The following is a 71,646-nucleotide window of genomic DNA, read 5'->3' as shown; positions in this document are numbered from 1 at the left end:
CAGTAAACAATCACACATAAAATGTTTGTATGTGTATGTGGGGAGATTCCATCTCTCTCTCCTACTGGGTTGTGCAACAGAGTGTCGAACATCTCTTTGAGGGGATTTTCCTGAACTGTAAATCCATTCATTAGCATGGCCAACTTATATCACCCTTTGGTTCAAGGGGTGCTTTGAATCAGCCATAGGAATCCTCAAAAGCAGACCCTATGTCATCGCTTTCTACCTATAAAACAAAGCCGTCCCTCCTGCTCAGCTCTAGCCTTAGGTATGGCAGGATATGGGGTGGCCCCCTCCCTCCCTCATTCATCAACAGCCTCATAAAGCAGCAGCTCCAAACAGTTACAGCAACTTCCTCCACATTCCTGAAGGACTTTTCCATACAAACTGTAGTAAACAAACTCGGGAAAAGAAAAAAAAAAAAAGAAAGAAACGGCGGTTAATGTTATTTCCTTTCCACAGTAAATCATATGGTGCAGGGGGAGATATTCTGCACTGGTTTTGAAAGCCAGTTACCGGTTCCAGCACAGAGGAGAACAAAAGAGCCAAGCAGGGCTGTGAACTTCCGTCACCTCGGCCCGCATACACACCGCTCATACACACACCGCATCGTTGCCTTATCGTCTTACAGCATGGGAACTGCCGCGCGTCTGCCCACTGACTCGTGACAGAGGCTGGGCCTAAAATGAAAGAGAGGCACGTTCAAAGGCATAAAGCAGGTGTGGAGGAGCGGGGGCCGGGGCTGAGGGTCAATGCGACTGTGTAAGTTTGTGCTGGTGGTGAGTGTGAACAGGAGCTAGGTGTTGACTCGGGCCTGGCTGGAGCTGAGCCCGATGTAGATGGTAAGAAGTGATAAGAAAAGATCGACGGGAACGGAATTTTCCACAGCAGAGGCCTGAGCAGTGGGACCGTGGCCCTGGCACTGTTTGCTCGTAAAAGGCACAACTTTACAATTGTGGGCAATTTCCTGGTGGCACATGGGCAGGCTTATAGATGTGTACTGCAACCTAAGTTTGCTCCTATACTCAAAACAAACACTAAAAAAAGTAATGCAGCGAATTTGAAAGTGTAAGTTCGGAATAAATAATGTTTTATGTCAATGTGTTTACTATCAAAACTAAGTAAACTGAAACACAAAACTTGTGTTGATGTGCATTCTCCATTAAAAAGGTACTAAACTGTACCTTTCAGGGTACAAACACTGTCACTGGTACCAGTGGGGAATGCTCACAGGCCTAGCTTGGGTATTCACTGAATGGTACCTTCAAAGGTACTGTACATCTTCTTCAGGGAACACAGCAGTATTGCTTTTGTGGGACAAATATACAGCTTTTTTAGTAAAGTGAATGTGGTGTACCGTTACAAATTAGACCCTAAGGACCAATATTGTATCTAAGGTGTATATTTACATTGTTTTTTTCAGTAATGTACCTGTACAGTGCCCTTGTTCTGTTATTGTAATATTTTTTATTCATGTGGAAATGTTGATATGTTTTTTAAGGAATTTAGTCCTATGTTCACTATTCATGGTTTTTGACGTGAATGAGCAAATGTGTCTAGATCTGGTAATATAAAGCACTAGGCATCAGGCTGATTGCGATGTAAAATAGACACATGAATATGTTTTTATTAAAACAGAAAGAGGCCTTCAGTGCATTAGGCCTATTTGAAAAGTGAGAACTTAAGAATTAACAATAACAAGATCCCAGCCTAGAAAGACCCAGCCTTAGACCAGTCTAGCCACAGTACATACGCACCCTAAACCTGCTCCTGTATGCAAAATAAACACTGAAAACAGTCTTCTTCTTCTTCTTTCAGCTGCTCCCTTTAGGGGTCGCCACAGCAGATCATCTGCCTCCATCTTGCCCTATCCACTGCCTCCTCTACTTTTACACCAACCATCTCCATGTCCACCTTCACTACATCCATAAACCTTCTCTGAGGTCTACCTCTTCTCCTTCTACCCGGCAGCTCCATCTCCAATATTCTTTGCCCAATATATCCACTATTCCTTCTCAACACATGTCCAAACCATCTCAACCTGGCCTCTCTGGCTTTATCTCCAAACTGCTCTACCTTCACTGTCCCTCTGATCTGCTCATTTCTAATCTTGTCCATCCTTGTCACTCCCAACGAAAATCTCAGCATCTTCATCTCCGCCACCCCCAGCTCAGCCTCCTGTCTTTTAGACAGAGCCACAGTCTCCAAACCATACATCATAGCAGGACGCACTACTGTCTTGTAAACCTTCCCTTTCGCTCTTGCTGCTATCCTTCTGTCACACATCAGCCCTGACACCCATCTCCACCCACTCCATCCTGCCTGCACCCTCTTCTTCACCTCTTTTCTACTGTCCATTGCTCTGGATGGTTGACCCAAGATATTTGAAGTCATCCACCTTTACGACCTCTACTCATTGCATCTTCACCTTTCCACCTGCCTCCCTCTCATTCACACACGTATTCCGTCTTGTCTCTACTGACCTTCATTCCTCTCCTCTCCAGTGCAAACCTCCACCTCTCCAGATGCTCTTCCACCTGCTCTCTACTCTCACCACAGATTACAATGTCATCTGCAAACATCATGGTCCATGGAGCCTAACACTGAAAACAGTAATGCGTCGAATTTGAATGTGTAATTTCCACATGAATAATGTTTTTCTGTCAACATATTTACTGTCAAATGTAAGTAAACTAAAAGACAAAATTATGTTGATGTACATTCTCAGTTAAAGAAAGTATTAAACTGTGCTTTTCAGGGTACAAACATCGTCACTGTTAGTAGTGAGGAACCCTCAAAGCCTTCTAAGAAAGCCTTGAGAAAAAGGTAAATATCTATGACAAAAATATTTTGTAGTTTTTTATTCATTTTTGTTTGATAAAATCATCATACTTGCATACATATATAAACTTCAGAAGGACTAAATTTATTAGAATATTAAGGAACTCCCAGTAAAATCAACCTACCACAGATCGATTCAAAATGGGTGGGACCAATTTTGTGAGGAAATAATGTCAGCCTAGGACTTCTGGAAGTCCTAGATATGTCACTGATTGTGAATACAAGTGGTAGCCTTTAGTCAGATGCTAAAAAAACAGGAGCAGCACTATGTCAGGAGTCTTTACTGTAAAAGTCATTGTATTTCTTTTACAAGCTTCAAATATCCACATTTAGTCTAGGCTGGCCAAAAATTGTTCATGTGAATTACTGGTAGCTTAGTGTTAGCATGCTACTAAAATCCCATAAGGGTGCTAACAGAAATGAAAACAGAAACTAGCAGCACGTATTTAGGCTGATTGCAATGTAAAGTACAGACATATGATAATGTTATTATTAAAACTGAAGGAGGCTTTCAGTCTATTAGGCCTATGTGAAAAGTAAGAAAAACAAGAGCCCAGCCTAGAAAGACCCAGCCTTAGACCAGTCTAGACACAGTACATCTCCCTCAGGCAGGTTTGCTCAATCTCTCTCTCGCTCCTGCTGTCCTGCCCCAGCGCACAGAGCAGTTTAGCTTTGATTTGACACTGGAATGCACGATTGAGAAAGCATTCCACCACAAAAGCCTCCGAGCCATTCATAAAAGTAATCATATCCAGTCTAACAACCTCATCTTCACAGAACTCCACACACTCTTCTGAACAGAAAGCTTCTATCAAGACATTTATATTGTTATTAAAGTGCTATTACATTAGTTATAATGTCATTATATTAGTTATAATCATTCAGAAAAAGGTTTACTGAAGAAATATATCGCTGTTGTTGGGACAAAACCTCATATCTCCATTTTCATTGTTTTTCAGTTTTTGACATAAGTTGAAAATGCCTGCTGTCCTTTATGCTGTGTGTAAATTTCATGATGAATGGACAAACAAGAAATGACCAAAAATTACTTGGAAAAAAGTCTGGTTCCATTGGCTTACATTAAAAGTAAAGTATGTTTTTTCCTTCTCCTGTAAAGTTACCATTTTGGAGATACAAGGTTTTGTTCTGACAACAGTGATATACAAAAGATTCTCTTTCATAAAGATGAACCACTCTAACAAAAATTGATGCAAAATCTACTTTAAGATGTTTTCAGGCATTTGAGCAATATTCTGTTCTATATTTTCCTCAGAAAACATAGAACTGGCTCTTGTATGTGTTCAGAGAAAACAAGTGGATTTCATGACTTCAAGTATTAGTGTTGAAAGAACATAATTATCCCAAACTTTAAATAAGCCAAATCGATCAAGTCAAGCCCCTTCCTGGATCGGGGCCTTGTCGTGGCAGAAGGGCTTGTGTGGTCTAGGGATTTTTAGAGCTAAGTCGTTGGGAGCAATATGCTCCTTGTAGGGTCTGCCAGGGTGAAAGGTCTGGAATAAAGGCCCAGACTAACACGATCCAAAATAACCAGGCACAGAACGTGTACCCTGCCTGGGATAGGGTCACTGGGACCTACCCCTGGAGCCAGGCCAGGCAGCCCATGTCACCCGGCTGGGCTCAGCCTGAAGAGGCAATGTTGGGGGGACCATGTGGGTCCACCACCCGCAAGGTCCAGTATGGGGGAGCAGTGCAATGCTGCACAGGCAGTGGGTGATGGCAGGGGGGCCCATGGCGGCCTAGGCCCTTGCGGCAGAAAATGGCTCTTGGCATGTGGAATGTAACCTGACTGGGGGGGAAGGAGCGGGAGCTTGTGCAGGAGGTTGAGAGGTACCAATTAGATATAGTTGGGCTCACCTCCACACGCATTGTCGGCTCTGGAACCAAACTCCTTGATAGGGGTTGGTCCCTCTCATACTCAGGGGTTGCACAGGGTGAGAGGTGGGAGTGGGGATACTCATGAGTCCTCGGCTGGTGGCTGTGCAGTTGGAGTTTGTCCCAGTTCACGAGTGGGTCGCCTCAATGCGAATTAAAATCGCTTTCTGCATGCTTATGCACCAAACAACAGGTCAGAGTATTCGGCCTTCTTGGAGCAAGTGGGCGGGGTTCTGAAAAGGGTCCAGCCTACAGACTCCATAGTCTTTCTTACTGGGGGACTTCAATGCTCATGTTGGCAATGACTGGGCGACCTGGAGAGGCGTGATTGAGAAGAACAGCCTGCCTGATCTAAACCCAAATGGTGAATTGTTATTAGACTTCTGTGCCAGGCATGGATTGTCCATAACAAACACCAAGTTTGAACACAAGGATGTTCATAAGTGTACATGGTACCAAAGCTGCTTGGGTCAGAGGTCAATGATCGACTTTGCTGTCGTTTCATCTGACTTGGGACCGTATGTTCTGGACACTCGGGTAAAGAGAGGTGCTGAGCTGTCAACTGATCACCATCTGGTGGTGAGTTGGATCAGATGACAAGGAAAACTGATGGTCAGACCCAGTAAGCCCAAGCGAATAGCGAGGGTGTGCTTGGAATGACTGTCGGAGGCCCCTGTTCGGAATGATTTCAACTCCTACCTCCAGGAGGGCTTTTCTCATGCCCCTGGGGAGGTAGGGGACATGGAGTCTGAATGGACCGTGTTCAAAACCTCCATTGTGGAAGCTGCTAGGCATAGTTGTGGCCAAAAGCTTGTGGGTGCCTGTCGGGGCAGTAACCCAAGAACCCCCTGGTGGACACCTGTGGTGAGGGAGGCTGTCAAGCTGAAGAAAGAGGCCTTTAGGGACCTTTAGGGGCCATCCAGCCCGAAGGACTCCCGACTCAGCAGAGAGGTACAGACAGATGAAAAAGGTGACAGCCACAATGGTGGCAGAAGCAAAATCCAGGGCATGGGAGGAGTTTGGATAAGCCATGGAAAAAGACTTTCGGTTGGCTTCAAGGAGGTTGTGGACAACTGTCCAGCGACTCAGGTGGTTGGGGTGGCTGCACCCAAGCTGTATTCGGCAAGGGTGGAGAAACTCTGACTTCAAATGAGGATATTGTTGGTCGGTGGAAGGAGCACTTTGAAGAACTCCTTAATCTGGGAGACATACCTCCCTTACAGGAGTCAGGGTTGGAGGCCTCTGGCGTGTCAAGCTCAATTTCCCCGGTGGAGGTCACGGAGGTAGTTGGCAAGCTCTTCAGTGGCAAGGCATCAGGGATGGATGAGATTCGCCCGGAGATGCTTAAGGCTTTGGATATTGTGGGGCTGTCATGGCTCCCTCATGGCCTCTGCAATATTGCATGGACCTCAGGAACAGTACCCTTGGACTGGCAGACTGGAGTGGTGGTCCCCATTTTTAAAAAAGGGGACTGGAGGGTTTGTGTGAACTATCACACTGCTCAGCCTCCCTGGGAAAGTGTATGCCAAGGTGCTGGAAAGGAGACTCTGACCAATAGTTGAGCCTCAGATTGAGGAGGAACAATGTGGATTCCGTCCCGGCTGTGGAACAATGGACCAGCTTTTCACCCTCTTGTGGATTATTGAGGGGACATGGGAGTTTGCCAACCCAGTCTACATGTGTTTTGTGGATTTGGAGAAGGCTTACAACCTGTTTCCCCGAGATATCTTGTGGGAGGTCCTCCGGGAGTATGAGGTACCGGGACTACTACTCTGGGCCATTCGATCTCTGTACTCCCAGAGTGAGAGCTGTGTTCATATACTCAGCATTAAATCAGACCCTTTCAGTATTAGCGTTGGGCTCCGGCAGGGTTGTGCCCTGTCTCCACTCCTGTTTGTGATATTCATGGACAGGGTGTCAAGGTGTAGCCAAGGTCATTAGGGCATTATGTGTGGAGGCTGGAGGGTGGCGTCTCTGCTGTTTGCAGACAATGTTGTTCTTTTGGCTGAATCACATGGTTGCCTCCAGCACTCACTGGAGCGGTTTGCAGCTGAGTGTGAAGTGGTTGGTATGCGGATCAGCACCTCCAAATCTGAGTCTATGGTCTTAGCCCAGAAAAGGATGGCATGCCCACTCCAGGTAAGGGGAAAGGACTTGCTCCAGGTGGAGGACTTTAAGTATCTTGGGGTCTTGTTCACGAGTGATGGGAAGAGGGATTGTGAGATCGGCCGCAAGCCAGGACAGGTGGCAGCAGTAATGCGGTCACTGTACCAGACTGTAGTGGTGAAGAGGGAGCTGAGCCATAAGGCAAACCTCTCTGTTTACCAGTCGGTCTACATCCTGACCCTTACCTATGGTCATGAGTTGTGGGTAATGACCAAAAGAATGAGATCACGAATACAAGCGGCGGAAATTGGCTTTTTTTGGAGGGTGGCGGGCTACATACTATTTGATAGGATGAGGAGCTTAGCCATCTGGAAGGAGCTTGGAGTAGAGCCACTAGTCCTCCGCATTGAGAGGAGCCAGCTGAGGTGGTTAAGGCATCTGATTCAGATGTCTCCTGGACACCTCCAGGTGGGGGTGTACCAAGCACGTCCTACTGGGATAAGGCCCCGGGGTTGTCCTAGGACCCGTTGGAGGGATTACATCTCCAAGTTGGCCTGGGAGCGGCTTGGGGTCCCTGGGAATGAGCTGGAGGAAGTTGCTGGGGACAGGGCCATCTGGGATTCTCTGATCTCCCAACTGCTACTGCGACCCTATCTGGATTAAGCAGTCAACGACAATGATGAGAAAACAAAAGAGACAGAACTGTGTTTTCCATGTATTGACCTGGTATCTTGAGATGCATATCACCAATAAACAAAGTCTATTGTACTTAAAATAGGAAAATCCCACAGTACCCAACATTTCACTATTTTTATTTGATAATTTCTTTTTGATAAATTCTTGTTTTCAAATTTTATTGGCTCCTCGCTTCCTCTATTTGCATACTTGGTGTGTCTTTCCCCTTGTTTTACTTACCATCTCTATGTGGTCTTTCATTCTTCTTTAGTATAGACTGTGGTTCTATAAAGAACCAAGAACACTCTGCAGGTTTAAAAGCTTATTTGCATTGCAAAATGGTTCTTCAGATTGATGGAGAATGTTCTGTACATGGTTCTACATTGAACTTTTTAAAAAGGGTTCTGCTATTATTATAATGTCAAGCTTGTAACAATACAAGCATCATTTTCATAAAGGTTCAATATAGAACCATATGCAACACATTTTCCATCAATCTGAAGAATGATTTAAGCAGGCAAATGGCCCTTTGTGTGTCCATGATTCTACATAGCATCAATGTCTTTACTGAAAAACCCTTGAAGAACCACTTCTCTTGGACATAACTTCTATCCTAAATTTCAGTGCAATGACTGCTTTTAAATCAAGTGTAGTAAAGTAACTCAAGTTAAACACTATTTAAATCAAATCTATTAAAAACATTCAATTGTAAGTAAATAATTTCCTAGTTCATTGCCAAATTCTAGTGTAGATATTTGATTGAGTGATGTGTAATTAATGAATTCAAATAAATGACAGATTGTTTAGAGTAAATGCTAATAAATTGGACTGCTCATTTTTATGAATTATGCTTACATTCATCTAAATAAATATAGTTATCTTTAGCCATTGAAAGTAAGAAGCAATATAAGTTCAAAAGATTTAGCTAAAGCTATGTAAATTTGGTAACCCCTTCAAATCCCAAGCTTGTTTTATATTAAGGCTATTCCTATTATTCAGTAACTACAGGGACTACAATGCAAACTGGCTAAGCTACTCTTAGTTTATAAAAGTGTGTAATAAAACTTTGTGCCCTGGCCATTTAAGAGGTTAAACATGCAACGGTTCTTTGAGTGTTCATGTTTCTATACAGAACCATTTTCTTTACTAAAGAACCCTTGAAGATTGCGATTAAAGATTGTACAAAGGGTTTCCAAAGATGTTGGAGTGAATCTTGGGAATGTTTGTGAGTTCAGGCACTGATGTTGGATGGGAAGGCCTGGCTTTCAATTGACATTCTGATTCATAGGTGATAGCAGGGAAAGAAAAGAGTTTTATTCAACAAATTAGCATTAATCAAATAAAAACGTATGTAACTGAGTCAGTTTCACTGATTTCCATGCATTCATTTGTTGAGTAACATCAATGCAAGACAAATGATTAAAACCACCAGTAGTGATTTAAGGCTTTTGAGTGTGCTGAAGCATTCAAATGGCCATTGTTATGGTTTTCATACAACCATTATCTTTGCTAAAGAACCCTTGAGAAACCAGTTTTAAGAATATGGTTGTAAGCTTTAACATTTGGATTTGAATGATTTCTTGTGCTTGACAACATAGACTGACCATCTGACCATTACAGCCAGAAATGATAAACGAGCACATACAGAGTTGACAAGAGGCTAAATTTGTCCAAACATTTACAGTAAGAGTTAAGACTTGTGATAATAGTGTCTCCTTTTTTTTCTCCCCAGCCAGTTGTGATTTCTCCTCTACTCTCAACACTGAATTGAATTAACCTCGCATCCTTATTCCCTTATTTCTCTGACCCAAAAGGTCAGACCACATTTCCTTAAGCTTTCGTCTTGGGAAGCAGACAGTGATTGCTGATTGTTTTCAATAGCTTTCTGGATCACTTTTTCTCACACAAAATCCACAATTTCTATTATATAAAACAAGTCTGCTTTGGTTACTTCATAACTAGAAGGTGTTTTTAATAATTACGGACATTTACATCTGTCAGAGCACAAACATCTGCTGAGCATTAAATAAAACTCAAAAAAGGAGAAACACTGCTAAAATAGGACATACTCACGCACATGGTGCTACACTGTTCCATTGTAGGTATGTTTCTGTTTGTGGTTGTTTTTTTTAGCTGGCCACAGTTGCGGAAATGAATATCAAATGTTGCCCCACTTGCATAAATCAAAACTGCCCAGTGGGTTTGGGGTTTTGTTACCTCTCCGTTTTAACCAAATACAGAATACATAAAGGGACCTGGGCCTTTGGGGATTTGGGTCTATGTACTTCCCACTGCAGCCCACTGCAGCAATAGTTTGTGTAGAGAGTAGAACAGTGAGTCATGTCCAACAGGAACTTATTAGAGTAAAAACAGAGTACAGGCTGTATACAATCTTATAAATAGCCAAATATGTACCAAGAACCTTACCCAAACACCATTTCAGTTGCCTAAAGAACCTGTTAGTGGTTAATTCCATCCCCTAGCTAGGTCTTCTCACATCACACAGTGTCACCAGTTAGCACCAGCTAAGGAGGGTGAAGGCTAACATGAGTTTGCTCCATGACGCAAAGCTCTACCACGTATATTTACTGCTGTCAATGCAACATCACTGGACACATCAACACACTTTGAGGGGAATTAACTGCCAATTATGTTGCATCAGCTGAAAGATGCTTGCATGGCTAGCATTGCACTAAGTCACTGGGAGAGTGAGGGCCATCCTGTCCTACTGAAGGGTTTGTTCTCAGGGCTGTACTGGGCCATTCCATGCTGGTCCAGACTCATGAGACCAGTTACGGTTTCTGTTTCCATCTGTTATACCACTAAATTGGAACCAGGAAATCCCAAGAAGCTACACAAACACATGGCTAGCTGCTAAAAGGCTAACACTAACATACATGCCACCCAACAACACGTTTGACTCCATCTTTCACTCCAACTCCAGTCTCTCTCAGCGTGCTCTCATCTTGTTTTCCTGTATACAAGTCTTATGAGCATCTGTTAAACAGACTGTACGGCAGTGGGTTTCACCTGTAGCCGGATAACTACATTAGCATTAGCATCGCACAACCAGATACAACTCAAAGCACCACAAAACACATTTGTGTTCTCTTTATCCTCTAAATGGGTGTTTTTAAGTGTTGGTTTACTAAAACAGTGTAGGCACTGTGAATTCACGTTAGCTTAGCCTAGCAGGCTACAGCTTAAAGCTCTAAAAATAGAGGTCCGATTTTGACTTTCTGTACTCCAACACCTATCAGTGGACCTTGCTCTTGTTATTATTAGTTTTTAACATCTACAGTTAGTTTAATCAAACATGCACTATGGTGTTTGGATCTCTTTTGCTAAGTTAGCTAGGAGAGAAGAGCTTAGATTAGCTAGGAGGCTGCAGCTTCAGACACCAGAGAAGAGGTCAATTTCAGCTTTCTGTCCCTCTGATATCAGCCACTTGCTTCTTCAGACGTGAGTCATTATCATCTGAATTTGTTTAAGTAAAGCTTTTGTTAGTCAGAATCAAATCTGTTTTGTGGTGAGCAGCGCTGGCAGCATGCTAGCTAAACTAATGCTAACCACCTGTTCACTTCAACATGTTTAGGCGTTAGAAATTAATGTTAGCTTGAAGCTTTGATGTTTACTGAATGATGGATTTAAAATCATGCACTGCTTTCGCTTATTTGAGCAAGCTGAATTTATTTGAATGCTTCTGGCGTTTGAAATAGCGCAGTATGATGCTGGGGCACAAGAGTGAACAGCTATGTCATTACATCATCCCAACGAGCAGTTCTGTGGCTCCGAGTACGGTTGGCTAACCATGCGTTCCATGTCAAACTGTGTCCATGTGTAAATGCCACTGGAACGATTACTCTCCGCGTTCAGAACCATTTGGCCCTGCAGCGGAAAAGAGGCCTTGGATGGCTGTGGCATCACTTGGGCTTGAACTCTTGAACTCTAAATAATTGATTTTACTTGACCCAAGGTGGACAACACAGATGACTTACACTAAATCAACATCTACACTGTTAAACAACTGTCTGTAGTTAAGCAAATTAATTGAACAAGGTTTTTCCATGGTGTTTTGAAATGTTATTGGCATCATTTTATTGGAATGGGTGGCTGTAAAGAATTTTAAAGGAACCATTTAGAAGTTTTTTCATGTTTAAATTCCTACGTTCTACTCTCCACAACCTCATCATATCCTCTAAGTATATATTTTTAGAGTGCACCTGCAAAAATGTTGCTGGAACACATTTGTGACATACTGTATCTCAGTTTTATGAGGTCTTTCCACAGTGAGTGGAAGAGCACCAACGGTCATAGCAGTAGTCATCTTTCTGCCCTCATCAGAGCAACATGAAGTTGCTCCAAATACTCACTTGACAACTTTTTGGTCTGTTCTGTAGAACTATGGAGATGGGCTTAATCATCACACAGCACAAAGTCATTGACATCTCTGTACACAAGCACTGTGCTTGACAAAAAACAGTTTCATTGATGGTTAATGGAAAACATGGTTAATGTTAAATAGGGTTGGACCTTGACCTTTGAGAGAGAGAGAGAGAGAGAGAGAGAGAGAGAGAGAGAGATTGAGAGAGGGGTATGACTAAACAGTTCTTCAGGCAAATATGACAACCATGTAAGGTTTGGAAGAGTGAAAAAAAACATTTTCCTACAGTGTGCTCTGTATCAGTTTTGAATACCATGAGTAGTTGAAACAATTAGTGACTTTGCACATATTACTGTATATGATTTGACCTCTTCGGTTTATAACTAGAATTCAGCATAAAGAGCGAGAGTATTACTCTTAAAAATAAAAGGGTTATTTGGAGCATTGACACTGAAGAACCTCTTATAGTTCCCGAATTTTAGATATGAAGCATCTCATGGTTCTGGCTTCTGTCTCTCTCTCTCTCTCTCACTCATTCTCACTCTCTCACTCACTCACTCATATTTGGCAGGCTGACAAATTATTCACAAGGAGGTGCTACAAGCATTTAAATAGCTTTGATCCTTTTGCATCAACAATTTTGCCATACTGGCAGTTTCTCACCACACTGGGCAAATTTTGGTTAGATTTGGTAGGCAAGGCTGCTTAAGCAGGTGGACAGATTTAAGTACATATAATGAATAAACTGCATTAACACAGTATGTTATATACCCAGAAGCTTATTATTGATGTCATGTTGGTTACATACTGTATTATTTCATATTATGGTTAAAAGGCGAAGGATCTTAGATTGTTTTTGATGTGTACTATTTGGGTTATTTTTGTAGAAGCTACAGGCCTGCATGTCAATGACACTATGTCCTTGTAAATGGCAGATATTTAAAGAAGCTCCACATAATATAAAAGTTCTACATTTATTTTGCCTAGAACCAGACATCCAAGCAAAGAACCATGTAGGAAGCTTCATGTTTAAGAGTGTGCATGTGGATTTAAACACAGGTGTTGGACCATGTGTCAAAAGTAGTTCTTCCATTAGGAGGGAACACCGGTCCAGTCTGTTCTCGCTTGCTGGGATTAGGCTGGATCAAATGCTGTCCAAACCATTTAGTGGTGCCAAATCAACATCCAGCCTCATGTGGAAGCTACAGCACAATAGGCAGAGAGGCATGTTGGTTTTGGTGGTCTGGAGAAAATGCATGGGGCCAAGAGAGGTGCCCTGAGGGGCCTTGAACTCTGAAAGCTAGAGAGATGAGCAATGGATATGGGTAAGCCCCCATGGTTCAAAGCTGACCATCACAGCAGCCTCTGACGAGGTGAGGATGCAGTGTGATTCAGGGGCTGTCCCCTATTACTGGAGCAAGCTAAGTGTGTACAGGAACAAAAGAATGTGAGGGATGGGGGTGATAGTCTGAGCAGCCCCTATAAAGCTGTCTGTTAATCTTGGCCATGAGCACTAAGTACACAGAGCCAAAGGGACAACATAGGACCAGTTTTTAGGAGATGGAAGCACATCTTTCCTGCATCACTGAGCAATGTGCACATGTTACACTGGCTTGCTGTCATCCCTTCGCTCAGATCACTTCAGTAGAAGACCAAGATCTTTTACTCTTAGTTTCCATACATGATCAGTCTGCACACTCTTGAACTCTTACGAGTAAAACTAAGGATGTGGTTTGAAGAGTTCCGATTAGTGACATTAGAAAGCCTTGTTGTACAGCAAACTGCCTCTTTATATATGTTTTTCATTGCAAACATCACTTGACCAAACGTGTGTGTGTGTGTGTGTGTGTGTGTGTGTGTGTGTGTGTGTGTAAACAGCATAAACACTTGCTCTTCAGAAGTCTTTTATGGCTAAAGCTAATTCAACAGCCCCCCTAAGATGAGCAGCTTTACAGCTCATAAGCGACTAGGCCTATAAATGATAGCTTCGCTCTGGGTGCTAATGCAGCCCATCTCCATGCTATGTAATTAAAGAAGTCACGCAGCTCCCCCACCCTGTTGCATGTTAGCGTGCTGCCCCACTGCAACGCTTCTGTTGCCGGAATGACAGAGCCCCTGTGAAGTCCTCTGAAATGTTTGCTCAGCTACAGCGTCAAGTCCTGGAATGGCAGCAATAACAAGCCCCAACGTCTGGAAGGAATGATGTCAGCCGTCTTGCTTTGGAGGGATCAGAGCCTGGCACAGACTGAAGGAACTAGAAGGGGGGCCAGCTTTACCCAATGTCAAAATCACATACAGTTGGCTTATTCCCCCTGTAAAGGCATAAGCGAACTGAATAGGCCATTCATGCTTTTTTTCTCTCTTTAGCACACCATTAATAATGCAACATGGTAAATACATTATGTTTGACACATGGGCACTAATGGAAATTTATATATATATATACACATATATATATATATATATATATATATATATATATATATATATATATATATATATATATATATATATATATATATACACATATTTATGAGTAAAACTGTAAAAATCTAGGTGAAGTTTAACTGTAGTCTATGTGAAAGGGTTAAAAGCTAAAAAGAACCGTGCTGTGTTTTACTGGTAGGTATGTAATGAAACAAGACACCACAAACCACAGATGGGGACTCGAGGCAGTGACATGGAATCGCATGTTGACTAACTTGCGACTCAGACTCACCCTTAACTGCTCGCAGTACCATCGCGTTTGATACATCTTCAAATAACTTCACATTACAGAAAAACTTTCAGTCTGAAACAACTGACCAGCATGTAGCAAGTATTCCAGCTCAAATTCTGCTAAATTAGCTATTCCGCAATAGCTAATTTAGCAGAATTTGCCAGCTAATCTAGCTAAAGTTTTAGTAAGTTATAGATCATATTCCATTAAAACTTGGATTAGCTGTTGCACTAGCTGGCACACTTATTATACAAACTACAGACTAACCAGTTGTTTAAAGCAGTTTTGCTTATTTCTTTACTGCATGTAGGGCAGTAGTTCTGTTCTTCAGATACAAAGTTTTTTAAATGTTTGATATTTGAAGTTGTGTAAAACAGCTGATGGGGTTTTAGTCAGGTTTACTTATGTGCAGTTCAATGCCTGCAGCTAATAATGACATTAAAATTCTTGATCAAAGTCTCAAGGCCTGACTTGCATTTGCATGAATTGACTTGCGAATCTCCTGGCCACAAACCAGCATCAGTCAACCACAAATCAGCATCAAAATAATGGGGTGTGTTATTTGGAACTATATATTTGTCCAAGGGCAGTTCAAAATAAATGGTGAGTGAGTTTTATGAAGATATATACTATTTTGACTTCTACTATACACTGTTAGAAATAATGGTTCTGAAAATGGTTAGAAAATATCATATCAATGGATTATGGTACAGTTATGTTCCCTGACTAAAGGTACTGAGATGTACCCTTATGGGTACCACTCCAGTGACAACAGGGGTCCTGCCGAGTGACAGTTCAAAGAGTGTAGAATAAAATATGAAAGTATGTTATTCATGACCTTAAGAAAGTAAAATACTAATAACAACAACAATAAGAGGAAACTGAAGAGTGTTCCTTTTTTTTGGAATTTTGTAACTAGTCATGCACTGTTGTCAGGACTTCCTGTCACTTGATGCACATAAATTTCTCCATACATCATATCTACTCAGGGGTTAGGTTGGTATTTCAAAGGTGGGAGAGCCATATTTTTTCTGTAAATATCAACAATTTGTGAACAATATGGTTTATGTTATGTGGTAATAAATGTGATTAAAGCTAATAGCCCATCTGTGTATATCTTTATGGTTTAATGAACAAATGATTTACTTTCTTTCCTGGCATCAAATGTATATTAATATATCTGTATGTCTGACAAAGACAAACGTTACACTGGGACCTTTAACAAACTGTGTCGAACAATGATGGCACCCTTATGACATTAAGAACCTTTTGTTCTTTTGAAGCTGTCTGTTTGGAGCAGCTGCCTCCATGAAAATGCTATCCCTTTGTTGGTAATGACATTTTCGGCCTTCGAGTCTTCCCAGGCCGAAGGCCTGTACAGTGTGAGACTTTCCAATGCCCAAGGACTTTTTCTTGGCTAGCTTAGTCACTCTATACCATGATGCCAGCTCCAGTTGTTCACCTCGGATTAATACTTTGTCAAGTGTTTATAGGGTCAGCCAATCAGATTTAGAAACTCCTCAAACAACTGAAACCCAGTCTTCATATCTAACATCATTAAGTCTGATTAGCAATAATTATCGACAAATGCTGTAAGCCAAGTGCGCACAAATGTGCATATATTTAGCAACAGTTGGTTGTCATACATCCTTCCGGCTCTGAAGCGTGCATGAACTCAATCTCCCAGAATCCTCTGACACTCCACAGTGCTCCAATCATCGCTTGCAGTCTCCTGAGTATTAACCTTCACCTGTATCTCTTGTCATATGATCTGTTAGAGTTAGTTAAAGCCTGGGCTTTTAGCTTAGGTACTTTGTGAGGTATTGTTTCTTCTGGTGAGAGCCACTGAGCATTTAGTCTGATTGTACTTTGTCCTTTATGATCTTACTTTGGACACTTTAACTTCATTTTCTTTCTTTTTTTTCGCTCTTTGGAACTGGTTGCCTGTTTTTGTGATTGTCTTTCTTTCTTTATTTCTTTATTTATTTATTTGGTTTTTTTTTTTTTGGCATTTCTAGATTTCACCCTTGCTTGTCCCTCAACACTGAGTTTTGCTGAACCCCTTTATGATAAAAGGTGACTTTCACTTTTTACTGCGAGCTTCTGACTGGGTTGGTTTCATTGCATCAGTAGGCAAACATCACTGTTATGCAAGGCTGTCATATTCAGTAAAAACCCATTTACATGCAGGCCTACTACATGAACAAATGTTTGACTTATCAACCTCAGTCATAAAATGAGGTTGTATCTGGCTATGCAAACTTGGCTAGATACCTCTGTGAGAGAAGGTAAATATAATGAAGAGAGCATGGCAGTATCAAAACGGTCAATAAGCCATTAATAGCCATACAAAATGCATCTCTGTTTGAAAACAGCAGAAAAAAAGCACTTCGGTCAGCAAAAAGCACATCCAGTGAATACCTGAATCAAAAATATAAGGAAAGAAAGAGAGTGTAGGGTTAAGTAAATTAGTAACAGTAAAAACGAAACCAGCAAAAACAGAATCAGCCCTTTTTTTGGTGGGCACATAAAGGAAATGACAACATTACAGACACTTGAAAAAGCATTTCTCCTATTTTATTTGATGACCAGTTTATTCTTTTTGGCTTAAAGGTTCAGACCACCCTTCTAAAATAGCACTGAGTTGAGTTTAGAAGGCCTGGCATGGGCAACTCTTCTACAAAGAACATACTGGACCTCCATGTAAACAAATCACTACAATCTGGCACCTTGAACACACAGAAATGAAACACAGGCCCTTCAAGTGAGCATCCATTATTCATGGTATCTGGTTGTAGGCAATAGGTCCAGAGGATGTGGTCTTGTGGTGTCCTGCTCAAGTGCTGGAGCCAAAAGAGAGGAAGAAAGACAAAGCATATAGTGTCTACGGTTTGTCTGATAAAACAAAGAAAAATGCCCAAAGCAGTCTTTACATTGATAAAAGGTATTGAAAATGTAGAGAGGATAAAAGGAGTCTTCCAGGAAGTCTTAAGGGTGGGGGGGCTAATTTTCAAAAGAGCCACCCAAGCTGAGACAATCAGAATGAAGGCCTGAAATGAGCTGTTCACATACATACGGGATGTTTCTGTAAATCAGTTCATTCATACATAGCAAGTCACAAGGCAAAACAGCTGGAAATGTACATATTCATGTTTGGAAAGCCAGCTGTTTATAAAGTAGAAGTGCTTATCCTGACATGCTGATGGCAGTGAACATCAAAAGTCTTCAGTTCTGAGTCTCACAGTCAGTACATCCTAATTTATGAGATACAAAATGCTCTGAAAGTCCAGATCGGTTCCTATGGGAGTGAGAGTGAGGTGGATTTAGGCAAAGCCAGTCCACTTTCCAGCACAGCAGAAATAGACACTTTTAAGGGAAATGGCAAAGAAGCAGTGAGCTAGATTGATATTTAATTAGGCTAAAGAGATTTCAGTGTTCAATGTAAGAACTCAAAAGCCTTTGGAAATCCATCCTCCTCCTGTACAGCTCACTCACTCTTCCCACACTTCCCTTCTGCCAGTTAGCACAAGCTCAAAACTTTTTTTTTTTCCAGTGGTTTTGTGTGAATCAAGAAACCCAAGCATACTTCAAATACAAAAATACGTGAGGGCACTCCACACGAAAAAGGTCTTGGCTGTTACCACAACCTGGGAAAGGTTTTAAAAATAATACAGTTGTAAATTAACAAGCCTTGAAGAGTTTGTAGTTCAGCTGAACAGAAGTTTCAGGGTAAAAGTCCAAAAGCCTGTTCCTTACATTAATATTTCTGGAAGAGTTTGAGTTACTAATTATTAATAATTGCTTACCGTATACATTACTCACGACTAAAGCCACAAGAAAGGAAAAGTAAATTTCTTTGGAAAAAATATTCATCAGCCCCGATTATAGCACGCAAGAAATCATGCGACTGACAATGCTTGACCTCAGAGCACTGCTCTGTTGTTCCACATGCCAAGTGAGATGACATCACTTCCCTTTGGGAGACATATAAATGCTTCATCATTGATCTGCCTGGAGCAAAATGAAGTGTGGAAAAAAAAAACAGCCCCACTAATGATAATGATCATACCCTACGCGCCACAATATACAACACTGAGCCAATGAACTGTCACAGCTCACAGCATAGCAATGACGACTAACCAGAGCTACATGTGAATTATAACCTATGACATGGTTCTCTGTCATTAGACACACTGAGCTGAGATTTATCAAAGCTTCAAGACTAAAAAACATGCTGAGAGACAACAAAACACAGATAATAGAGATCTTGATGTTAACTTGACACACAAAGGATAGCAACAATCATTACACCTTTTGTTTACACTGAGCTCAAACTATATGGTTTAGAAGTACTTTAATGGAAGATTTGTTTTCTGATACATACAACTCACAAAGATAAATTACAAGTTTTGTCTAATGGGATGTTAGTACACTCGATACAGCTGATTACAAGATTGTAAACTACAGTCTTTAAAACTGGGTAGCCCTCTGAGGCATGGTTTTAAAACACTTTAAGTTACAATTAATGAATAGGCAGTTCTTTCTTTCACTGGAAAATCAAAAGGCTTAACAGTTCTTATGAAATCCCACAAGATTCAATCTTAGGGCCTTTGATTTTTTCTTTGAAATCTTCTTGAAGGTGATATCTTTGGGAAGCAAAATATCAGTTTTCACATCAACTTCACTATTATTTATATAGTGCGTTTCCCATGTTAAAGGACATTTTTTCTAATCAGAAAAGAACAAAATACATTATCAACGAGTGATCTTTATAGAACTTTATTGATCCTGGAGGGAAATTACAATGTTTCAGTAGCAAGACATATAATTACACAGAAGCTTACATAAACTATGCAGAAAAATACAGAATAGAAATAAATCTAGACATAAGTTAAAGTACAAGAGAAATAAAATACATTATAAAAGTATATCTATTCATATATACATATTCACATGGCATACGAGACAGATTCACTGTATTTACAGACAGCAGGCACTGAGTGGTATGAGCACTCTAACAGCACATATTATTGACATGACTAACTCTGAGTTGTATCAATATTGTAGTGTAAAGTGCATAATGAAAAGTGCCATTACAGTAATAGTTGTGATATATTGCACAGTGTGTATTAATCGAAGAGGAGATACAAAGATGTGGTTCAGCACAGTTCAGACAGCAGGGAATCAGTACCATCTCTGCAGTAAGGAGACTCGTTGTGGAGCCTTATAGCAGTGGGTAAAAAAGATCTCACACAGCGCTCTTTATCACAGCGCAGCTGTAACAGATGCCCACTGAATGTGCTTCTCCGTTCATCCAGTGCAGCATGCAGAGGGCGTGAAGTGTTGTCCAAGATGGCTAGCAGCTTGTTGAGCGTCCTCTGTTCTGCCACAACCTCCAAAGAGTCCAGCTTGAACTAACAGAGCCAGCCTTCCTAATAAGTTTGTTGATTTTGTTCAGAGCACTTTTGTTAATGCTGCTACCCGAGCATACAACAGCATAGAATAGAGCACTTGCTATAACAGTCTGGTAGAATGTCCAAAGGAGCTTAGCGCACACACCAAAAGACCTCAGCCTCCTCAGGAAGAAGAGACAGCTTTGGCCTTTCTTGTACACCGCGAGAGTGTTACAGCTCCAGTCCAGCTTGTTGTCCAAGCGCACACCCAGATATTTGTATGTCCCGACCACCCCCACACCAACATCATCAATTGTGACTACTGACAAGACAGGTTTGGTCTTCCTAAAGTCGAGTACCATCTCCTTAGTCTTACCGATGTTTAGCATCACTGACCATGGTATAGAGTCACTTAGCGAGCCCAAAAAGAGTCCTCAGCCAAAGTCTCACAACGCAACTACAGTGGACCACAAAGGAGACCTAGGAAGCCTCAAAGGCCAATAATGTCCTTAGCCACAAAGGGATACCATTTAAGTGCAGCCTAACATCACTAGTCTAGGCAGTCTCATAGCTGCAATACAGTGTCACTCAAGTGGCCGGCCCAGGCAGCCACATATGTTCATATGTTCATTATCTAAGATTTGGTACTGGCCTATACCGTCCTTAAATTGCTGTTCCTGAAGAGGAACTACAATAGAAGAAAAACTCAACTTTATTTTCAAACTTTCAAACTTTATCACTTGTCTTTAAAGCACTGTGAGCTGCCACCAGTATGAAAACTGCTCTGTAAATCAAAATATCAGAATATCAGAAAGCAAATTTTGAACATGTATTCCCTGGTTGACAGATTCACAGTTTTGTGTGGTTAATCATGGTCATAGAATTATAAAAACTGACCAGCCGTACATTTCACTGCAAGCTTTATAAGGGTGTTCTCCTGCTGCACATTCAAAAACAAGAACTAACCCAAACATGAACTTACGGTTCTAGTTCATTTTCCACCTGCATCAGAGACAGCTAGAACCAATATAGTAGCCATGATTAACAACTTAACGGTATTTCCGGTCATTTTATTTCACTCTAAAATAAATTTGGCTATTTAGCTATTTTGTCAGCTTAACTTATTGGCTGATATGAAACAGCATACTGCACTATTCTGGCCACACACACACACACACACACACGCACACACAAATATCTACATTTACACAGCATCATGCATAGAAAAAGGTTCTATATAGCACCAAAAAGGGTTCTTCTATTATTACAATGTCAAGTTTGTAACCATAGCAGAACCCTTTTTGGTGAAACTATGATTTACATTTTAGAGTTAATAAGATTTGTTAAAGGTGTTCTCATATTTTGTGATAAGTTATGGTTGTTTAATCATAGCTTTTGTATGTGGCCCCAGTGAGGGATGGCAATCGGTGCCATGATACAGCATCACTTACAGTAACCTTGCAAGTCTCTGAAAGAATTTTTTTTTTTTTTTTTGTCATTTTTAGGGGGAATCAAATACGGACTGAAACTTCCTGGACTTAGATGAACATAGATGAACATGTCTCTTGGATATGCCACATTTTATGTCTTATTTTTTCTCCCTAATGTGTTGAATTCTGTAAACACAAACAGTAAGAGTGCATTAAAATATTTAGAAGTGTGTTCTCTTTAGTGGCTGTGTTTACTGTTTACTTATTTTTACTTAGGAAATCAACAGAACATGGAATTTGACCAGTAATTATAAAATGTAAGTTACTGTGCATGCTATACACTACCCTACACTAGTGTATGTACACTACTTTGTACACTATACTTCTGTATTCATTCATAATAGGCTTCTATCAAGCTGCCAAGTTTCAAAAAAGCTAAAATGTAGAAGAAGATCATCTTTAAAAAGTGGCAGAAAACAATGGCGCTTCAGTGGCTTCACTACTTAGATTCCTAAATAAAACAAGATAAACAAGAAAAGTTAACTGCTATAATAAATTACACTAAGCCAACTTATAGAAACACATTTTTACCAGATCTGCCTGAAGGGGCATCTGGTTAAAAACAAACAAACAAATAAAAACTCAAATGACATTTGTTCATTGGGAGAAAGGATAACTCATAAATCTAATAAAGTCAAATCAAATCACAAAACAAGATGAAAATTAGTTCTAAGCTCTTTGTAAATGGTTTCATTCCAGATGTCACCAAAAGCAAAGCTATCCAAAGTCTCAGATCTTAAGTGCAGCTTTTCTTGCACAATTTCCTGTTAATAAAGTGTTATGCATCGCTCTAATGTGCGTGTCATGGAAGAGAGGTTTTCTTTGCATGTCTTGGCTCAGTGTGCCATGTTTTGATCATAAACAAAAGCTACAAGATAGCTTTCTAATGAGATGCAGTTATTCCTCGTCTTCTGTAAAACACGCCAGCCTGAAAGCAAGTGAGGTGAGAGGAAAAGAAGCAGGACCTACCACTCACAAAGTGCAACTTCGGGAACACTTTATTGGAGTGGTCCTTTGCAGATTATTGATAAACTCTTAACAGATTACTAATAACATATCAACAACATATCAGTGAAGTAGCAGTAGTGAAACATCTCAATACACTCAAGTAAATATGTTGCAGATGCTCTATTGATACATAACAATGCATCTACTTAATGGAAGTAAATATGTTACTTCCATTATGTAAAACCTAACCTTACCAAACTCACCCAACACCTAACCCTAACCGTAACTTCAACCCAGAACCTAATCCTAACCCTAATCTTAACTTCAACCCAGAACCTAATCCTAACCCTAATCTTAACTTCAACCCAGAACCTAATCCTAACCCTAGGCCTGGCCCTAAACATAACCCTCATGTTTTTGATATGTTACTGAGAGTCTGTTGAGAGATCGCTTCATCTAAAAAGGGCCACTCAAAATAAAGGGTCAACGAAATGTCACATTTAGAAATGTTCAACCATATTTTAACACATTATCAACCAGGATTTGCTTGTTTCACAGTCATCATCTCAGTGATCACACCCACCTTAAATTAGCATTTAAATACAAATGAAAAAAAAGAAGGGCAGAATTAGTGGGAAAGTGTGCACCTAAAACAAACATTCCTGGAAGTGTTTGGGCAATAAAGTGCACTGTAGTGATCAGTGAATTCTTGTCTCTGTTCCAAAAACAAGCTGGCATACGTTCCTTTGACACACCACAAGTGCAGACAGAACATGGTGATGATGGATGCTGCTGACTTCCCATTGATAGAGGGCCTGTACGTGCAGGGCACTGATTTCACAAGAACACGCCTCAAGTGTGCTGTATGTAAGGCCATGACCTACAGGGCAGAGGTAACCATCTCCCTGGCTGCTTCCTCGGTTTCAGTGAGTTAATGCATGTAAAAAGTGCCTGAATACATAAACACAAATGAAGAAATCAATTACACTTCATCAGATTATTAAAAGTTGGCTTGAGAAAGCCAACTTACTGTTCTTTATAAACTTCATTTTCTTCTTATTCTACGCTCCAAAAATAAAATGTTTCTCGTCTTGCAGTTCTTGAGCTATAACCATGAAATTTTGCAGGATTGATTGTAGGTCCTGTAGTATACCATGGGGCCTACAATATAACTGTATAGTGTGCTTGGTGTCAGTAAATTAAAGATGGCAATGAATTTAAGATGGCAGTGAAATTAAGGTATCAATAAGTTCAAAGTGACAGTGAATTTAATGTAGCAATGAATTTAAGGTGGCAGCAGATTTAAGGTAGCAATGAATTTAAGGTATCAATAAATTTAAGGAAGCAGTGGATTTGTGATTTCAGTGTATTTAATAGCATAAGAACCATCTATCGACACCTTAACAACAACCTGGGACACGATAGCAACACCTTACCAATCGCCAGCTTCGTACCCTTCTAACTGATGTGAGGTGGCATTCATGACAAGACAACAGAGCAGGACAACTTCTCAAAAGACTTGGTATGTGTTTCGACTCATAGTGGAGAAGGCTTCGTTCTGATCTTGTGGCTCTTTGGTACTATAAAGAATCATTTTTCAAATAGGTTCTGTTGTCATAGTAAGTCACTGAATCTTTTTTTTTTTGGCCCATATAAAACCATTTTTTCTAAGAGTGTAGGAACAATGGTTAGTCCTTTAAGTGACCAATTTCATAAATGAGATGCGAGCTCGAAGAACCTTTTTAAAAGCTTTAAAGAACGTCCACACAGTGTAATGCCAATGATATAATTTACACCAAAGTATTATATAAGAATAATGTCATACAGCTGTATAACTCTACACCAGTGAAAGTTTTTGTCCTAGAAACATGCATCCATGCCAGTAACCTTTCAAGAACCTATATTTAAGAGCACTGAGCTCATGTTAATTCTACTGTAGCTTCAAGTGCTCTCCACAGGAGAAAGCCACGCTGGTACTGGAGTTTGGGGATAGGGGGAGGTGTTGTTTATGGCTAGATATCTGTACACTCCAGGCTTGATTTGTTGACTCAGGTCCTAAACCTGATGGTTAAACTGATTCATTATAGCATCAGTTCACAGCCAGCTTTCCAGCAAATCTGCACAGTCCAACGGCTTCACTTACCAAGACCACCTGGGTTGAAACAACCACTAGATCTAAATTTCACACTATACAATATAAAACATACTACAATCCTTAGTCACATAGACTCTGGCAGTAAGGAACGGCCTTAGAAAGCACATGAATCTGCATCAAGATGGCAGGAAAGCACAATCTATTATATTCACTATTGATAAATTACCTGCAAACAAATTATATATATATATATGTGTGTGTGGAAAAATAGAATGAATCTCAACCAGTTATGTAATAGAACTATCATTAAGTAGACCTAACATTGTTTGATCCACTCTGTCAATAGTATAAAAGTACTATAATAGGCAATTACAGTTTAGAGACTTATTATCCAGTTCAGTTCAGAGTTATATTATTTTATGGTACACCTGGAAAATAAAAGATTCATGTTCTCTCATATTCACAGGAAATGCACTTGTTACATAGAACACGTGCATTTGTCACTCCTATATGTTCCAGTCCCTCTTTTATAATTATATATAGAGCACCTCTAAACAGCCTGCAAGACAGAGTAAAGCTAAAGCTTACAAGCTGAAATAAGCCAGATAAAGCAAAGCTGGCCGAACTATTATGTACATTGCTTGAGAGAGAGAGAGAGAGAGAGAGAGAGAGGGAGAGAGAGAGAGATTTAGAAAATGCTGCCGGTAGGCTCAGCCCTTGTACAACACTGCCATCATCTGGCACACATTTTAAATATGTGCAAAGGCCTATTCCATTATCCTACAGTGCCACCTACTGTACTAGGTGTCCGGGAGTTATTGACGTCATCATAAAATAAAAGGATATTGAATGCTATATTTTGCTTAAACCTTTATAAGAAACCCACCTCTCTGTAGTGTAAACGTGACAAAAAAAAGAGAAAGGAAATATATGCTGTGTTTAGACCCGTGCATGAGCCCCATGAGTTAAAACAAAAAAACAAACGTTACATAGTTCAGAACAGTGCACCGCATTTGCCATCGTTCGACTAAGTTAGATCATTCGCCAACACTTAAAAACGTCCACAGTATTCTGCCGTTAAAATGCGTCTTCATTTTGTTGTACATCTCCTGCAGTTCTACCGTACCACTGTACTGATATTACAATATTCTTGTAACTGTTACCTTGTGTCACTCACTCGCCCGGCTTTGCGTCTACGTTTCGGACGAGTCCAAAAGATCTGCTCCAGGTGAGGCTCGAACTCACAACCTCGGCATTGCTCTGCTTTGTACTGCTGTATAAGTACCGCGCGCTAACCGATTGCGCCACTGGAGCTCCATCCATCCAAGCTCCCTGCACGGCTTTTGAGCACAACAGAGAAACCGCATTTCTGCCCCGAAAAAACTAATAATGATCTCTTTATGCGATATCAGTGCGTTTATTGCTCTGACAGATTAATAATTCTGTCTCCATTTTACCAAAACAACCCGCACAAACACAAACAGTTGGTTAGCCTGCTTGCTAGCGTTAGCTTAGCAAGCCACTAACGTTACTCCGTTGAGTTAAAACCTGAATGTTGTCTATGTAAATTGACTTCAGAATCTGCTAACACGTACTGACTTAACTGAAATAAGACACATTATTTAATTTCTTCAAAGCTAGCCAATGGGTTGATCTCCCTGGAGAGCTGGCTGACACTTAGCGTCCAGCTAAGGCTAGCTAGCTGGCTATCCAGGTAACGTAACGTCATTTGACTTCAATAAACACAGGACTATTGTGTCTAAATATCTGGGGCATTTCAGGCTGCAGCACGTTGAAAGGGGTTTATTTTAGCCACTGCATTGTGCAATGAATCAGACTTCTGCTCAACATACATTACACAGGCTCAATAGCGGAGTTGAACTCAGCTTCTTGTTTGAATTTACCCGGTCCACCTTAAACGGTGCAGTTACAGGCTGGCTCATGAGACGCCAGAATGTATCTGCTGCACCATTTAAGGCGGACCGGGACAATTCGAGCAAGGAGCTGGCGAATAGCAAGTCAACTTCAGGTTCGTGCCTTAATACTAGCTTATCATCAAAGCCAGTACATTTCCATGGCCGGTTTACACCTAAACATGAACTGAAACCAAAATAGTAAAGTAGCTCAACTAGCTAATATAAGAAAATCAGATAAATGGTTAGTTTTTAGGTCACTTCCTAAGGCCAGGTCTGGGTTCATGGTCCACGTATGCGCCACTCGATAACCGGTGAAGTGTAAACAGGGATTTTAGGCTGGGCTTCGTTAAACACGGGGCTCACAGGTCTTGTCCGCCCCCCTTCCACCCCAGCAGGAGCAGCTTCAGACAGTCTGCAACAGCTCTGGTCTGCACAGAGTCATAACCGCTCAGAGACGAGCTGCATACTACATACTGCACGTTCAGCATCATTAAAATCATGACCAACGAGTCTCTTCACGTCAACATAGACAAGTGGATCGCAGAGAATGAGCATTCATTCCTGCCTCCAGTGTGCAACAAATTAATGTAAGTAACTACAACTGTGCTCCCATTTAAACGGAATAACTGCTTAGATCGTTAAACGACGGAATTCAAATAAATAAGTAATTAAACATGTCATTTTCAGGTTCTTCCATCAGTTAATCATCATGTATGTCGGTGGCCCCAACATACGCAAGGATTATCACATAGAGGAGGGTGAAGAGGTGAGGTATATATGAAAAGGGAAATTGTGGTTTAGAGAGCAATTTGATGCTGAAACCCATGTGAACTTCCTTTTTAATGAAGGCAAATCTGCATATTTATGTTCAGCTTGGATGAACACTTTAATAAGTAATAATTAGCTGAATTGATTTTTGCTGTCCGTAACTTACAAATCAAATTTGTTTTTCTTCTTTATGTACTTGCTACTCACTACTTACATTTAGTAATGGCAGTGTAGGCTGAAACTGCTGAAACTGGTCAGCTGTGGCACCTGTGCTATCATTTTGGTTGTTATTCCAATATATACCGTATATTAGTTGGGATGCTGTGCAAGATATAAAAAAAAGCAAAATACAATAATGTGCAAATGATGTAAACCTTATATTTCATTGCAAATAGGCAAAATATACCATATCAGATTTTGGAACTGAGAAATTTTGTTTTTGGAAAAATATATATTCTCATTTTGAATTTGATGCCACAACACATACCAAAAAAATTGGGACGGGGGCAACAAAAGGTCGGTGAAGTTGTGTAATGCTAAAAAAAACCCCGGAAAAACTGGCTCACCACTTTGTGAAAGACTGCAACAATTCAAGAATAACATTTCTCAATATAAAATAGCTAAGAACGTTTGTTTTTCATCACCTACAGTACATAATAACAATAAAAGGTTCAGACAATCTGGAGAAATCTCTGTACACAAGGGACAAGGCCAAAACCAGTTCATTCTAAATGGGCTGAGAAGACATGGAAAAGTGTCCTGTGGTCTGACAAATCATGATTTGAAATTCTATTTGGAAATCATGGACACTGTGTCCTCTAGGCTAAAGACCACTCAGCGTGTTATCAGTGCACATGGCATGAGTGACGTGCACATCTGTGAAGGCACCATTAATGCTGAGCTACACTATATTGCCAAAAGTATTCACTCGTCTGCCTTAACATGCACAATTTCTTGGTCTGCTGAAGCTTTAAGAGTTCTTTTCACTGGAACTAAGGGGCAAAGCCCAACTTTTCATTGCACTTGGTGATGTAAGGCTTGGATGCAGCTGCTCGGCCGTGGAAACCCATTCCATGAAGCTCTCTATGCTGTTCTTGAGCTAATCTGAAGGACACATGAAGTTTTGGAGGTCTGTAGCCATTGACTCTGCAGAAAGTTGGCGACCTCTGCGCTGACTCCGCTCTGTCATTTTACATGGCCTGCCACTTCGTGGCTGAGTTGCTGTCGTTCCCAATCACTTCCACTTTGTTACATTAACAATGTCAGTTGACTGTGGAATATTTAGTAACGAGGAAATTTCATGCCTGATTTTCATGATATGAAAATCTTTTATTAGATATTTTAAAGAGCAAGAAAAGTATTTTTGAAAGGACACGATCATTGATTTGTCTAGAACAAACAGTACTGAATTATTTTAATACTTTAATCTGCAAGAAAGACTGAGTTTTGTAAATATTTGTGAATTTTCAGTTGCAGGTGTGTTGTGTCTATTTAAAGAGAAAAATATTTTGAAAACCTCTGCCACCTGTGGAACCATACTGGAATTCACTGAGCTCCTGAGAGCGACCCTTTCTTTCACTAATGTTTATAGAGACAGTCTGCAGGTCTAGGTGCTTGGTTTTATACACTTGAGGCCATGGAAGTGATTGGAACACCTGAATTCAATGCTTTGGATGGGTGAGTGAATACTTTTGGCAATAAAGTGTCTATATACACACAAGTTTTGGCAACATATGCTGCCATCCAGACATGTTTTTCAGGGAAGGAATTATTTCAGCATGACAGTGACAAACCACATTCTGCATGTATTACTCAGCATTGCTGCATATTAAAAGAGTCCAGGTGCTAAACTGACTTGCCTGCAGTCCAGACCTGTCACCCACTGAAACATTTGGCACATAATAAAATGAAAATTATGACAAATGAGCCCCCAAACTGTTGAGCAGCTGAAATCCTATATGAAACAAGAATGGGAAAACATTTCTCTTTCAAAACTACAGCAGTCGGTATTCCTTAGTTCCCAAATGCTTACAGAGTGTATTACAAAGAAGGCATGATGAAGCACAGTAGTAAACATGCCCGACCCAACTTTTTTGATATATATATATATATAACTTACACACACACACACACACACACACACACACACACACACACACATTCCAAAAAAGTATTTGGACAATTTAACCATTTAGCCAATGATAAATTTAGGTGAAATGTTTAATTAATAACAGAGAGCCTGAAGATAAATTCCATCCAGACTGCATTCAGGCTACTGTAAAGCACAGAAGTGGAAATGTCAAAGTGTGGGGCTGTTATTTTTTAACTATAGTGTGGGTGAAATTGATCAATTGTTCATTGATGGGATCATGAAGTGAACAAAGGCATGTTGAATGCAGACTTTCAGAACTCTGACACTGCTCAACCAATAACAATGAAGCACTCTTTGAAAGAACACTTTGCCAATTTAAATGACCATCTTGGAATGGTCTGTACCTGGTTTGACATTTAGTTTCTTGTTATAATGAACTTACATTTTTAAGTATTGCAGATAGTCCAAATACTTTTTTGTGGATGCTGCATATGTAAATAAACATTTTAATTTCTGATTTCAGTACTCAGCATAAGCAAAAACAAATCAGGTCATGAAGAAAAGCAAATTTGATTTGAGGTATTTTGATGTACTGTATAAGCTTGGCCTTCAGACATACTCTGACATTACTGTGTAGCTTGCTGATCTTCATGAGTTAATTATTGCATGTTGAGTCTCTGAGTTTAGAGGTTTTGGACTCTAAACTGTACTTGTTTTTCATATGAGCTTCAGCAGTGAGAGCAAAGTCCCTTTCACTTCTGCAGTTATTAACCTCTTCCTGTTTGCTTACTGATGCCTTTTCTGTTTTTTTCTTGTCATATACTATACTGGTTGTTATTTGAGAATCATTTGTTTTATTACAATTAAACAGTAATTAATATAGCCCTTTGTGCTGGACCTAAAACAGATCACATGTAAGCAAAACTCATGACATTATTTGGTCTTTCTATAAATATGTAAACAACTTTCATTTACAAATGTGTTTATTTCTATGCTATATTGTTTTCTAAGTTTACCTTTTAGATGTACTGACTTCTATGTGTGAGGATGCAGTGATACACAATCCCTGGTCCTCATATGGGTCAGTGACAGATTTAGATGGTTTAAAAATATATAGTACATTTGATTAATGTAACCTTTGTATTTATGTTGGCTTTGTATTTCTGAACGTTTTATATAGTATATATATATATATATATATATATATATATATATATATATATATAATCAAGTTAAAAAAATCTGCATAATTCATGCATTGTTGACATACAAATAAAGTCATTCAGAGTGGTTTGAGGTGAAATGGTTAACTGTAGAGAAACGTACTGACTCTGGTTTCTTTGCAGAGGTGCTGATAGGAACCACGAGCCTTGATGCCTGTAACACAAATAAAGCCCAGTGTGTTTACTATCCAAAACCACTGGTGCACCTAAGAATTTGTAATTGTGATGTTGATTGTGAAATCGTGGTAGATCTGGAAAACAAAAAACAAACAAGCGAACAAACAACTATTTGCATACTAGTTTTCCATAAAAGCCCTCAGTGCTCCTTAAATGGATTCAAATAAATACATTTAGGCCAGAGCCATTTGTCAGAACTGTCAAAAGTCTCAGGCACCAGGCAAAGCATTTATAACCATTTCATATAATCTTCTGTGAAGCTTTCATAAGTATTAAGTGTTTCAGATGTTCAGGGCCTTTCAACACCACCTTGACTCAGTAACTTCATTTGGAGAGTTTCACCTCATAGCACTCTGAATGACATTTACAAATTAATTATGCAGAATTTACAAAATATCTATGAAAATCTTTAAAATATCTAATAAAAGAACAAGAAAAGTATTTTCGAAAGGACACAATCATTAATTTGTCTAGAACAAACAGCACTGAATTATTTTAATACTTTAATCTGCAAGAAAGACTGAGTGTTGTAAATATTTGTGAATTTTCAGTTGCAGGTGTGTTTTGTCTATTTAAAGAGAAACATATTTTGAAAACCTCTATATTTTCTCGAGAATGATTAGTTCTGGTTCTAATCTTTTTATACCAACTGGCTAAAAGCAGTTACTCCACTTGATATTGCTCTTAACTGTTTAATGTTAAGAACATAACAAATTGTGCTTTGGTCATATATTTAAACAGTTTGGTTTTATTTTGTTTGTCATACTGGCTTAAAGCTTAAAAACACAACGTTATCGGCAAGAGATATGAAACGTATAGTTTAGTGATTTACTGGTACCACAACGTAATGCTATGTTGGCAACAACGTTTACATTGTCAGTTAACCGTCTATAAAATAACTAGTGATCAGTAAGTATTTAAACAGGGGAGAGAGGGAGGAAGAGTTTGATAGGAGGGGCTGTCAGATATGCCACATTTTTGGGGACCCCTCCAGGTGAAGACAAATGTGCTCGAGTGTGTAGCGTGCATCACTACGCCGACAAAACAGCACCATGTGATGAAGACAAACTAATTGACATTTCTTAAAAAGCGAGTTGCTGCGACACAGTCGATCAGTCAGCGTGGTTGCCAAGGCCAATACCAGATACAGCCATGATAGGTTGAATGTGTTCATGTTGCCGGCGAAAGATCACAGAAGGTGAATAATATAACATTGCAACTGTTGCTGCCTGGAAAATGTGCACACGTTATACACATGTTCAAAAAAATCTATTGATGTCTGAATGAATTGCACAAATATGCTGCACTTGGTGTATAAAAGCCTGAGAACCTGATGTTTAAAACAGCAGTTTTTTGGGCCCCTGTATACTTGTTTGTCTTTGGACAGTGACAGTAAGTAGAAGTACTGGATACAGTTTGATTAATTGGTAATCTGAGTGCTGCCTTTTCGAGTTAAAGGATAGACGTTTTTTGTTTAAAAGAAGTCATGCGGGCAGAGTCACGAATGTATTAAGCAACTGTGTTGCAAAATTTGGGAGCAGAGGACAGTTTGTCCTTCTCAGTTTAGTCACAGATACAGTGTACACCGAGTTTCCCATTTTTCAGTATGAGCAGTATGAGCTATGGGCGATTACAGTTTTCTGAGGTCCGAGCTGAAAAATAGGTTTCGAACAGTCAGATTTAAACCTGTTTGAGAATAATAATAAAATAATTAAAAGACTGCGATACATTAACAGTGTTAAATTTAGCCACACAAATTAGATTGTCCATCTGTTAAATTCAGAATGACTATCACAGCCTGGTTCTTCTCCGGAGCACTTTCCTGTATAAATATGCATTTTCCAAGCATAATTGGATTTTGCATCACAGACACCACATATTTGCTGACTGCACCAGACTTAAAATAAATACACATGAGAAATCATTGCTGTTAATCATGTATTGTCGCTGGTGTATGAGAGGTACACATTTCTCTACACTCATAAAAAAGGTACTAAACTGTGGCACCCTCAGTGATACATCTCAGCACCTTTGGCAGGGAGCATAACTGTACCATAATCCACTGAAATTATATTATATATTATAAATATATTTATTACATAGTTTGATTCCACACCCTGTCTCGTCTCCAGGCTTTTTATTTTATTGTTCCGTTTTAAAACATTCAGTTATGAAAAAGTACAAATATGATTGTTATTTAAGGTGCACAGTTGGACCGTAAGCCACTGTTGTACCTTTGAGGGAACATTTACATTGTTTGTTCCTTGATAAATGGAAAATGTACCTGTCTTTCTAACAGGGGGTATTTGGAGCACAATATCAGTGTAACAATATTGTTTATTTCCAGTTTCCATAAAATCTGGAAAAAGTCATGAAGTATCAAACTGATTAAAAAAGGCCAGGGGCAGCATTCAGCCTGAAATGTATGTGTGTGTGTGTGTGTGTATATATATATATATATATATATATATATATATATATATATATATATATATATATATATATAAATAAAACGAACTTATTTATGTTGGTTATATGAATCTACTGAATAAACTATTACTGATGTTGTGATTTGGCCAGTAGAGGTCAGCAAAAGTCCATAGAAGCAGATGTCCTGGATGCCTTCGCTAGTAGGCATTTTGTTTGGCAACACAGTAGTTTACCTGTTGTCTGTCTTTGATTTAATTAACTGATAAATTAATAAATCACTAAAATATCCAATTAGCAGCAGAATGCCTGCATGTGAAATCAGACCAATGCTTTGTGGTAAATCACACAGGACTACTATGAAACTGTAGTACACTGGTGTGTTTTAGCTACTGACTTTACTCATGATTCTGCTTCATATCTCAGCTGTTTTACCAGATTAGAGGAGACATGGTCCTGAAAGTGATAGAGAATGGAAAACACAAAGATGTGCATATCCGTGAAGGAGAGGTGAGCTGCATGACTGTTACTGTAACACAGAAGTATGTACACTTCACCCTTTGCTTTCTCTGCAGTGACTGTGCTGATGTCACTGCTCAGTCTTTCATTCCTACCCACCTGACAATGTTCCCATCCTGGTGGGTGTTTTGATGCGTCTGTCTACCTCTAATGCTGCGGCCCTGCTCTCGTTGGCAGATGTTTCTGCTGCCAGCACGGATCCCTCACTCTCCTCAGAGGCAGGCCAACACGGTGGGTCTGGTGGTGGAAAGGAGGAGACTGCACTCAGAGACAGACTGCCTCCGGTAACTGAGTCAGCTGCTAGAAAAACATATTACTCATGTTGCTTTAGTATCATCAGCTGGTCCCCAGAGCTCAGGCTTACTTCATCTCCTTACTAAACCACTGCATACATCATCTCAAAGCCACACAAGAGAACATCACTAGGATTTATTCATTATGACATCATCCGATGTCAATTTCATGGATTATTTGTAGATTTGAGTGTCTGCAAAATTCTGATGGCTGCCTTGGTTACTATCTTTGATTGATGCAATTATTCATAACAGTTACAACATCACGACTACACTAAATTGATAAATTATTAGCAAAGTAATCTAAAATAATATAATTATAAAACGATTATATTATTGATGCATCTTTTTTTTCTCTACAGGAATTCTATTTTCCTACTGTCTGAGGACTTGGTAGTTTTAAAGCACAGTATTTGTAATGACCCATAATGAACTTAATTTAAATATATTTTATTAATAAATCAAATGGAAGTGATCTAGAAGGCTCTCATTCACTAAGACGCCGCTGCCACTCATCTTCGATAAAATGCGAAAAAGTGGATCAGACACAGCAGTGCTGCTGGAGTTTTTAAACACCTCAGTGTCACTGCTGGACTGAGAACAGTCCACCAACCTGAAACATTCAGCAGCAGTGTCCTGTGGGCAGCGTCCTGTAACCACTGATGAAGGACTAGAGAATGAGCAACACAAACTGTGCTGCAGCAGATGAGCTGTCGTCTCTGACTTTACATCTACAAGGTGGACTGACAAGGTAGGAGTGTCTAATATAGTGGATAATGAGTGGACAGTGTTTAAAACCTCCAGCAGCACTGCTGTGTCTGATCCACTTGTACCAGCACAAAAACACACTAACCACCACGTCTGCAGTGCTAAGAATGATCCACCACCTGACTTTTGAACAGGGTGAAAGGGGGCTAACAAAGTATGAAACAGAAGGACTACAATCGGTAATTGTAGAACTGCAAAGAGCATCCTATATGGGTAGTGGACCTAAAAAAAAAAAGAGTGTAAATGAGGTTTACTGAATGAAGTGGCCACTCATTATATATAAAAATTAAAGTATCCATCATCTATAATGAATGCAAATGAACTGTAAATGCATTTAATTAGATTTTTTTTGTTATATTCACCTAATAATGCACACAAATGTGCTATGCATATTCACAGTTTTCTGCAGCAGGTTGTTTTTACTCCTAGGTACTATGTGGATAACAGCACAGACATCCTGTTTGAACGCTGGTTTTACTGCGAGAACCTGGGCACCCAACTAGTTCCAGTTATTAAGGAGTAAGTCATGGTCAAGTGTGAAGCATGCACTCTGGATTTTGACACAGCCATGTGTGTACCGGTTTTTATTTTATTTTTTGCTGTCAGGTTTATGGCCTCAAAGCAGCATAAGACTGGGAAACCTGACCCAGGTAACTGTTTTCTGTTTTCTGCAGTCTCCAGTTTCTCACACTTATTGTATTACACCTTTAGATGTCGGACTTTCATAAAAAAGTCATTTTTCATATACTCAATTGAGCTCATATAACATAATTGGAAGTTCAGCCTCCTGCCCCAATATGAATACCTAAAAATAGAGGTGCACTGTAAAGCCAAGACTGTAAAACCTACATACAGTGCTGTACAAAAGTCAGAGACCACCCTTAATTTATTTAGTTTCCAGTCAAAAAGTACAACTCATGATACAAGTAGTCTTAAACACATTCAGTGATGTTGTCTCACAGTGGACGGATGGACAGGAACACCTGTGGATGTTCAGATCTGAATCAGCTTGATTTTCTCCTCTCTCTCAAAGATGAAAGCTTTAAGTGCTGTTTATCTGAGTGAGATTTTATCCGATTGAAATTTTTGTGGAATATCTGTTGCTGTTAGGAGTCTCGTTTTCTCTGGATCATTTAATAATCTTTTCAATTCCAGTTCTGTAAACTCCTGGGTTTTTTTTTTTGGTTTGTTTGTTTTTGTTTTTTTTGTTTACTTATTTTCCTTTAACTTTACTGTTCCTTGTGCAAGTGGCTCATCTTATATCTAACCTCCTCACAAATAGCTCATGAAAATGAGTAGTCATTTAGACTGGAAATTAAATTAATGAAAGATGGCCCAGTACTACATATGTTAAATACAGACTTGAATAAAAGGTTACAGTGATCTTCTTTAATCAACATGTGACAATAATAGCAGTTCTGTCATTGCTGTTGCAGTACTTATGGAGGGCACTAGATGTCTGCTTTAAGATTGTTTATATATGTATATATATATATATATATATATATATATATATATATATATATATATATATATATATATATATATTTATATATCTGTTTCTATAGATATTGTATATCTATAAGCATATATTAATTCATATATGTGAATCATTTGTAGCTGACCCCATCAAGCCTGCGCCTTTTCCACTCAACAATATGAACGTAATGACCACATTCTGCTTCAAAGACTGGGTAGAAAAGCAGAAGCCTGCACTGGCGAGTGGACGGCCTGTGGACATGTTTGGAGCTCAGTTTGAGACTGAGGTACAGAGGCAGTGTGTGTGTGTGTGTGTGTGTGTGTGTGCATGCTTTCCTGCTTTGAAGGGGACTGACCAAACGCAGTACATCTGAGGGTGAACCAATCAGGCTTCACTTTCCAAAGTGAGCCATTCAGGGCAATTTAAACTCATGTGCTCAATCAGGACTTCTAGACAAAAGATTGTGCTGAGCTGGGTATTGAAACAAACATGTGGCAGAGGGAGATGGAGCCTGTCTGGGAGGTTCTTTCAGGAACAAACTTCTCAGCTGTTACTTTATATGCCTGGCCCACATTACAGGATAAGTTAGGCCAATATTCCCCAGTCACTCCTTCTGACAATTACAAATAGTGTGCCAAATTCAGGCTGGAGTTAACTGATCATCTTCCCAGATTGTCCTGTGTTATGGGTATCTATAATCTAGACTTGACCTCTCTGATCTACTCTAGAGGTCTGCTACCTGACCAGAGCCCAACAAGGCCTGACAAGATATTGGGTTTTGGGCCAGATTCGGGCCGATTTTTCTCATACAATGTCGGATTTGTTTTCCAAGGAGTGATTATTTTATGTAGTAGATTTGCTTTTATTTGCAAGAATATACCTTAATAAATGTTCATGCACTTTCTCTCTTGTACATGCTAACCTTGTAGACTATAGCTGCATGCAGAATAGCTCCAGAGTTTGAGAAGTGGGTGAACAAGCCCCGAAATCAAACTGGGATAAAAGTTCAATAGTACATCAGTCTTACTTTCAACATGGATGATGAGAGAGATGTGTTGGGTTGGTGAAAAATGTCACAGCTGGTCTCCCTCCTTGCTCGTTAAATTTCTTTTGAAGAGTGTTAAGCATTTTTGTAAGTAGCATCAGTAATGAGAGGAGCTTTAGCACAGCAGGGCTAAGAGATGATTAGAGAGAGAGCATGCTGTTCCTTGGCAATTGCATTAAAAAGTGATGTATATGATAAAAAAAATGCTGTTAGTGGATTACAAAAGGAGTAAAATACCACTTTATCTTAACACGACATTCCGTTGTTCAACTCGTGTTTAGTGACAAAGCAAAGCATTACAACTATCTGCGATAAGTCACGTCATCTCTGTTAGAGCATGTGAGCAGGTTCAGCTCAGGTTTGGGTTTCAAATTTAGCAGTGCCAGTCATGCTGGGTCAGGTTGGGTCTCAGAGTCACAATGGGGGTCTGATTTGGGCTTTAATTTCTTACAAATGCAGATCTCCAGGTCTACTCACACTCCAGTCTTGACTACCCCAATTTCAGATTATAAATGTTTGTAAAATGTTCTGTACTTACAACTTAAAATCCTGTAGTGGGGGGGGGGGGGGGGGCAGTCTTACTGTTTCAAATGGTAAGCAGTGTCGACGTTATGGAAGACTGAACAGAATTCCACAGTACTAATGTGCTTTATCCTGTGTTAAAATAAATGTTAACATAACATAGCAAATGCCATAGAGGTGCCTGAATTTTTTAGCAGTGGAATTATCTTGCTAACTCTTTCAAATGTTATGCAGTGTTGACTTCATGAAAGACTGAACAGAATTCCACTGCTATTATAATGCCAAATCTATGGCATTTGCTATGTTATGCTAAAATTCATTTTTACACACCTAACGTTTAGGATAAAACTTTTGTAACCACCACCTAAAAAGTTCCCTTTCTTTTCTGCTGCAAAATGCACATAACTACATCTGCAATCTGTGCCTCGATGTTGTTTTAAAGTCTCAGGAAAGTGTTGCCTTCTAATCCAATTTGCCACCTGCATGGTTCTAGATCTCTTTCACCAGTTCAGACACTGAAAAGGTCTTATAAATTGGATGAGAAAGAGGTTTGACATTCTTAGAACAAGGGGTCATCAATTCCAGTCCTGGAAGCCCAGTGTGCGCAAACTTTGTTTTCTTTATTCTAATGCCTACTAAACCTCATAATTAACTATTAACTGAGAAATATCCAAACTGTGCAGGACATCAGGCCTCCAGGACCAGAACTGATGACCTCCTTTTAGAAAAAATTACAATATAAACAATAAGGTCATCCATCACTCTGTTTCAGACTATACTCTATGGTCCAGGAGAGACTGAGCCTTCCAAAAGAACCACTGATGGCTGGATCTGGCAGCTGGTATCTTTCTGAAACTCACTCTGCATCCCTCCATGACCCACCTATCTTTATTTCTTAGGTTCAGTGTTGAAGGTTTTTTTGTTTGGTAAACATTTCATTTCCTCCTCTGCCCTTCACTGTAGGAGGGGTCCTCAAGTGTCACTATGAATGGCCGAGAGTACAATCTCTCAGTGGGAGACTGTCTTCTAATACTTGAACAGACTGAGTAAGTGGGTGTTGTAAAGTGTGGTTAGCAGTGACGCTTTTTGAAAGACGTCAATTCTGTGCCACAGGAAGTTTATATAACTCAAGTGTGTATCTGTATGTGTTCCTTAGGTATCGCTGGAAGAGGCCAAAGGATTGTGCTGCTTTATATGTTGCTCAGAATCCAGAGAGGAAGAGGCCTTACTAAATAGTGGATGGAGAACCTTCACTAATGAGCTCCCTCAACTTTAAATCTCTTTGACTACATTCCCTATAAATAGCATGGACTTTAATTACAGTGGAAGAAAAATGTGTTTTATTTGAAAGTAGCTGTATTCCTGAAGGTGGGTGTAAGCAATTTGTTTGAACCAACTGCTTCAGTCCTTGTGAGATGGTGTTGTAGGAGAAATCAATGCTGGATCTACTTCAGGTTACCTTATTGATGGAGAGAGCATGTTCTGACATTAAAGAAGCAGAAAATCAAATGTAATAATATAGTTGAAGGGAAAAAACACCACACACACACACACACACACACACACACACACACACACAGCAAATTAATGAAGAGCTTTGGTCCAAAATGCATTAACTTTTTTCAGAGTGGGCTTCATACATGCAAGAAATATCAATGCTATATTATGATGAAAACCACCTTTATTAGAGAAATAAATGTGTTTTGCATTGAATGTCATCAAATTGTTATAAATGGATATACAGGGTTTTGGAGTGAAACTCTTCAAATAGAAACTGAGCACTAAAATGAGCAGAAAACTGCCACATTGACGTGTGTTCTCTGTAAAGGCTGTGTTAACTTTTCACTTAGAAAATCAACAAAACATATACTTTGACCAGGGGTGTTCAAACTTTTGCATAAAACTTTAGTTTCTGTTAAACAAACGGAGATAGCAGTAAATGTGTGTAGAATATACCGTCTAAAGCTAAATAAAACAGCCCTTTTCTCAGTTTTTAAACTGATCACACTCTGAAAATCCCCTTTCTGCTCTCCTTCAGTCAACATGCACATCTTTTAGAATCTCCCATCACAAGTCATGTCTCAGTGCATGTCTGTTCTAGGTTTCAAGGGGGAGTTTCTTTTCATTTCATTTCTGCATAATGTACTTGTTGAGATGTAATCAGTCACACAGTGGTGATGTGAAATGTGAATTCTAGAGAACCTCACCCAGCCAATGATTACAAATATGTTGCCTATTACGTGACAGTTCTGAAATGAGATTTCAGCCTAAAACATTTTTTCCCATGAATTCATGGTGGTGAGGTGTTAGCAAGGAGTTGTAAGACAATGTTCCTCAAAGAAAATATCTGGATTTACTGCCGTTTTCTTAGTCAACATTACATAAAATAGCTTTGAAGACAGGTTCTGTAGGTTCATTTTAGACCAAGGTTTCTCAGTCTGTGAGCCATAGACCACCAGTGAGCCATGAAGCACCTTCAGGTGGTCCATGGGCCTGTGCTCAGGAGAAGGCAACAGTTTGCACCGGGCGCAGAGAAGCTCATCGGGTTGCTTTCGCCTACCTTGTTTGGTGATGACCTATGAGATGTTTTCTTTAGTTCACTTCATTTACCTATGTATGAATATTCCACCCATATTCAGGTGTGCAACAAACAGTTGAATTGTTGACCAGCAAAAGGCACATGCTGGCGCACTTTCTAACAGTTCAGTTCACTGCCAGTGTAGATGTGTTCTGTGATCAAACAAGGGAATTCATCAATACAGCTTGCTTTTCTTCTCTTCTAGCAGAGCTTTTGGGGCCGTATTGTCAGTGTAATCTGCCTGTTGTAATGTCTGACTCTTTACAGACCCTCACTTGTTCTCATGTTTCTCCAGCTCCTTCTGCATCTGGACAAGCCTTAAAATAATGGCAAAGATCGGCGTTTAATTTCGGCTCACTGATTGCGAGCATCAGCGGCTGGAGCGGTTAAACCCAAATTGATAAGCCAATGACGAAGAAGCAGATAAGTGAGGTTGCTATGGGAGGGCAGCGAGGCAGGCCCAAGTGCAGAGAGGAAAACCCGTGAGAGAAGGTCTTAAATGAATTTATTGGTGATTGAGTGCGAATTGGGTGATCGTGCACATTGGGGTTGAGGTGGCTCGGGCTCAAACCACCAATGTATTGATTGGAGTTACCACTGTGCCTCTGAAAAGCACAGGCAAAAAAGGGCCTCAACAAATGGGAAATGGCAGGAAAGGCAGACAAAGGGGACACAAAGCATCGCTCAAAGGCTGAAATAGAAAACTTAAATAAAAGATAATCAGAAAAAAACACATCTGTGATTATGAGAGGAAGGTCAACTTTATGTTTAACCTGTTTGTTATTTGTGGAGCAAACACTTTTTGTATAGCTTGGATCCATTTCTTGTTCAAGCCTTCTTTTTGGCTTTTAAGTAGTTTCAGGGTAACATCTCTCTCTTGTTTTTCCAGCCCTCTTTTCTTTTTCCTATCCTTTTTGTTTAAATACCCACCGGGGTTAAGCAACATACCAGTCACCTGCAAAGGTGGGACAAAGAGCTCCTGTTTGCCACAGCCTTAAGTAGAGGAGTCCACAGGTGTGCCCGTTTACCCTAGGGCTTCTGGGAATTGGAGTTCCCTGAACTCGTGGTGCCTTGCCACTGTCACCCTCTGCTGGCGGCTGGAGATGCAGGCTGGCCCCTTACAGAGGTTTATTTAAAAAGTTGATTTTCTATGCTTTGTATGTATGAACAGGTGGGCCTTGGAGTGGAAAACATTGAGAACCCCTGTTTAAGACAGCAAGTTGAATTACTATATTTGCATTGTAGACATTATGACCTCTGGTTCCTATCACTGCCACTGTGAAGAAGTTGGTAAGTTTCTCTCCCGTTAATGGTTTCACATAAAAACACTCTAATAAGTTTGTTTACGTCTCATTTAATTGTGCAGAGTTTGTGAAGAATCTGTAGAAATGTACCCATTTGAAACAAATATAAACAAAGTTTACAGAGGAAGTTATGGCCGATTTAAAAATCAACATGCACTTCAGTAACTTTGACAAAACTGTGTATGTCAAACATTTTCCCATTTGTCTCTCAAGTAAGGCATCTAGTGTCATAGTATTAGCCCTTTAACTTCAGTGTTGACTGACACTATCTAGTCAGCAGCTGCCACTCATTTGAAAAGTACTGAATTTATCACTGTGATACTTCTAACAGTAAAGTAAATACCAAGTCTGCACTGGATCTCTGATTGGAGCGCATGGGCAACATGCCTCATCACCTAGACAGTATGGATTCCGCATTTAGTCGTATCTTCAGGGTGTTCCCAATAACATGTTTCTCAGCTAGAAGAGCAGCAAAGGCCCAAGGCACAGCGTACTCCAGCGTCACCAGTCCTATTAGATTATATTTGAAATCTGAGTAGTCCCAGGGACATGCCTCCAACAACCTCAGCAGGAACCCCCAGCTAAACTCCCACAGGTATATGAACAGGGTGTAAACAGTTGCTCTGAGCAGTAGAGGGCAGTGTCTCTGATGCAGCCTTGCACTCATGAACTCCATGAGGAAGATGGCAGAGCTGTAGATGAGGAGTGCCCACAGACTGGTGGAACCAGGTAGCCGTTGGTCACGAGTGTAGTACCAGTTCCAGGCAGCAGTGAACGCCACTTCACACGCACACCCATGCAGGGCATAGATATAGAGACGGGCGAGTGGAGAGAGGGGCAAGAGGGTGACCTGACCATAAACATCAGTAGGTGTGTTTGTTTCAAACCCAGAATCTGTTCCAAGAAGGAAAGAGAGCCACACTGTTAGCACATACCTACTTATCTTTAGAGACATTCTTTATTGATTATACTGTTCTTGATTAACTACTAGATAAATATTCACTTAAAGCGGCATTCCAGCCTGAACTAGCATTTAATATGTTATTTTTTATGTTATGCAGTACTCTGTCATGCAGCTTTGCATGCTTCAGCCTCTTTTCTCACAGCACAATGCGCAGAATGTGTTGCACAAAGTGAATTATACAACCATTGGCAATCCCCCAGTGGTAATAAAGTTATTCTTTAATTTAGAGGCTAATAAAAACAGAAGTGTTGATTGGCTTTCTCGCGTCCCACTGTATCAGCTAACAAAAGCAAAAATCATATCAAACAGGCTGCTTCATGTATTCACAGCCCCACACACCCCTGCAAACACACCACACCGTCCTTCCATCAGCACCATTCACACTCAAACAAGAACAGAAACACACACTCATAAAAATGCAAATAACTACACCGATCAGGCATAACATTATGACCACCTCCGTGTTTCCACCCTCATTATCTGTTTTATCAGCTCCACTTACTCTACACTCTGCTGCTCTACAATTACAGACTGTAGTCCATCTGTTCCTCTGCATACTTTGTTAGCTCCCTTTTACCCTGTTCTTTAGTGGTCAGAACCCCCACGGACCCTCACAGAACAGGTACTATTTGAGTGGTGGGTCATTCTCAGCACTGCAGTAACACTGATGTGGTGGTGGTGTGTTAAAGTGTGTTGTGCTGGTACGAGTGGATCAGACACAGCAGTGCTGCTGGAGTTTTTAAACACTGCGTCCACTCACTGGCCACTCTATTAGGCACTAATACCATCTTAGTCGACCTTGTAGATGTAAAGTCAGAGACGATAGCTCATCTGCTGCTGCACAGTTTGTGTTGGTCAATCGCCTGTCCTTCATCAGTGGTCATAGGACGCTGCGCACAGGACACTGTTGTCTGGATATTTTCACCTGGTGTACTATTTTCAGTCCAGCAGTGACACTGAGGTGTTTAAAAACTCCAGCAGCACTGCTGTGTCTGATCCACTCGTACCAGCGCAACACACTCTAACACACCACCACCACATCCGTGTTAGTGCAGTGCTGAAAATGATCCACCACCCAAATAGTAAATGCTCTGTGAGGGTCCATGGGGGTCCTGACCATTGAGGAACAGGGTAAAAAGGGGGCCAACAAAGTATCAGAGAAACAGATGGACTACAGTCTGTAACTGTAGAACTATAAAGTGCACCTATATAGTAAGTGGAGCTTACAATGGACAATGAGCGTAGAAACAAGGAGGTGGTCATAATGTTATGCCTGAGTGACATCATGTCTGTTGTAGGCTTATAGGTAAACAGCAGGACTTGACGCTTGTGCTTGTATTTTTTTAGGCTTCTTATTTAAAAGTTCCAACACTATCAAAACATATAATCTCAAAGAAAATCCAAAATCTTACTCTTGGGTCAATTGTACAACTACAACAGAGGCTTTACAACAGATGTAAAAATGGTTACAGTTTTCATTGTGGATGGAGTGCCCCTTTAAAAATCACACTTTCTAAATGGTTCTTGGTCCTAAGGAAACTAGTCTTAAGACGTTCCATACGTGTTAAAAAGGCTCTTCACAGTCACGCATCTCATTTACAGTAATGAAGAACCGTTCGCTGAAAGAAAAAGAATAATTGTTCTGTTCTTTGTATGATTAATGGTTATACTCTGTGGGGTATATTAAGGGTCCTACTTTGTAAATGGGAAGAAATCAATTCTGTGGGTGTGCTGATTATGTAAGCACATGAATTATGTAAGTTGAAATTGTTCTTATGTGCTACACAGAAATGCAAACAACTTTTCAAAAATATCCAGACACCTCTTCTAATTAGTGTTACTTTAAGGTGCACCCACTGCTGACATGGGAGCTAAATTGGACAAACACAGCCTGTATAATCTCCACATAAAACCATTGACCAATAGACGCTATGGAGCAGACACACATGAGCCTTAAGTCTCCAAGCCCAATGCTAAGTGTCTGCTAGAGAGGTATAAAGCCCCTCAGCTTTGGGCTGTGAAGCTGTGGAATTGCGTTCTCTGGAGTGATGGAGCTCCACTCAATACTGTTGAGATGAGTTGGAGTGGTCCAGAACTGGTCATCCAACATCAGTACCTGGCATCACTAATGCTATTGTGGCTGAATACAATCAAATCCTCACAGCAATGTAAAGCCTTTACAGAAGATTAGAGGCTGTTGCTGCAGCAAAGGGGGGGAACTATGTCCATATTTAGTAAGCAGTGTGCTACAATTAGATGGCTACACTCTATGACTAGCTGTTTAAATGATGTCACATATAAACTAGATCATTTGAATAGTGGGGGCACTAAAATGCAGATCCACATTTCACCTGGGAGAACAGCTGGAACAGTAGCTAGACGTTCTGACAGAGGAGGCAAGTCTCAGCTGCCAGAAGACAAACATTTTGGGAAGACAATAAAATTAAAACTACCTAAAGATATGTGGCTGGACAGATAAATAAAAGATAAGTTTGACCATTGGTAAGGAACCAAAGAGTTATTTTGCATCCCTTACAAAGAAAAAATTGTCCTTCATTTCAAAGATGAAAGCGAGAAACATAAAATATTAAGTTTGTATGTAATGTTGCACATTGGATCCATGCCCATTACAATAAAAAGGATGGAAAGGCAGGAAGACCTATTAGTTCCTACAATGCCTTTCTTCAGTGATCATACTCACTCGCTTACTCTAACACTTAAACAGGGCTTTTCAAACAGTCTGTTGTGGCTCATGTGTGGGCTAAAAAGAAGCCACACCAATGCATATAGGGTTTTTTTTTATTATTCCCATGAGAGCAAAGCTAAATGTGGAGCTGTTTTGATCTGTGATGGTAACCTCTCCATTTCTGGATCCCATTGCCATATTGTCAGTATGGCCTTCATACCAGCTGCACGCAGCAAACACACTTTTGAAGTGCAGTTATTGAGTGTTATGTGAGCAGAGACGGACAGTAGAGAGGCATGATGTGGCACTCAAAGCTTCGAGTATATTTATTGCAGCCTGCCAGGAGATACACCTGCCGCTATGCATGTGAAAAAACTCCAAATACAGCCAACTTTGCTGCTTCCTGAGAGTTCAGATAGAACAAGCTTGCTTTAACCTAATCACAGTTCAGAGCCACCTTACTGGGCCAGCTGACAACTTGGCCTGTGTGCATGTGTATAATGATATCTGGCACATCTATGTTTAATATGACTGATAAATTGCTATGGTGGTAACATCAAAGATGTTAATGCATTCACTGAAAACTGCTGCATTTCAGAAAAGCAAAGACAACATTTATTCCCCTCCTCCACAGCCATAATGCATATGTAGACAATTTCCAGTTCAGGGCCAGTCATTTCTCTTGTAGACCAGTCATATCTTCAGTAAACTGGAAGTAAGGGCAGTGTTTTGGTCTGTTTCTGGTGAAGCTTCTCAGCAGTTATTGTTTTCACATGCTTTGTCCCTTCTGTGAACTCAACAAGTGAATAGCGATACTATGAAAGAGTGTTTTGGTGCATGTACTAGAGGTGGCATCAATTAATTACCCATCAGTATTTCTGCACATTGACTAATGCAAGTGAGAAAACTACACTATATGGACAAAAGTATTGGGGCACACCTCTTAACCACTGAATTCAGGTGTTTTGTTCAGTCCCATTGCCACAGGCCTATAAAATCAAGTACCTAACCTTGCAGTCTGCCTTTACAAACATTTGTGAAAGAATAGGTTGTTCTAAAGAGCTCACTGTATTTAAGTGGTTCTGTAATAGGATGTCACTGTTGCAACAAGTCAGCAAAATTTCATCCCTCCCTCATGTTGCATGATCAACTATGAATGGTATTACTGAAAAGTGGAAGCGTTTAGCAATCACAATAACTCAGTCACGAAATGTCAGACCACGTAAAGGTACAGAGTGGTGCAAGTCACCAGCGCTTTTTTTGATGGAGGAGGGTTCATTTTATGGGGTTGTTTTTGAGGGGTTGTCCTAGCCCCCTTAGTTCAAGTCAAGGTATGTTTGAATGCTTAAACAGACCAAGACATTTTGTACAATTGTAGCTTCCAACTTTGTAGGAACAGTTTGGGGAAGGCCCAGCATGACTGAGCCCCAGTGCACAAAGCAAGGTCCATAAAGACATGGCTGGGTGAGTTTGGTGTGGAAGAACTTGAGTGGCCCACACAGAGCCCTGACCTCAGCCTAAATGAACACACTAGAATGTGACTGACCTCACAAATGCTCTTCTGGATGAATGGGCCCACAGACACAGTGCAAAATCTTGTAGAAAGCTTCCCTGAAGAGTGGAAGCTGTTACAACTGAAAGGAGGAATCACCTCCATATTAATGCCTATATTAGTCCCAATAATTTTTCCATATACTGTATTTCTTCTTTATCCATGACCTAGAACCAATGTGTAAAACACAATCCTATCTGGCCTACAAAATTAATATTAACCTTTTTCACAATTGGCTGCACTACAGTACCCAGCATGCCCTGAAATGTGCTCCAACTTCCCCACCCCAATCACCGTCTATGGGACAGTGGTTAAAAATCTCTCTCTCACACACACACACACACACACACACACACACGCACGCACACACACACACACACACACACGCACACACACACGCACTCAGAATACACCCTGGACAGGTCACCAGTCCATCACAGGGCAGACACACACACAGACACACACACAGGGTTAATTTAGCATGTCCAATTGACCTAACTGCATGTCTTTGGACTGTGGGAGGAAACCCATGCAGACACGGGGAGAACATATAAACTCATAAAAACATAAAAACATGCAACAAAGAAAGGATGCCAGGTGTCTAGTTCAAGCAGATGGTCAGTTTGGGTTAAAGCACAACATGAATTAAAAATGAAATAACTTTGTTTTTTCTACACTACAGATTTGTTGAGGTTTGACACCACAGGTCTAGAAAGTGTTCATGCAAATGATGTTTGTTTTCTCATTGTGATGTTAAGTCCTTTGTGGTATTTCTCCCCCAGAACCTCAAATGAGTCACACTTTGCAAGGCTGCTGGGTAATTCTGGTAATCATGATGCTCCTAACACCACCAAACTTTGATGTAACACCCTGATAAGACTCGTTAGGTGATTTCAACATTCTTTGGTGTATATAACGCATTGCACACAATCACGTCTATGTTTAACTGTTTAGAGACAGTATAATAGAGCCGCCCAAACAAAACATGAGGTTTAGCTTTTATCTTAAATGTCTAAAATGGGAAGATTTTGAGTGGTTTTTACCACAAATATACAATGATTATTGTAGTACATTCAGGTTACAGACACATACAGAGAGCCAAATGGTCCAAAAGAAAGAGACCTATTGTCAAAAGAGTGGTCATTCATGCATATGACAGCTAAATCAGTCTCAAGACTAGTCTACCTTGGAGGAAAAATAATTATGCACACAGACAATCTAATACTCACTGTAACTCTTTGAGTCTCCCCTATTCACAAGCTGTGTTCTGAACTCCATCTCTTTTGCTGATCCAGCTGATCCAGCTGATCCCTGTGCAGCAACTCTTAGGTTTTATACCATTTCCCTGTTGGCCAGTTAGATGGCCTTAGTTTGCCTAAGCTAAACATTAAGCCAGAGCATACTAATGACAGCCCTTCTTCAGTCTAAGGGTTGCCTTAAGGTAGACACAAAAAAATGAGGGCCCAAAACGTACTGCTCTTACACTGTATGTATATATATATGTATATATATATATGTGTGTGTGGGTACAACTTTACTTGAACTACATGGCATTGACATAACCTTGCCATAGTTATAATTAAAGCTTTTGTTCAGTGATATAACAGTGTTATGTTTCCATTACCGCTAACTGTCATGACAGATGCCATAATGCTTGATGTTTCAGGCTCATTTGTACCACTTAGCTGCCATGCTATTAAACATTATGACATCTGTCATGACAATAATCGATAATGGTAACATGACAGTAACATATTACAGATGTCTAAAACTAAAACTGAAGTCTAAAGAATAAAAAAACCTGTAATCTGTAATGCTTTAGTGTTACAACAGTCTAAGACTTGCACAGTTACTACATCTCACTATAGCATTCTTCAAATTTGCTTCTGTTGATCTGCTTTGTCTTATGCCTTTCAGTTTAGAGCTATGGTTAAAAGCGTAAATAGCTAAGAAACTTCATCTAACCTAAGTAAACGCAGGATCTGGAGAAACAACAACATCTGGAGAAAACCCAGTCCTAAATTGCACAACATATGAAAAATAACACAAATATACTTCACAACAAACAGAAGACACATGGACATCTTGTGCAAAATAACTTAAACAGTATCATGGACAGTAAACAGTATCATGGCTGCTTTTGATAAGGGGAAACCTGTTATGGCGCCATTATTAGACCTCCTCTGTTTACTTTTCTATGCACTGTAATAAAGAAGTACAATAAATCTCCTCTAGGGATCAGAGTCCAGTGCACTTACTCTTCACATACATACAGCTGAGGCCAAACATTTACATGCACATAGGCTAAAAGTGTTCAAACTCCTTACCTTCCATGTTAACATACACTTCTTTTGTCAATTAGGATTTATGCTACACAAATGATCTCCCAGGGCTGAGCAAATTTTGGTCTCAAATGTTCAACTGACCTCCAAGAGAACAACAATGGAATTTGACAGACTTTTGAAGTGTGCAAGTGATCAGGACCAGGATTTAACCTTTTGTAGAAGTGTTCTCAGGTTACATGAACAGTCAGGCCATAATGATAAACGCTATGTACGGAGGAAAACGGGCAAGGCCTTTAATCCAAATCATTATCCACATCACTGTGAAGTGTGGGGGTGGCAGCATCTTGTTGTGGGGTGTTTGCCAGAAAAGGGGCTCATGCACTTCTGAAAATGGATGGCATCTTGAGGAAGGAGGATTATCTTTAATACTGAAGCAACACCTCAAGACATCAGTTTGAAAGTTAATGTCACATCTGCCACCTGCCATTCTCCTCCCCACTATTGGAGGTCGCTGTCTCCAGAATATTAGATGATCTCTTGACCCTTTGACCTTGGCAAATTTGTGTATATATATACCCTGCATTTACACACATTTATTGCAAAGTCTAGTTTGGTTTGTCTGCAATTCTGAGCGTTTTTATTTCTGATTGTGATGGACTGGCGACCTGTCCAGGGTGTATCCTGCCTTCCGCCTGATAACTGCTTGGATAGGCTCCAGCACCCTCCCGCGACCCTGAGGGAGAAGCGGCTTAGAAAATGTGTGTGTGTGTGTGTGTGTGTGTGTGTGTGTGTGTGTGTGTGTGTGTGTGTGTGTGTGTGTGTGTGTGTGGATACTAATAGCCCCTAGGTGTGAATGTGTGTGTGAATGTATATCTACGTGTCTGCCCTGTGATGGACTGGCGACCTGTCCAGGGTATTTCCTGCCTTCCATCCAATGACTGCTGAGAAAGGCTCCTGCACCCCCCAGGAGCCAGGAGCATAAGAAACTTAAATAATGTGTGTATGTGTGTGAAGAACTTTCTAGTAACATGTATGAAGTTGCGAAAAATGTTGTGTGTGTAAACTTTGGATGCAACTGTACACAACTGTGCACAAACCCACAAACATATGTTAGCGCTGGTCTTTCTCAGTTTGCAGAACCGACTTCCTCACCACTGTCAGCAGTGACTTCCTCTTCATTCTAGTGAATTATTCTGAGTGCTATGCATTCTTTTCTCATGAGGGCTTAATCATACACCAACCAAAAACATAGCTAAACATATCGCTCAAGAACAGAAGAAACATCCATACAGCAACTGTTATATTTACAGTGAACAGTTTTCTGTAGCAGTTAATGAATTTAATTAATCTTGACAGAATGATTTAAACTGAGAAAGGCTGCTGATCCATTTGAGTAAGCAAGTTGGAGAAGGATGCTATTAAGTATCATTAACTTTTCAATCATACTACAGCATGCTTACTAAACAGGCAGCAGGCTTAGTCAGTAGTGTGTCTTGGCACTGGCCCCCATGGGTGCCTCCCGAATGTTTGTTACACTGCCAGTCCTGGATAAGGCCAGGTGGTTGAACTCAAAGGTCCAGTCAGGTCCAGTTTCTTTGTTTTAGTGCAATATTTACTTATTTATTTAGTCTGCATTATTTTCTCGGTAATGACTTTGACAGCTACACATTATATTGAGCTGTCTTCTCACAGTGGAAGGATGGACAGAAAGTATTTGGGGTGATCTGTGTTACTCCCCAGCAACCTGAACTGGAAGAAAAGTCAATGCATAAAACAAAGCATACTGGTAAGTTTTTAAAGAGATTAATGCTTTTTATCTCATTAATTGGACACTGCACAAATAGGACATAGGTGCTATTTTTCAAGCTCTGTGTTCTACCACTTTAAACACAATGAATATCCTGTCTGAAGTTCAGACTGAGCTTTTTTTTTTGTTGTTTTCACAAGAAAGAAGACATATTTTACTTCTTGGTTGGTTGTTGTAGCACTTCTGTGTAGTGTGCAAAAGAGAAGTGTTGGTAAATTTCCGGAGGCAGATAAGCATCTCCCTGATTATGTTCTTTTAGGCTGGTACATCTTTAGTTTCCATATTCATTTTTGCAGACTTGTGTCTTATTAATCTGTTTAGAGATTCATTCATTTTGGAGATTAAAAACTGTTTTTTCTTTTTTTTTTGCTCCATAACAAAGTGTAAAGTGAATTCTCTTATCTGAGAATGCATTTCCAATGGTGTCACACATGTCACAGCTATAACACATCCTTTGCCATACTTCATGTTTGTTGGTTTACATCTTGTGGTTGAGCTGGTGGTTGATGTGTTTTTCCACTTGAAATTGTTGAAAAAGGGTTCGTTTCATTAGACAAGATCTACAGGATGGTCCACTTGTCCAGACACAAATATTTGTGGGCTGGGCTTTTCTATTTTGTTCCATTTATGTAACCTCTTAAAATTCCAGACTTGTTACATACTAAGGCTTATTATTCAGTATCTACAGGGAATTCAGTGCAAACTGGCTGAGCTATTTTTAGATTATTAAAGTGTGTAATTGGGCCTGCCAGTGGGTCCTGGCCATTTAAGGGGTTACGCTGCAAGTGTAAATTCAGAAGAGAAAGCACCAAATGAACTCGGCTACCACTAAAGTATTGTAAAATTGTCATTTCATTTTCAAAATAAAATTGATATTAGCTGCTGTTTTAGTTCATTTGCCATCAAAGCATAAAAGGAAATCATTTGGACTATCATGAATGCAATGTGACTGCAAATGAACACTTCTGAAAACATCTGTTAGAAAAAAATGGCTTTTGCCAACTTTCAGTCCAGGGTGAGATGCATCACGTTGAAGACACTACTTTTGGTATTTGTTTATAATACTTTATACTTAGTCACATTAAACAGTGACAAATGAGAGAGAGGATATGAGAGATAGAAAAAAAGTTTAGGAAGAATAGAAAACTATGGTCCAATGTTGCTTGAGGTTTGTTTTTTTTGCCTTTAATTAGACATGACCAGTAATGATCTCTCTGCTGGAGCCTCCGAACTCAGGTTATATAGGACCTTCTAACGTTTCCTCGTGTATGTTCAAGATGTCAGTGAGAAATAAACAAACTGGCTTTACTCAGCCAATGTGCTGATCAACTCGCCAATCAGCACTCAGTAATGCTAGCACCCAAAACCTGCTTGCTGCAGACAAAATGAAAAGATACCGCAAAGTTTTATTAATTTTTTTATGGAATACGATTCTACTTTCCAAAATCAAAGGACATTTTTAGAAACATGTTTACAGTTTTGTTTTTAGCCATTTAGCTGAATTCAGCCCCTTTCATTAGGGACTCATTCACCGGCGCCTTTTAGCATTTTGCAATCATTTTTTAAATAGTGAGAGAAATAAGAAGTGGCCATGCTCCGCTTAACCTAATTGTGTCATGATGTAAAAGGAGAGGAAATTTGCTTAATCACTTTACACCCCACCCCAAACCACAGAGATCTTGACTGTACTATGTATGAGGAAACTACTGTCAGACTACACAAATTCTGGACAATGCAGATAAACAACAAGCATTCAACTCTGGTAAGTTAGAGAAATGAGAAAAAAAACTAAGCCTACATGATAGTTCTGCTTGGTTTAATGTGAACATTTTGTCTAGGTTTGGAACATGTTTTGAACATAATCTGCATACTTTCAGCATGTTCGTGCTTTTTTTTGTGTGTAAACAAATTCTGTCCAAATCTGATAAGACTTTTGTAGACTAATTACCTTATTTATTCATGACAGCTATTAAATTCTTTTAGATAACTGCACAAGGAAGAAAGGCATGCATCTTTAGCACATGAAGTGTGACTGAGCAAATGGTATTGTTGTTCTATCATCATACTGAAAAGGTTGTTTAATTGATTTCAGTAATGAATATATTCCCTTTATGATTGAGATTAATAAAAGAAGCTGTCTAACAAAACGTTTATTTCATGAGTTTGATTTAAAACATTGGGAAATATTTACAGGTGATTTATGTTCATGTTTTTTTTTCCTTTTGATTAGTCTGTATTAGACCTATTTGAAATGTTTGGTCACTTCATTGCAGAAATATGGTTCAACATTATCAGTATAACTTGGTTATAAGCATAATCACTTTAGATCCACATGAGATAATAACTAATGCTATCTAAACCACTGGATCTCAAGCTAGTCTACTGGTTCTGTAAGATAGAATGAGAATATTTTCAATGCCGATATATGAGTGTGCAGCGGAGTGGGAGGAAGGGGTGGGGTTTAGACACAAGGAAGTAAGGGATGTTTACAATTTGCATAATTATTCATATTCACAGATCTTCACATTCTCAAAGAGTGTTTAGGTTTTAGGGATGTTCCTATGCCATTTTAATTCTTAATAACAATAATACATAAATATTTAACAATTTATTATACAACACATATTTATGAAGTCCTGGACGCCTCCCTTGGGAGGTGTCACAGGCAAGCCCACCTGGGAGGAGACCCCGGGGAAGACCCAGGACACGCTGGCGTGACTATATCACCCAGCTGGCCTGGGAGCGCCTTGGAATCCCCCTTGGAGAGCTAGTGGAAGTGGCTGGGGAAAGGGAGGTCTGGGCCTCATTGGTGGATGGATGGATATTTATGAAGTCTGGCAAAGAAGGAGACACAGAAAACATAGTGTTTTCAGGAAAGGCTCTTTTAGTGAACAGGCAGCTGTAAAGCACCTCCATCCAGTGCTAGTGGTCGACAGTCACACATCTCCAGTGTCTACACGGTCACAACTATTTGCAGAGTGAAGTCTCTCTTACTGCACTCATGGTGGTTTCCCTAGAGACACTGCATGTTCATGACCAAACCATGAGTGCTACTGGTCTTTGTCAGGATGCTGTTTCTCTGCAGTCCACTAGGGTCACAATCCCAGTTCTGACATCAAATATGCATGACTTGCATACATGAACCAGTAGCGGAACACCACAGATTATTTTTTCATGTTTTGAATTATAACTTTAGCTGTATTTTAAAAGGGTCTTTGAAATTGACTTGAGAACCACTGGGTTAGACAACATTAGTTACTTAAGTTCTTTCTATTGTGAGACTTTCGTGCATGTCACAGTGCACAGAGGACCACAATATTGTCTGTCACTATTTTCTTCCTCAAACATCTTTTGCCTTTTGTATTTTGACAGATCAATTGAAACTGTACTGTAAAAGAAGAAGCCAGATTCAAGTTTATGTTTACAACCAAATGTCTTTCTGAAGGCCTCAACATCAACTTTTGAAACATCGCATTAAAATGCAAACCAATAGCACTCATCATTGTGGCCAATCTATTCAGCACCTGGTAGCCTCTGTCCTTCCTCCTGTGCTCATCATTGAGCTCCTGCTGGGTCTGCCAGGGAATCTGATGGCAGTGTGGGTTTTCATGCGCCACCTTCAGTACTGGAAGCTGCACATTGTGTTTCTCTTAAATCTGGTCCTGGCTGATTTCTTGCTTCTGGTAAGCTTACCTTTCCGAATTGACTACCTTCAGAAAGGGGAAGATTGGGTGTTTGGTGATGCTTGGTGCCGGATTAACCTGTTCATGCTTTCAGTCAACCGGTCAGCAAGTATTGGCTTCATGACTGCTGTGGTTGTGGATCGATTCTTTAAAGTAGTCCATCCACACTGTAAAATGAACTTCATCAGTTCACAGCAGGCTGCAGGGATAGCTTGCTTCATCTGGGCTGTGGTGATCTCACTGCGGATCCCTCTTCTGCTGGCTGGCGATCTCCTATGGAAGGCGAACAACATCTCTCTCTGTCGGAGCTTCAACAGCTATGAGAACCCATCATTAGGGATCTGGATCCACTACATAGTGTATATTGGTGAGTTCTTCTTCCCACTAGTGCTGTTAATTTTTTGCTCCATTCGAATCGCCTGCACTCTACGCTGTAGCCAGATAGACAAGAAGAAAGTGAGACGGGCTACTCACACTGTCTTGGTAATTGTTGGGGTTTTCATCATTTGCTTCTTCCCTGGCATTGCCACAGGACTAACTGGACTACATCTAAAAAAAATGGGAAGCGAATACTGTCATGCTTACAAACTATTAGGTGAACTGTTCAGCCTGTCCATTGGTTTCACGTACCTGAACAGTGCCCTGGACCCTCTCATCTACTGCTTCTCTAGCTCCATGTTTAGGAATGAAGTAAAGAGAGTCATCAATTGGTTTGGACTGGTAGAGCTACAGCTCAGTCACCATGGCACAACAGTGAACACACGTGATGGCTGAGGAGGTGAATGCTCCAGAAAGAAAACTATAGTGCTATCAGAATTTATATTTCACATGCTTTATTTTTCCATTTTAATGTATTTAAAATGCTTTGGCCTGATTCATAAAACTCATAAGAGTAGATACTGCGCTATGCCACATGCAATGTGTGGTACAGTAATCAAGAGCTATTCATGAAGTCATAGTGGTGGTGATTAGCACACTGGTGTCTTTTTAATGCTGTGTTTTTTTTTTCATTACATTTTAAAATAGAATCATTTTTTTAAATAAAAGAAAATCAAAAAACTGTTTGTTGAACTAGCATGAATTAAACTTTATTGTGGTATTTTTTTCCCCATACAGTTAAAAATCTAACTTAAAAAATTAAAATTGTAATTACTTTGGCAATCCAAATTGTATTAGCTTTCATTTCATATTTTTCTTTATCTCAGAAATTCGATTCTCACATGCGAAATTTGAATTTCAGCTAAGAATTTTTTAGTTCTTTATAGTGGGAATGTAATCTACAATTTAACATTCCACAAGCAAGTACTACATTTCAGTTTTACAGTATTACAGATTCAGTACAAATATAATTTTCACAAGTGTAAATTCATTTCCTTTGTAAAATCCATTGTAAATTGAAAGATAGGATTAAAAGCTGCAACTGCATGGAAATCAATTTGAACATTTAATCAGAATCTCAGCATGAGAGTTTCCTCTGATTTGAAGTTAAAGCTACTTTCCATATACAGGAAGGAGATTCACCAAACATTTATTTAGGGTCACGAAGAGGCTGTTTTAAGTACAGATCCAGTTAAATCAATCCAAAAATCTGCTTGAGCTCGTTATCCTCCTCATGTACTCCTACAGCAGGCCACACCCTACTTCACGCCAGTGGTAAAACACATCATTAATCCTCATTTACAAATGTGTAAAGGTGTTACGCTATTTTCTCATAATGTCATGGTAATCTGGCACTGTATTTTATGAATCTGGCCCATCATGTTCAACATTATAATGCAGCTCTTAAAACCTCTGCTAAGAAAATGTAACAGTTAATAAAAACAATGAAAATACACCAGATTTTCAAAGAGTTCCCATTGTTTTTGTGCCATTACAGCAGTAAAATAAATGGACTGTATGTAAATATCTTGGTTATGGCATTCTGACATTTGTAAAATGGTAAATAAAATAAAGCAGTCTTGAAGCTGCCCCAAACAACTGACAAATGCCAAGCTTTTTAATCTAGGCATTAGGGCCTTGGCATAAGTGTTAAATGGGCTTGGTATTGTCCTACTTAAATTACATTTAACCCATCATGCTCCTTTTTCACAGTTGGCTCAAGCACTGGCCCTAGAATTCCTTGCATCCTGTTTGAATGGATTTTATATGTGTTCAGCTACAGTACACACAGTGTAACATGCTCCATGATTATCTGTGTATATAGGTCATTTTGACTTTTTGCATTTCCAGTCAGACACACATTAAGTACAATTTATTCATTTTTCAGGATATATGTCACTGTGTATGACATCTTTGCTCAAGATTCTCATATGTTACTTCTCTTTTAAAGAGAAAGCTTCTCTGAGCTAGTGGCTAAAATCAGAAGTCACATGACCTACAGCAGTCTGGACAGATTGGGCTATTACTTGAAAAAAAAAACACACAAAAACTCAACAAAGTGGTTTAAATACTGTCACGGTTGGCTCCTCCCAGTCCTGTCCATGTGCTCATGTTTTGGTCTTGTAACTCCGCCCCTGATTGTTATCACCTGTCCCTCATTGTTCCGTGTATTTAAGCCCTGTGTTTGCCCCTTCCGTTTGCCAGTCTTTGTATCTTTGTATCTTTGTATCGTGTCTTTGTACCTGGTCTTCGTTTGTGTTAATTCTTGAGATGTCTTACCCTAAGTCTGTACGTGTCGGCTCACTGACCCTGGACTGTTTTGACCACGACCCTGGATTTGCCCCTAATAAATCTCGCTTATCTCAGCGTGTGCGTCCGCCTCCTCGCTCCCCCTTACAGAAAGACTGGCCCCCACAGGACGCAGCAGGTAAGCGAGACTCCGGCATGTGGTTGTTCCGTTGGGACGAAACTCCGGCTGTTTCAAAGCAGCCCGAGTTCGCTGTGTCCCAACGCCACCAAGCCGGAGACAGCAAATCCCCTGGCGCTGAGGGAACACGAGCGTCTCGTCGGTCCCGCAAGAAAGCGGAGGACCTTCCCGCCTTGTGTCCGGGCGACGAGAGCTCAGGTAAGCGCCTTGGGTCTGCCCGTCTTGAGCGCCACTGCAGGGAGGAGCGACCTGCAGTGCAAGACGGTGTCAGACAGAAGGAGCATTCAGATGACCCGTTTTATGGTACTCGGCTCATTCGCAAGCGTCACTGCGAGCTGCCAATCGCTCGAGTGAGCTTTGGGAACGGCCGAGTGGGTCCAGTATCTGTGTGTTCCTCCAGGTTGGAGCAGAGGTCCCCAGCCCGAAAGCCCGATCCCGTGGCCGCACCCCGCGGCACTTCTGATCCCGTGGCCGCACCCCGCGGCACTTCTGATCCCGTGGCCGCACCCCGCGGCACTTCTGATCCCGTGGCCGCACCCCGCGGCACGCCTGCGCCTCCGGACCCGCCGCCAGTCGCCGCGCCTCCGGACCCGCCGCCAGTCGCCGTGGACGTCGCAGCAGGCCCCGCGCCTGCCTCCGTGGACGTCGCAGCAGGCCCCCCGCCTGCCTCCGTGGACGTTACATCCCCTTTGTTCCCACCCATCCCGCCCTCGTCTGTGTCTGTTCCCCCTGGGAATCCCGTTTCTGTCCCTGTTCCCCGTGGTCCTTCTGTGCCTTCTGTGTCTGTTTCCGTTCCTTTGTTTCTGCCTTGTTCTGTACCTGGTTTTGTCCTTTTCCCTACTGTTGTGTCTGTCTCAGTTCCCTTTCCCGTTGTGGTTCCCGTTCCTGTGTCTCCTTTTGTTTCTGTTCCTGTTTCTGTTTCCGTGCCCGTTTTCGTTCCTGTGTCAGTCCTGGTGCCTGTTCCCCTGTCTTTTGCGTGGTCTGTTGTTCGTTCTTGTTTTCCTCGTCCTGTGTCTCCGGTCGTCTCTCGTTCGGCGTCGTTTTGTGTTGTGCCTCCTCGTCCTCCCTCCGTTTTTTGTCCTCGTTCTGTTTCGTCTGTTCCTGTGTCTGGTGTGTCTCCGTCTGTGTCTGTTCCTGTGCCTTGTGGTTCTGTTCCTGTGCCTTGTGGTTCTGTTCCTGTGCCTTGTGGTTCTGTTCCTGTGCCTTGTGGTTCCGTTTCTGCCTCTGTGCCCGTTTCCTGCCTTGCTCTGGCTTCGGGGTCTGTGCCTGTTTAGTTTAGTTTTGTCTTTCTCTGGGTTTCGCTTTTTTGTTGGGTTGGTTTGTTTTGTTCTGTGTGGCACGCCCGGTGTGCGTGCCTTTGGGGGGGGGTTCTGTCACGGTTGGCTCCTCCCAGTCCTGTCCATGTGCTCATGTTTTGGTCTTGTAACTCCGCCCCTGATTGTTATCACCTGTCCCTCATTGTTCCGTGTATTTAAGCCCTGTGTTTGCCCCTTCCGTTTGCCAGTCTTTGTATCTTTGTATCTTTGTATCGTGTCTTTGTACCTGGTCTTCGTTTGTGTTAATTCTTGAGATGTCTTACCCTAAGTCTGTACGTGTCGGCTCACTGACCCTGGACTGTTTTGACCACGACCCTGGATTTGCCCCTAATAAATCTCGCTTATCTCAGCGTGTGCGTCCGCCTCCTCGCTCCCCCTTACAAATACACAACATTCCAGTTGTATTTTAATGAATTATCATATACAAACTGTGATTTCTGTTTTTTTTGTTTGTTTGTTTGTTTTTTTAACATTAGTAATTGTTTACAAGGTGAGTTTCAATGGTAGAGTGTCATGGCTAAACATGCTACATCTACTCCAGGAAAAAAAAAATGGTTAATTTTCTTTCAAGTAAAGATAGTCAGTAAAATTTAAGAATTGAATGGTTAGTTTTTTATGTGTTACAGATAAAGCTGACATTCCAACTTTACACTGTGGGCCATAATAAGCTCACTGACCCTTTTCTAAAGAATTTGTCATTATATGTTTGTAGGACGGGTTACATGGAAACACGAGTTGAGTAGAGACAACCTACTTTTCTGTTCAATTTCAATTTAAAACATGACAGAAAATGAAATTTGACCCACTTTATGTGCGTATTAACTTTTTTTCACTTTATAAAGGCAGTCTGCTATAATTTAGCATCATAAATTTCATACTTGAAGTTGTACTTCAAGGAAAACACTGTTTGCATCCATGTAGATGTTTTTTTCACGCCGCATCTACTTTGCAGTTCAGTAATCTCTATGCATAAATGACACATTCGATAAATCACTTAAAAGGGAACTCCACCAATTTAGCAAAATTACTTAATCATTCAGTGGTTTAGATGTAAACAAAATCATTCAGAGTGGTTCTATGTGAAAGGTGCCTTTCTAGAGAAATGTACCAAGTCAGAATTCCGAAACATTTAATGGATGCAAAAGCTACATACCATTAAATTATTACACAGCATGTTTATGAATGTGTTTCTTGGTAACGGAGACATTGTTTTCTGCTACTTTTGTCATAAAGTTTTGGCCTAAAAAATATTTTTAGTATAAACTGTTACTATTGCTCCAGTATTACTTCTGTGCTTATTCTTAAAGCTGCATTCTCAACTGAGATCAATGCATGCAATACAGAGAATCCCATAAAATACTCTTCATCTTCATCATTTACGAGCAAAACCAGAAGACCCTAAACACACAGTAAATTTTTTTATCCATTCAATAAGTTAATAAAGTCAAGAATATATGGTATGAAATGTTTTTAAGCTATTGTTTAACTGCTTGTTAAATGTATCTAATAGTCCAACAGGGGCAGTTAGAGAGAAAAACAGAGGAACAGAAGCCTGGCTTGAGGTTTGTTCATGGTTTTGTTAGAATATCAAAAAGCTGGCAAAGGCTTTCCGTTCTGCTGTCGTCATCAAGCCATCAGAGAAGAGGAAAACAGTTTATACATGATCTCTCTGCTGCGGTTCCTCCAGAGGTACTGATCTTATGCAGGCTGCAGATCCTACAGCAACGCTGAAAAAGCTTTGGGCTCCAATAACTGTTCATCTCTCGTAAGTTATGAATATCTACAATCTCATAAAAAGGGGCTTGGTTTCAAGTGAATACTTAGGAATAAACCTCTCATATTACATTATGTATCTAGGTTGAATTAAGATTTGCTGTTAAATATAGTTTGAATAGCAGAGCATGCCTGTGGAGACTGAATTAGATGACTAGGACAGGAGTTGGGGGTACTGTGTACGCTGTTTTCTGTTAGGTATGATAGGGGCAGGCAGAAAGATCAGATTCCACATATAGATATGCAAAACATGGTTGTGCAGCTTTTGATGGTATCATAGCTTTTTCGTGGTAGAGATAACATACATAACATGAGCTGACTGCAGAGAGTGGTGATGATACACAATCAGTTGAGCCACTTTCGGGTCAAAGACTCAGAAAATCTTTGCTTTAATTTCTGGATTACTGATAAACTCAGTCTTTCACAAAGTCTACATGCTTTAAATACTCTGCTTTATTCACTTTAGTACATGGTTTATGTTTCAACAGAAAAGGGGAAGAGGAATACATGTTGTTGAACCACTTATAGGTGTGGAAATGTCATCTGATTATAATAACTCTCACTGTGGCCTGGCACCTCAAAGCCTGGTGGCCTCCATCCTGCCTCCTGTGCTCATTGTCGAGCTTCTGCTGGGCCTTCCAGGGAACCTGATGGCACTGTGGGTCTTCTGCCGCCACCTTCAGTCCTGGACACCCAATGTTGTGTTTCTCTTGAACTTAGTCCTGGCTGACTTTCTGCTCCTGGCGAGCTTACCTTTCCGAATTATTTACCTTCAGAAAGAGGAAGACTGGGTGTTTGGTGATGCCTGGTGTCGGATTAAACTCTTCATGCTTGCAGTCAACCGGTCAGCGAGCATCGGCTTCATGACTGCAGTGGCTGTGGACAGATATTTTAAAGTAGTCCATCCACACCATAAAGTGAACTTCATCAGTTTATTGCAGGCTGCAGGGATTGCTTGTTTTATCTGGGCTGTGGTGTTTTCACTGCGGCTCCCTCTTCTGCTGACTGGCGATCTCCTAATTGAGAACAACAATGTCTCTCTCTGTCGGAGCTTCAGCTCCTACAAGCAGCCACCATTGGGCATTTGGATCCACTACATGGTGTATATTGGCGAGTTCTTCCTCCCATTAACGCTATTTGTTTTTTGCTCTGTTCGAATCGGCTGCACTCTACGCCGTTGCCAGATGGACAAGAAGAAAGTGAGACGGGCTACTCGCACTGTCTTGGTAATTGTTGGGGTTTTCATTATTTGCTTCTTTCCTGGCATTGCCACAGGACTAACTGCACTCTATCTTAAGAAACTGGGGAATAAATACTGCCATGCTTACAGACTATTTAGTGAACTGTTTGGCCTGTCCATTGGGTTCACGTACCTGAACAGTGCCCTGGATCCTCTCATCTACTGCTTCTCTAGCTCCATGTTTAGGAATGAGGTAAAGAAAGCCATCAATTGGTTTGGACTGGTGGAGCTACAGCTCAGTCACCATGGCACGAGGAGGTAAATGCTCCAGAAAGAAGACTACAATACCATCAGAATTTCCCTTAGAAATATGCTTTATTTTTCAGTTGTAACACAGGGCCAGATTCTTTATTCATCCATTGGCGATTAACAGCATTACACCATCCAGAATGCAGATCACACTATAATAGAGCTATTCATAAAGTCACCATGGTGTTAATTAGTTTCAGGCGTATTACATGTACTTATTATTCATTAACTACAGGGACTTCAATGCAAACTAATGGAATTTTTCTTAGCTTATAGAACTGTATAATGAAACCTTAGGCCTGCTGGCGGGCCCATGGCTTGGTAAGGGGTTAAGCTTTGGTATTTTCACCAGTGTCCTATTGTAATGGTGAAAAAAAGGGGGGGGGGTGAGTGGTAGAAGAGATAGCAAGGATTCCTGGCTTCTTTGGAGGCACACAGACAGGAATACACTCCGTGCGGGTTAGAAGTCGTATTTAATGGTAGGTCACCCACTTATCTCACCATCGCTGTCCAGATAACTCAGAAGATAGTTACAGCAGACCGGCGGCTGGGCTACAGCAGCTCACCATCTTGCACGGAGGGGCTACAACTCCCTCGTGCATGCGCAGTAGTACAATATATGTAGGCAATCGTTACACTATGTAAAAGGCAATCAAAATCCACATGTAAATGAGGTCAAGCATAAAAAGACCCACCAGATGCCAAAATCAATATGATGAAACAAAAAATGAAGAGACAACGAAGAGCAAAAGTCTTGGAAACAGAGTTAAGCATTTTAAAGGAAGAAGTGCTGGCAAAAAATAGTAAATTGTGTGGCAAAAATCAAGAAACAAAGTTAAATCAAGAAACTACATGACATATATATAAAGATTTCCATTACATTTTAAACTCAATTTTTAAAAAATCAACCAACTCTTAGTTGAGCTAACGTTTAATGTGTGTTTTTTTTTCAGACATTTAAAAATGAAATTTAAATTGGATCACCACCTTACCGAGGTGGAGAGGTTTGCGTGACTACATGATCCTAGGAGCTATGTTGTCAGGGGCGAAAGCTCCTGGTAGGGTTTCCCAAGGCAAACAGGTCCTAGGTGATGGGGCAGACAAAGGGTGATCCAAAAAAAACCCCATGATGATAAAGAACAAGACCCAGTTTCCCTCACCCGGATCAGGGTTACTGGGGCCTCACCCTGGAGCCAGGCCTGGGGGAGGGGCCCATCGGCGAGCGCCTGGTGGCCGGGCCTTTACCCATGGGTCCTGGCTGGGCTCAGCCCAAAAGAGTTACATGGGTCCACTCTCCCATGGACCCACCACCCGTGGGAGAGGTGCTTCTGGGGGTCTGGTGCAATGTGGATCGGGTAGGGGCCTTGGCGTTCCGATCCTCGGCTATTGAAACTGGCTCTCGGAACATGGAACGTGACCTCTCTGGCAGGGAAAGAGCCCGAGCTAGTATATGAGGTTGAGAGATACCAACTAGATATAGTTGCGCTCACCTCGACACATGGCAGGGGCTCTGGAACAGACTCTCTTGAGAGGGGTTGGACTTTATTCCACTCTGGAGTTGTCCAGGGTGAGAGGAGTCGGACAGGAGTGGGCTTAATCATAGCTCCCTGGCTCAGCGCCTGTACATTGGGGTTTTCTCCGGCGGATGAGAGGGTTATTTCCCTGCGCCTTTGGGTCGGGAACAGGCTCTGACTGTTGTCTGTGCTTATGCACTGAACGGCAGTTCAGAGTACCCGGCCTTCTTGGAGACCCTGGAGGGGCTACTGGAAAGTGCTCAATGTGGGGACTCCATTGTCTTGCTGGGTGACTTCAATGCTCACGTGGGCAATGACAATGAGACCTGGAAGGTCGTGATTGGGAGGAACGGCCTCCCCGATTTGAACCCGAGTGGTGTTTTGTTATTGGAGTTCTGTGCTCGCCACAGTCTGTCCACAACAAACATCATGTTTAAACACAAAGGTGTGCATTAGTGCACATGGCATCAGGACACCTTAGGCCACAGTTCGTTGATTGACTTCGTAGTTGTGTCATCAGATTTGCAACCATGTGTTTTGGACACCCGACTGAAGAGAGGAGTGGAGCTGTCAACTGATCACCACCTAGTGGTGAGTTGGATCAGATGGCGGGTGAAAATACCGGACAGACCTGGCAGACCCAAACGAGTTGTGAGGGTTTGTTGGGAATGTCTGGCAGAGGAACCTACCAGAAAGATCTTCAACTCCCACATCTGACAGAGCTTCGACCGCATACTGAGGGAGGCCGGTGACATTGAGTCCACGTGGGCCCTGTTCCGTGCCTCCATTGTCGATGCAGAGGATCGGAGCTGTGGCCGCAAGGTCGTCAGTGCCTGCCGTGGCGGCAATCCCCAAACCTGCTGGTGGACACCTTGGGTAAAGGAAGCCGTCAAACTGAAGAAAGAGTCCTATCGGGCCTGGTTGGCTTGTGGGACTCTGGAGGCAAAAGATGGGTACCGAAGGGCCAAGCGGGCTGCGGCTTCGGTGGTTGCTGAGGCAAAAACTCAGGTGTGGGAGGAGTTTGGTGAGGCCATGAAGAAAGACTATCATCAGGCACCGAGAAGGTTCTGGCTTTGGGTAGTGACCGAAAGAATGAGATCACGGATACAAGCGGCCAAAATGAGCTTTCTCTGCAGAGTTGCCGGGATCTCCATTAGAGATAGGGTGAGACGATTGGGGATTCACGAGAGGCTCGGAGTAGAGCCGCTGCTCCTCCACGTTGAGAGAAGCCAGTTGAGGTGGTTTGGGCATCTGGTAAGGATGGCCTCTGGACACCTCCCTAGTGAGGTGTTCCAGATATGTCCAACAGGGAGGAGACCTTGGGGAAGACGCAGGACACGTTGGAGGGATTATATCTCTCGACTGTCTTGGGAACACCTCGGTATCCCTCCAGAAGAGCTGGAGGAGGTGGCGGGGGAGAAGGAGGCCTGGGCCTCTTTGCTTAGGCTGCTGCCTCTGCAACCTGGACCCGGATAAGCAGTCGAGGATGGATGGATGGATGGATGGATGGATGGATGGAAATTTAAATTAATTGAATTTGTACTTACTATGGCAAGTCAATAAAATAAAGTAAAAACTTTGTAGTCTAGGCAGAAGTGCCTTGGCATAAGTGCTAAATAGGTTTTTTATTGTCCTACTTAAATTATACTGTTTTAGCCCATCATGCTCCTCTTTCATGTTTGACTTGAGTACTAGCTCTAGAAATCTTTGCATCGTTTTTTGAATTGATTTTAAATATGTTCAGCTACCGTACAGCTACAAGTACTCCATGCTTATCTGTGTATATAGATCATCTTTGGCTTTTATTTGCAGTCAGACTGACAAAAAACAAGTTAGTCATTTTTCAGGATATGTGTCTGATTAGATTAGATATAAGATGTACCACTTGCATCAGGAAGGGGAAAGTTGAAGGAAAACAAGTAAAAACAGCAATTTGCACAACTGGAGTTTATAAAATGATTAAAAGTTACAACAAAAATGGGAATCTTTTGCTGTCAAGAAAGCATTACTGAGAAAAAGAAAGACAAAACAAAGCAAATAATTAAATTAAAGAAAATATACAAAGAGTCCAGAACTCAATCACTGAATGTGTTTGGGATTATTGGGATTTTTAGATGCAGAAAATTCAACCAACTTCTAAGGATGATCTTTGAAGGTGTGGAAAATATCCCTATAGTTTTCTTTGAAAAATTGAAAGCAAGTATCCTGAAAAGAATGGACGCTGTAAGAGGTGAACACATCGAATACTGAGAATGTTTACAGTTAATTGTTGAGGCCTCTGTGTAATTTCCTATTAATATGTTTTCTGCTTTTATTCTGACACTGAAAAAAATTAATAACTTCTACTTTATGGGGACTTTGCCTGAAAATGAATTACATTAAGTGTGTCCTCTGCACTGTTCCTGACATTGTTGCTCAAGATTCAAATATGTATGCTACTTCTCATTTTAAAAGATAGCTTCCCTAAGCTAGCGTCTAAAATCAGAAGTCACATGATCTACAGCAGTTGGGACAGTTTGGGCTATTACTTAAAAAGAAACACTCAAAAACTGTTCATAGTGGTCTAAACACATATCATTCCAGTTGTGTTTTGAAGACATTTTCATATACAAACCATTATTTTTTATTTATTTATTATTTTTTTATATTAGCAATTATTTGCAAAATGTGTTTAAATGGTACAGTGTCATGGCTGAACATGCTACTCTACTTCAGGAAAAATGAAATGGCTAATTTTGTTTCAGATATTGGCAACAAACAAGTCTGAATTCATTTATTGATTCATTTTTTGTCTAAAAATGCTGATGTTCTTATTCTTGACTGTGGGCCATAATAAGCTCACCAACACAGTTGAGTATAGACAATCTGCTCTACTTTGCTGTTCAATTTCAATTTAAAACATGACAGGAAATAACATGTGATTGCCTTTATATGGATTTGAGTGTGTTTTTCATATTTTAATCACAGCTTGTTATAATTTAGTACCATATACTTCATATCTGAAGTTGTACTTCAAATAAAACACTGTTTGCAGATTTTAACTTTAACTTAGATTTTTTTTTTTGTGTAAAATTTTGAAATTTGATGTGCATCTACGTAGAGGTTTTTTTTTTGGTCATGTTGCATCTTCTTTGCTCTTCAGTAATCTGTACACATAAATGACTTGTTCAGTAAAATGAAATACTTAAAACAGATTCAACTGCTACTTGGACAAAATGTCAATTTACAGAAATGTCTATAACTTTGTAAAAATAAACAAGTGAATACATAAACAATGAAATAAACTTTGTACTTTAAATGTGTTATTAGTTTTTCTGAAAAAAAAAACTGCTGTTTGTAAGCTTATCAATGATTAAAATGTATAAATGTTATGAAATAAAGCAAAAAATGCACTTAACAGGTACCAGCGGCCCATTTAGGTTCAGGCTTGATTTTGAATCTTTTCTGTTCTTCACATCATTACTTCAACAAATCTTATAAAACTTGCCTGATTTAGTAACACAGAGATTAATCTTTCATTCCTTTGTAAGAGACATCACTATAATCTGAAAAATCCATATGAAAAACATGTTTTTCCCTACTGTCTCTGTCCCTAAACACATTTATTTTTTTATTAATTGAATGATTTCATTAAAGTCAATAATATCTGGTTTAAAATGTGTTTGGAGTTTTGTTTTGTTTGGTTGGTTAACTGCTTGTTACATGTAACTGATATTGCAACAGAAGCATTTAGAGAGAAAAACAGAGGAACAGAGTTCTGGCTTGAGGTCAGCTGTTGATGTCGTTAGAATACGAAGAACTAGCAAAGGCTTTCCGCTCTGCTTTCGTCATCAAGCCATCAGAGAGAAAAAAAAGAAGAAAGCAGTTTAAGCATGATCTCTCTGCTGTGGTTCCCACAGAGGTGTTGATGATATCCAAGCTAAGAAGACTTAATTCACCCTACAGCAACGCTGAAAAAGCTTTGGGTTCCAATAACTGTTGGGTCTCGTAAGTTATCTATCTACAATCTCATAAGTGGCTGTTTCATAGGTTATTAACGTGAACAAACAAATGAATACTTAGGAATAAACCTCTCATATTACATTATGTTTCTATGTTGAATTAAGATTTGCTGTTAAATATAGTTTGAATAGCAGAGCATGCCTGTGGAGACTGAATTAGATGACTAGGACAGGAGGTGGGGGTACTGTGTACGTTGTTTTCTGTTAGGTATGATAGGGGCAGGCAAAAAGATCAGATTCCACATATAAATATGCAAAACATGGCTGTGCAGCTTTGATGGTATCATAGCTTTTTCGTGATAGAGCCGACTGCAAAGAGTGGTGATGATACACAATCAGTTAAGCCACTTTCAGATCAAAGAGTCTTTGCTTTAATTTCAGGATTACTGATAAACTCAGTCTTTCACAAAGTCTACATGCTTTAAATACTCTGCTTTATTCACTTTAGTACATGGTTTATGTTTCAACAGAAAAGGGGAAGAGGAATACATGTTGTTGAACCACTTATAGGTGTGGAAATGTCATCTGATTATAATAAAACTCACTGTGGCCTGGCACCTCAAAGCCTGGTGGCCTCCATCCTGCCTCCTGTGCTCATCGTCGAGCTTCTGCTGGGCCTTCCAGGGAACCTGCTAGCATTATGTGTCTTCTGCCGCCACCTTCAGTCCTGGACACCCAATGTTGTGTTTCTCTTGAATTTAGTCCTGGCTGACTTTCTGCTCCTGGTGAGCTTACCTTTACGAATTGACTACCTTCAGAGAGAGGAAGACTGGGTGTTTAGTGATGCCTGGTGTCGGATTAACCTGTTCATGCTTGCAGTCAACAGGTCAGCGAGCATCGGCTTCATGACTGCAGTGGCTGTGGATCGATACTTTAAAGTAGTCCATCCACACCATAAAGTGAACTTCATCAGTTCATCACAGGCTGCAGGGACTGCTTGCTTTATCTGGGCTGTGGTGTTTTCACTGCGGCTCCCTCTTCTGCTGACTGGTGATCTCCTTATGAAACATGAAAATCACTCTTATTGCCGGAGCTTCAACCCCGATAAGGATCCAAAACTGGGGATCAAGCTCCACTATGCAGTGTACTTAGCTGAGTTCTTTTTCTCTCTGATCATCCTGCTATTCTGCTCCTTCAGAATTTGCTGTATCTTACATCGACGTCATAAAGACAAAAAGAAAAATATGCGTCAGGCTGTTAGGATCATTTCAGTAATCAATGTGGTCTTTATTGTATGCTTTGGCCCTGGTGTTGCTATCGGACTGACTGCACTCTATATGAAGACACAGGGGGAAAGCTACTGTGATACCTTCAAATCAAGTGGTGAGTGGTTTGTAATAGGCATTGGGTTCACCTACCTGAACAGTGTACTGGACCCGGTAATCTATGGATTTTGCAGCTCCATGTTCCGGGATGCTGTGAAGACAATGATCAATCGGCTTGGACTGGTGGCACTACAGCTCAGTCACCGAGGCAACACAGTAAATGGAGATAAAGGCTAAAGGCCAGAGTATACTGATGGGACAAAGAGAAAAATTTGCTTGGTGGGACATACCTGTGTGTGGATGTAGAACGACTCCAGGATATTCTCTACCTATTCACTCAATTGCACTTGTATTTTTTTCCAGAACGAAGTACAACTGCAAACATTAGAGTCTTTATGGTTGTCAGTGTACTTAGTGGACAGTGTACTCTATCCGTAAGAAGGTGGCACCTCTTGTTGACACATTCCATTCAATAATATTGTCTGGATGATGCAAAAATGGTCTGTTTTAAAATAAACTACATAATTTAACAGACCTACTTACCTGCCCAACAAGTAGACTCAGAGATGAACTATATGTAAATATATATACTGACCCAGATGACAAGAGGATAGTGGGCCACTGATGGCAAACTGATGGTCCACTGCCTTTTGGTATCAGCCAGTGGTATCAGTAGTATTGGACACAATTCCACTTTTCATAGCTTATTTTTCATTCAGTCTAATGTGTGTATTCTTCATTGCTTACTGTACTATGCATAGCTATTAAAAGGGCTTGGCTAATTTGGCTAATTTAGCTTTGTTGGTCTATCTGTTTGGCAGTTAACTGTACTAGACATAGCTACTAAAAGGGCTTGGGTAATTTGGCTAATTCATCCTTTTTGCTCTATCCATTTGATAGTTAACTATACTAGGTGTAGCTACTACAGGAGCTTGGCTAATTCGATTACTTTAGACTTGATGGTCTATACATTTGGTAGTTAACTGTACTAGACATAGCTACTAAAAGGGGCTTGGCTAATTTGGCTAATTTAGCTTTGTTGGTCCACTGGTTTGGTAGTTAACTGTACTAGTCACAGCTACTAAATAGGCTTTGCTAATCTAGCATTGTTGCTATATCACAGGAGTCAGCAACCCAAATGTCAAGAAGAGCCATTTTGTCAAGTTTCAACAAAAATCTAACAATCTTGGGAGCCACAACATTTTGTGTCCATTTTACTGAAGTAATATTTCACTATCTTGGCTGTAAATATGTTCTAAAATATGATCAAATGAAAATGCAGACTCACTTTGCTCTGCTTTAAACTTTAGCTCAGCTATAGCCGCTTTTCTCACATCTCTGGCAGGAAACTTTGATCGAATTTTCCTTTGCACCTTAAATGGTGCCTGAGGCACCAGAATGTAGCTGACTATGTAGTTCACTGTTGCACCATTTAAGGTGGAACGTGAAAATTTGAACAAGAGGCGATTGAGAAGCAGCTCTAGCTTCGCTACTTAGACAGTGTCACGTTGCAGATTAAACTGATCAGGTACACAGCTAGGGTGCTCATAAATGCAAATAAGTCAATTTGTCTTCAAATTATTGAAGTTCATCTTAAATCTTTCTCTTTGCCTTTGTTGTCTGCATTGCTGTGTGACCAGCAGTCTGCGGTCCAATCTTCAGGATTAAACAGTTAGACATATAACTCCAGCATTTAAGACCATTTATTGTTAAAACTGTGTTAGAACGATCAGCTGAGCTTTATTTTACTGCAAAGGAAGAGTATCTGTTTGGTAATTACCTGTACGAGGCATAGCTACAAAAAGGGCTTGAGTACTTTGGCTGATTAAGCCTTGTTGGTTAGTCAGCTATACTAGGCTGAGCTACTAAAAGGGCCTGACACAGTTCTACATACAGAAAACCATTTTGACCCAAAGTGCCTCTTTACTCCAGGGTATTGATGTGGAAAAATGGAGTAAAACCTTCCCTGATTAGTAATCAATAACTAAATACTGGCTGACTAGAGAACCCTCATAATAAGGTAATATAGGGAAGCAGACCATGGAATGTATACAGTAGGCTCTCTAACGGGGGAAGAGTTTCTGGGCCCACAGAAGGGAGCTGTGCCAGATGACAGTTATAGTTATAGTTGAGCTACACTCTTGTACATATATGGAGGGTTGTGTGAGATGCCCATGGACAGTTGCACAAGAGGTCCCTGTAGGGACAGAAGAATCTGGTATGAGTCAGACCAGAGTCGGTTTAAAAAAGATTTGGTTTGGTTTTAAAAGTTACCAAAAAAGGTTTGACATGATAGGGAACTAAAATGGTAAGGAATTGTGATTACCTCATCACCCCAGAGGGGCATCAAAAAAGGGATGTTTTGAAATGATATTCGCATTCTCAATAAAGCAAAGGACTTTTCCTTCATTCTACAAGAACTCAGCAGCTGAAGTCTTTTTGCATTCCCTTTGATCATTTTTCATTGTTGTTGATATTCTTTGATTCTTTAAATTATCTTTGAAGATAGTAGATTATAGATAGTTATTAGGGCCTTAGTATACGGTAGATAATATTAGAGTTACTTATCAATGTTTAGACCTTGGGCAGAAAGAGGTAGCTCTTGGTTGCGACAGTTGTGATAGTAAAGATTAATCCCATCATTATGTTCACCAGTTCTTTTATTGGTTCAGATCAGAATATGTGTGTTTTCACTGTAAATTCTTTACAGAATTAATCGCTAATCCTTTTGCATTTTAATTTCACTTTTTTTAAATTGTACTTTTTTTTGTTTGATCGAAGAGAAGCAGTCCTGAAGTTTGTGAGAGTTGTGAGTTACAAGGAGTTTTAAAAATTAGCTGCCATATTAT

General features: G+C 40.4%; 5 protein-coding genes and 1 non-coding gene across 7 annotated transcripts; 4 read left to right on the top strand and 2 right to left on the bottom strand.

Annotated features, from left to right (window-relative positions):
- Window positions 1–25,764: 25,764 nt before the first annotated feature.
- On the bottom strand, window positions 25,765–25,858 carry trnai-uau. Its single transcript has 2 exons — window positions 25,821–25,858; window positions 25,765–25,800 (listed from the first exon to the last, which is right to left on the bottom strand). It is a non-coding gene; the product is annotated as a tRNA-Ile (tRNA).
- An 834-nt stretch (window positions 25,859–26,692) lies between these two features.
- Window positions 26,693–39,776, top strand: haao (3-hydroxyanthranilate 3,4-dioxygenase). Its single transcript, XM_017690619.2, has 10 exons — window positions 26,693–27,047; window positions 27,148–27,226; window positions 33,574–33,657; window positions 33,844–33,950; window positions 35,157–35,246; window positions 35,334–35,377; window positions 36,348–36,493; window positions 38,547–38,615; window positions 38,738–38,820; window positions 38,931–39,776. The coding sequence occupies exons 1-10, from the start codon at window positions 26,959–26,961 to the stop codon at window positions 39,004–39,006; spliced, it is 867 nt and encodes a 288-aa protein (XP_017546108.1). The 5' UTR covers window positions 26,693–26,958; the 3' UTR covers window positions 39,007–39,776.
- Window positions 39,777–41,327: 1,551 nt separating this feature from the next.
- Window positions 41,328–48,206, bottom strand: LOC108422651 (transmembrane protein 229B-like). The gene is made up of 2 exons (XM_017690621.2): window positions 48,088–48,206; window positions 41,328–42,550 (listed from the first exon to the last, which is right to left on the bottom strand). Exons 1-2 carry the CDS (start codon window positions 48,134–48,136, stop codon window positions 42,048–42,050), a joined length of 552 nt encoding a protein of 183 aa, XP_017546110.1. The 5' UTR covers window positions 48,137–48,206; the 3' UTR covers window positions 41,328–42,047.
- Window positions 48,207–52,623: 4,417 nt separating this feature from the next.
- LOC108420776 (hydroxycarboxylic acid receptor 3-like) lies at window positions 52,624–55,706 on the top strand. 2 transcript variants are annotated; one of them, XM_017690412.2, is made up of 3 exons: window positions 52,692–52,712; window positions 52,934–52,993; window positions 54,323–55,706. In XM_017690412.2, the coding sequence occupies exon 3, from the start codon at window positions 54,430–54,432 to the stop codon at window positions 55,405–55,407; it is 978 nt and encodes a 325-aa protein (XP_017545901.1). In that variant the 5' UTR covers window positions 52,692–52,712; window positions 52,934–52,993; window positions 54,323–54,429; the 3' UTR covers window positions 55,408–55,706. The 2 variants fall into 2 exon arrangements, with proteins under 2 accessions (XP_017545900.1, XP_017545901.1); XM_017690411.1 differs by lacking the exon at window positions 52,934–52,993 and having other exon boundaries at window positions 52,624–52,712.
- A 4,725-nt stretch (window positions 55,707–60,431) lies between these two features.
- Window positions 60,432–62,391, top strand: LOC108420802 (hydroxycarboxylic acid receptor 3-like). Its single transcript, XM_017690414.1, has 2 exons — window positions 60,432–60,520; window positions 61,017–62,391. Exon 2 carries the CDS (start codon window positions 61,065–61,067, stop codon window positions 62,028–62,030), a length of 966 nt encoding a protein of 321 aa, XP_017545903.1. The 5' UTR covers window positions 60,432–60,520; window positions 61,017–61,064; the 3' UTR covers window positions 62,031–62,391.
- A 5,017-nt stretch (window positions 62,392–67,408) lies between these two features.
- LOC108420818 (hydroxycarboxylic acid receptor 3-like) lies at window positions 67,409–69,996 on the top strand. The gene is made up of 2 exons (XM_017690415.2): window positions 67,409–67,518; window positions 68,003–69,996. Exon 2 carries the CDS (start codon window positions 68,051–68,053, stop codon window positions 69,032–69,034), a length of 984 nt encoding a protein of 327 aa, XP_017545904.1. The 5' UTR covers window positions 67,409–67,518; window positions 68,003–68,050; the 3' UTR covers window positions 69,035–69,996.
- The last annotated feature ends 1,650 nt before the right edge of the window (window positions 69,997–71,646 follow it).

Source organism: Pygocentrus nattereri, chromosome 5 (genome assembly GCF_015220715.1).
Source record: "Pygocentrus nattereri isolate fPygNat1 chromosome 5, fPygNat1.pri, whole genome shotgun sequence".
NCBI classification, from domain to species: domain Eukaryota; kingdom Metazoa; phylum Chordata; class Actinopteri; order Characiformes; family Serrasalmidae; genus Pygocentrus; species Pygocentrus nattereri.
This window is presented reverse-complemented; position numbering and strand designations above follow the sequence as displayed.

Bases quoted from the DNA above. Each gene is read 5' to 3' on its own strand.
- LOC108420802 (XM_017690414.1), top strand. From the start codon at position 61,065: ATGTCATCTGATTATAATAACTCTCACTGTGGCCTGGCACCTCAAAGC.
- haao (XM_017690619.2), top strand. From the start codon at position 26,959: ATGACCAACGAGTCTCTTCACGTCAACATAGACAAGTGGATCGCAGAG. The intron at 33,951-35,156 runs GTAACTGAGTCA...TTTTACTCCTAG, and splicing joins TCAGAGACAGACTGCCTCCG to GTACTATGTGGATAACAGCA. The intron at 38,616-38,737 runs GTATCTTTCTGA...CCTTCACTGTAG, and splicing joins ATGGCTGGATCTGGCAGCTG to GAGGGGTCCTCAAGTGTCAC.
- LOC108422651 (XM_017690621.2), bottom strand. From the start codon at position 48,136: ATGGAGTTCAGAACACAGCTTGTGAATAGGGGAGACTCAAAGAGTTAC. The intron at 42,551-48,087 runs GTGAGTATTAGA...TTCTTGGAACAG, and splicing joins GGGAGACTCAAAGAGTTACA to ATTCTGGGTTTGAAACAAAC.
- LOC108420776 (XM_017690411.1), top strand. From the start codon at position 54,430: ATGCAAACCAATAGCACTCATCATTGTGGCCAATCTATTCAGCACCTG.
- LOC108420818 (XM_017690415.2), top strand. From the start codon at position 68,051: ATGTCATCTGATTATAATAAAACTCACTGTGGCCTGGCACCTCAAAGC.